We start from the raw sequence: 71,256 nt of genomic DNA, 5'->3' as shown, positions 1-71,256 counted from the left end.
CCTTGGCTCAGAATTCAAAAACATTAAGAGGAGTGTTTGCCCCCCCTCTTTGAAAAAATAAACATACAAAGCAAATTATTTCTTGGTACTGGAGATAATCAAATAAAATCAGGGTCAGACTAGCTCTTCGGTTGTATTTGATGTACCAGAAATGCCAAAGCATGATGTTACATTGTTCAAACCAGCCTTTGTATCCATTAATCTGTTTAAACAGAACTAACTGCATTGAGTCCTCAGGATCAGAAAGTCTAGCGCAGGGGTCTGCAAGCTTTCAGAAGTGGTGTGCCAAGTCTTCATTTATTCATTCTAATTTAAGGTTTTGCATGACAGTAATACATTTTAACGTTTTTAGAAGGTCTCTTTCTGTAAGTCTTTAATATATAACTAAACTATTGTTGTATGTAAAGTAAATAAGGTTTTAAAAATGTTTAAGAAGCTTCATTTAAAATTAAGTTAAAATGCAGAGCCCCCCGGACCGGTGGCCAGGACCCGGGCAGCTTGAGTGCCACTGAAAATCCGCTTGTGTGCCGCCTTTGGCCCGCGTGCCATAGGTTGCCTACCCCTGGTCTAATGCTAGTTGACAGGAATTTAGTTTGTTGACTGCACTCTGTCTTGTTGGTGAGACAGCAAGAACAAGTTGTGACCGCCGTTTATTTGAGGGGGATTCTTTCATTAACCACGTTACTGGTAAGATTATACTGAGCTCATGTCTATTTATAATTTTTTAAAAAACTAGATGAGCAACAACAGTAATAAGAGAGCACCAACAACAGCAACGCAGAGACTTAAGCAGGACTACCTTCGAATTAAAAAAGATCCAGTGCCTTATATCTGTGCTGAACCCCTCCCATCCAATATCCTTGAATGGTAAGAATCCGAATGAATTGCTCTTACAAGCATAGAGATCCAGACCATCTGGATTGTCAAGTCTGAGCTTCATATACACCTTCATTTTTGTATTGGAATCTTTTTTTGGTGTGAGGGGTAGTAAAGGGAGACAAATATGAAGCTGTTGAGCTGAGGTGATAAACCCATTTATAATTTGTGTTCCCTTTGGAAATTTGATGCGCATAAGGTGTTAAGTTTCCCCCCTCTAATACAAAATTCCTTTGTTCCTTTAGGCACTATGTTGTACGAGGACCTGAAATGACTCCATATGAAGGTAAACATTAGCTTGTTGCAAAAGCATGTATATTGCTATCTATATTTGAGTAGTAGTAGTTCATAATTGTATGAATGGGTCATATGTAACAGAAGTGGTTTTCAGTGTATGAGCATAACGATTTACTTCAATCATAAAACTGTAATACTTGCCTTTGACTTGCGTAATAGCCTCTTGAAATGAGATAGTGTTAGGGTTGTCCTCTAACGTAATTCTAGCAAATCCCTTAGTGTTCATCAAAGTCTTAGCCCAGTTCTCTCTGATCTTTCTTTGTATGGCAGCCTTAGTTCTTTGTTTAAAGAAGTCTGATTTTTAGTGATTGCCACAGATCTCCTGGAAAGCAGAGGGAGCCCAGTTGGTTGGTAGCCAAGATGAACAATGTTAAAAATATCAAGTATTGTCAGTTTTTACTTTAAAAAGAAAAACTGAAAGCACTAATAAAACTTATTTCTGGCTTATCACATACTCTGCTCTTATTAGAGTTGAGGCATACTCCTTTTGTAAATGTCATCCCTGGAGAGGCTGAGTATCATATCTAATTAATTTGCCTAAGTATAATAATTCACTGTATATTCTGGCCTCACCTAAAGGATCTGCTTCTGAAATTGGATTTTTCAGTGGACTTAAAATGTCCAGCATGATGATAGCGTGCAAGACCCTTCCATTTGTGCAGATGTGGTGTTTAAATACATTTAGGGAGAAACCTATGTAGATGAAATAAGGACTTGACAATTGGAAAACATTGCTTGCCTTATGCAGATGACAAAATAATAGTACCTCCAAAATGGGTCTTTCCCAAAGGTACTGACGATCATTTGTATCCGTGAAGGGCCTAAGTTGATTAGTTTTTAAATTTTGGAGTGTGTATATAGTAAACGTTCCTTTAAATCTTATTTGCTGCAACATTGTAAGTATTTGAGGAAAGCATTTCCTTAGTACAGAACAAATCTTTCCTTTTTTTATACAATACAGGTGGCTATTATCATGGGAAACTAATTTTCCCCAGAGAATTTCCTTTTAAACCTCCTAGTATTTATATGATAACGCCTAATGGAAGATTTAAATGCAATACAAGGTAAGGATTTTCTTCTAATACTTGTAATTAACACCTGTTTTGAAACTTGTATCACATGTAACATTATTTTCCATTTTTACTAATGGCAAGGAATAAAGTGCACTGCTTGTTTTGTTTTTTGAAGGTTGTGTCTTTCAATCACTGATTTCCACCCTGATACATGGAATCCAGCTTGGTCAGTCTCAACAATCTTGACAGGCCTCCTTAGTTTTATGGTGGAAAAGGGCCCCACACTGGGCAGTATAGAAACCTCAGAATTCACAGTAAGCTCCTAATAATGTCATATCTTTTTAATTTTAATTTAATAATTTATTTTTTTGTTCAGGTCAGGGTATGTTAAGCACATCCCAGTGGTTAGGCATGAGACTGGAATCCAGCAGTCACAGGTTCTAAACCTGGCTCTGCCTTTTAGTTTGGTCATAGGACAGATGAGAAGGTGAGGGTGTTTAAAGGAGCATAAGTCAAGGGTTTGGATCACAGGTGGGAAATTTAACTGTTAAGTGCCGCAGCTTCTGACTACAAAGCTAATTTTTTATGTTGAATATTTTATGCTGAATAGGTCAATCTTTCAAATCCAAGGGAGGGATTTTGTAACGTTTTCTTCTCATGCACCCTTCTGGACAAGACCTTTTGATTTGAAGTGAAGGTTCTCCATAAAATGTAGCTACTTTATTGGACTATTTCTCCCCTCCCCCAATCGCCATTGGGCAGACACAGAATGGAAAAGCATTAAAATAAAATGCAGTTAAGAACTTTTGAAGAGTAGGGTTTATAGAAAGTCATTACCGAAGAGTCTATATTCACACAGGTGAAGTAGCTACAAATATTATAAAATAGTAGGTTAGCACCTTTTTAACATTCTTCTTATGTGAAATATCCTCCAGATGTGTTAAGGCTTAATGTATATTTCAAACTGATGTTACTTTTTTGTTCCCTTCATAGAAAAGACAGCTTGCTGCACAAAGCTTAGCATTTAATTTAAAAGATAAAGTCTTCTGTGAGCTGTTCCCTGAAGTGGTGGAGGTAAAGTTCATTTGATTATTTCTGTTTTCACGTTTCATTGCTGTGTAAATATGCAGATTATGCGAATTAATTGGCCAAGATTTTCAAGAGACTAGTCACTTTTAGGTGTCCAATTTGAGACCCCTCTAAAGCATCCTGATTTTTCAGTGTACAAAAATTAGAAACATGGTTTTCTAGCTAGAAAATTCTGTATTTAGATACCAAGATCTGTTGCTTGGAGAATCAAAAGTTATACATTTAGGGACAGATTCTAGCTGTCTAATGTAGATGTGCTAGAGAAGGGAGAGAATCTACAGAAAGCACTTCCTCCATTGGACTCATAGAGAGAAGGCAGCCATAATTTGGATGCAAGCATGGGGAAGCACAAAGTGAGCCTGGCTAATGCTGTTAGCAGTATTCACAGGCACAAAGGGAATTTCTGGGCAGAGTAATCAGTCAGTAGGTCCAGATCTCCCATTAGGGCTTTTGAAACACAATGCATTAAATAGATCTAAACTTCAGAGTTTGATTACCTACGTTCTCCGTTACACATCTGTGTGCATTCCATAGTGCAGTTTGTTGCCATTTTTTCCCTTGGGGCCTTCTGAGCTCTGGGGTCTCATCTCCACTTCCTCCTCCCCTCGGAATTAGTCTTGGACTGAATCATTGGAATCTGCTTTCCCTATAATTAGCTAGTGCAGTTACCAGAGAACGTGAAATCCTCTGTCCTTCACAATGCTCTCTTCCTGATAGTCCCAAAATGATTAAGATAAGCAGTTTGCTACCCTATTGTGGTAATGATATTGTTGTCAGAACATGAGTATCTATACCAGGGGTGGGCAAATTTTTGGTCTGAGGGTCGCATTGGGGTGCAAAACCGTATGGAGGGCCAGATAGGGAAGGCTGTGCCTCCCCAAACAGCCTGCCCCCTCCCACTTCCTGCCCCCTGACTGCCCCCCTCAGAACTACCCACCTATCTAACCCCCCCGACTGCCCCGCTCCCTGGCCAGGCCCCCCAGGACTCCCACGCTTATCCAAACCCCACTGGTTCCCTGTCCCCTGACCGCCGTCCCCCCCGCCCCCCTGAACCGCCACCCCATCCAACTGTCACCTGCTCCCTGACTGCCCCTCAGGACCCCCTGCCCTTTATCTGACCCCCTGCCCCTTATCCAACCCCCCAGCCCCTTACCATGCTGCTCAGAGCAGTATGTCTGGCAGCTGCGCTGCCCGGTCAGAGCCAGACATGCCGCCCTGCGTGAGCGCACAGCCCCACTGCCCAGAGCCCTGCTCGTGTGGCGGTGTATCTCCAGGGGGCGGGGGCTAGCCTCCCGGGCCAGGAGATTTACTTGGGGCCCTAACCATGAGACGATGCTCTAAGGATTCCTGTTTCTTCCGTTTCAGTTCTTTGAGAATTGTTGGGTTATTCATAACTCTTTAAAAGTACTTGAATTACATTTTCCCACACAAGGGTCTTCATGGTGGTGAATATAGAGGGGGTCTTAAAAGACTTTTTCTGAAAAAATGTGTCCCAATTCTCAGAAAAAATTCAAATTATACGTTTTCTACACCTGGTTTAAAATTTTAAAAGTGAACATTTAAAAACTAAACATAGTTTGGCTACATGACGACCACGCAAAGATCTCATAGTTACTGTCTGCAAATATTTGAAGGTGTAAACCTCCAAAGAGTGTGAAGAATTTTTTTAGGTCTATTCAAATGGATATAAATAAATAATCGGGTTATATTAAGAGAAAAACATGTAGGGTGAATATTATGGAAAGGTTGCTAATAGTGAAGTTCATTACTCTGTGAAATAGTTACCTCGAGAAACTGCGCAATCCCCATTGTTTAGGACATTTAAAGTGATACAGAGCATTGGAAAATATAGTATATGGAACAATCCAAGACTAGATGGGATCTATATGACTACATGACCTTCCATCTCTTAACTTTTATAACTTCATTATGGATAACAAATGAGCAAGAAGCTGTCTCTGTGGAGCTGCACCTGGATATACATTAAGAAGGAATATCTTCTGCATCAGTTTCGCTTCTTTGGATGGATAGTATTTTTAATAAGACACAAGGTGACTTGGCAGAAAGCTTAATCCACTTCACTTCCAATGATTCCTCTCATTTTTTTCCTCCAGGAGATCAAACAAAAACAGAAAGCACAAGAAGAGCTCAATAACAGACCTCCACCCCTCCCGTTACCGGATGTTGTCCCAGATGGGGAAGGACACCATGGTCAAAATGGAATACCGCTTCTTAATGGGCATGTACCACTGGCAGCTGCCAATCACCCAGGTCTTCAGCAGGCCAATCGTAACCATGGACTCTTAGGAGGAGCTTTGGCGAACTTGTTTGTTATAGTTGGTTTTGCAGCCTTTGCCTACACAGTCAAGTATGTACTGAGAAGCATAGCGCAAGAATGAGGAACATAACAGAAGTCCAAGACCAAATTAGTGGTAGTTGCAGAATGAGTGGGACTCTGGGCATCAGACTTTGACACTGGGATAAATATTTGTGCTACCATGATGCAGGTAATATATTGGTTGGCTCATGGGTTTAGTTTGGAAAATGAAGCAGGTGTGATTTGTTAGGGAAGAAAAAGGTGTTCTGCTCACAGTTCCTTTGTCCTCACTACAGTTTTAAGTGGTTCACTAGCAAGTCAAAGCATTATTGATGTGAAACTGGCATTCTGAATGCTTTGATTTTTATAGCACTTACCCCCTTGTTTTCTGAAATTAAAAATCTTTTAAGTAAATGAGGCTTTTTACCAGATTGAACAATTTTTAAAATATGACACTTGAAGATGCATATCATATATTCAGCGTACATTTTCAGCTGAGAATTTCATTTGCGAAGAGTCAAATGGTACAAGTTTGGAATGAGTAAAGTGCAAGTTTCCTCACTGACTTTACTTCCAAAAGGCCTGGTTAATGTGAACGTTGATGTTACAGAAAGCAGCTAGTTCACTTTGTAATAGAGAATGAATGTCGTTGCATATGTAGTCAGTAACAGTGATTAGATGAATTGGAAAGTAACACAATGTGTGTTGGTTAAATATGTTTTGTCTAAATTGTCACAGTAACATTTAAGAAGGTTTACTTTGGCTACAAGAAGTGCAGTTGCCAGCCCTTGAAAACCATTTGCACTCAAAAAGCATTTAAAATTGGTTTAGTGGTGGTGCTCATAAGCAATTTTTTCTTTTAACTTTTTGGTTTTGTTTCCTTAATTACAATTTTCCATTTTGGAAATTAGTGTGTTTTAAAAGTGAAACAACTTGTGCTCAAAAAGAAAACATGTTTGCCACTGTTCTGTTTAAAATATCTGCAAAGAACAATGAAGAATGTCGTATATTTTTTCAGAAGAAATATCCTTGGATTCTGGGTTTTTCGGTGAGTGAAATGACATTGCCCCTTTAGGGCCTAATGAGGAAAGAAAAAGGAGACTGAATACTGAGCCAGCTTTTCAGAAGACTAGTGGATTCCTCTGAAGTGCTCTAATTACAGTAAATTTAAGCCATTTATTTGTAATCAGTTCAATTTAAATTACTTGACCCTGTTTTCAAACTCTATTACAAAAAGACTTTATTCTAAGAGACTTCTTATTTTGCTTGAATTATGGAAGCCCTCTGCTTCTATTCAATTTAATTCTTAGCCATGGCATATGACCACTGGATGATGATTATATTCCAGTGGGTGGTAACGAGGTTATGGTAGCATGAATATGTACTAAAACTATTTGCGTAGTTTACAGACAGAAATGCTACTTTTACAGCTCAGACTTTATTAAAAATTGTAATTAAGGGAAAATCCTTATGACTTTGTCCAAATGCTGTGACTTATCATAAAGGCAGTCTTACTGTGCCTTTCATAATTGGCAATGACTTCTAGTCACCCAGCAAATGAAATATTCCCTGTTATGATCTAGCAAAGACTGTAAAAGAAGTTGGCAGAATGGAAAGCTCTGCGCCTAACCTCATATTGTGTTAAAATGTTCTAAAGAGCCTAATAAATGTTACCTCATGTATTTAAGAATGTGTTTTATTTGGGCTGTTTGTTTTGTTTCCTTTGGCAGGTTTTTGATGTTTGATTTTTTTCTGTTTGGTATTTTGAAATTATTGGATTGCGGGGGAGGAGTGTTAAACCCATGAGCCATGTAGCTTAGATAATCAGAAAATATGTGCTGTGACCAATTCTCTGAAATAGGTATGGATTAGCAGAACTAACAGAATAGCTCCAGACGAAAGACATCTTAAAACAGATCTTATTTGGAGGTGGGAGGAGAGCGTGTGCTGGGCTTGATTTAAAACGTATTTATAAACTGTTAAAAAATTGGTTTTGTTTTTGATCAAATTTTATTTATAATTGCTCTTTAATTTGCCTCTTGTATGTGCTTAATCTGCTCTTGTAAAGAGAAGCTCTGGTTGTAACTTTTGTTTCTAGAAACTGTTCAGTTCTGTCAGTCTTGGGAAAAAGAAATGTTGTCTTGTCTCTTCTGCAATTATGGTTTTAAAGACTGATTTGCAAAGTATACAGATCTGTAGCAAAGGTTGAGCTGCCTCTTATATCATCATAACATTGAAATACATTTCAGGCTTTTCGTTATGCCTTCTTTTGCTACCATTGTCGTTCCCTATAGGCAGATGTTTAAGCAGACTGCTACCCAGCATTGTGTATCTTTCTCTCATGAAGGCTCTTTGGGCCACAGGAATGAAGATCAAGGCAAGGAGACCTCGGCTGTGGTACATTCATGCCCTGTGTGAGTGTATGTACTGTAGGTGAAAGAATTAATAACATCAGGAGGATGTTGTTCAAAAATCCACCACTTTTATTGCATGGCAGTAAGTTGGCCTCGCAGTTAGCCCTGGGTATTTGAAAGTGGAGTCCTTTTTTTTTTTTTTTAAAGTGCCTCAATTGGGAACGCAAAATTGATATTACTAAAGAACCCTAAATATGCTGCAATTTTTTTTGAAAGTTTAATTCTTTATTCTTTTAAAAAAGTGGAGCTCATCTCCAGTTAGTGATTTTTCTTGAACACCCTGAAGAAGGATGAAAAGACTTGGTAGTGATTGGGGGGCCACCTGTGAAAACACGAGCAGACTTGCTGCACCCTCCCAATGTTTTGGTACATGTCCTCGCTCCTTGCCTTTGGTAGCAGAATATTTATCCCTTCCTGGGTAGGTTTTAGTGAACTTAAATAGTATTTCCTATGGTATGCCGTATCCGAACTTTGATTTTGTTACCAAAGTCAGTAGATGGAATTAATCATTCTTTGCCATGCAAAAATGTTGATATCATGCCCTGAGGCAGTATGTTATCTTAATGACATAATAAAACTGAAAGTTGTCCTTTTGTGCGTCATACTGGAACAAATGGTGTCTTGACCCTTCACTTCTATGCTGCATTTCTTTAGAGTGCTGTAGGATTGCAGTGCACAGTTGGTGGGAAAGATTTGCACCTCTCTTGGGTCACGAGACATCTCAACTGTAGCCTTCTTAAATTTTTCAGAATTACAGGTTTTGGACTTGTGTGTGATTAAATTTTTCCCCAGTATTCAGTTCACGAAAGTTACATCACCACCTATTCTTGATGCCTCAGCTGCAAACTTGAAGCATGTTTTTGAGGAGTAGAAATGACTGCATTGTAAAGTTATCCATTCATAATAAAAACCAAACTACTCATGTTTAAAATGCATGTTTTTCTATAGGACCTTTTTTTGGGGGGGGAAAGGGAACATTGGGAGAAAAAGCTGGAGATGTTGGATGGACAGGAAAACTATTTCTAAGGCAAAGACAGCTGACTTTTGCCACTGAGAAAACAGGTGCTGACGACAACATCCCCACTTAAATATAATGACTAAACATCTGGCATACTATTTTTAATGATGACTTTGGAAGAAAAGATGTTCAATAAACCAATTTAGAAATGACAGGTGCTTGGCTTCAATCTGGTGGTTTATTTGACATAGGCTGTTCAGGTGCACTAACCTCTACAAAGTACAGGAATTAATGTTTAGCAGCTACTTTAGTTCAGTGAATTACTCTGCCAAAAGTAGTGTGTGGCTGGCATCTCAAATTGTTGCTTTCCTCTGTACATTAGTGGAGCATCTCATGTTTGTTCTTCATGCTCTACTGTAACTAATCTGGTTTTAAAATGCAGAAATGCCAGCTCATATTGCTGATGCACGTTTAAATCCTGACGAGGAATAACTACAAATAAACGTAAGATTGAGCAAACTAGTGTCACATCTGCATCTCTGAATGCCAACAGTGTGTAGCCTGGTAAAGGTAAGGAAGAAATAGCTTCTTGAGGCTGGGTTTGGGAGAGAAAACTGCATTTCAACTTTGTGCTTCATTCATGTTTAGTCAATTCATGTCAGCCCGAACACTTCCCTGTGAAAACTTCTAATAAACCATATATTTTCCAAGTCCAGCTAATACCTTGTTCCTCTAGTCCATTTATGCCTGGAGGTGCCTCAATTCCTATGCAAACTTTATTCATCAATATCCTGTCACCACTGCAATGCAGCCACCTCTGTGGTTGGAGCACAGCATCCAGCTAGACATACCCATCAGTCTTTCATCTGAGAAATGAATGAAATGGTGCAATAAGAAAAAGGACAATGAGTTCTAATTTGTCTTCCGTCTGAGGCAATCCTTCTGTTGAGTGAGGGATAGCGTAGGTTTAGATACTGAGCAGAGTGGTCCTAGGTGACTAAAAATAAAACTTGAAAGCTTGTCTCTCGCCCACAGACGTTGGTCCAATAAAAGAGGCTACCTCACCCGCCTTATCTCTCTGAAAACACAACTTTCTCAGTCTGAAACAAAATATTTCATGTTCCCAGTATTCCCTCCTGCATCTATAGTAGATGGCTATTTCCATCCTCAAGTTATGTGCTAGGTAAAACAGGTTAATGGCATCATGTCACATATCTTTTAATTCTACTCTATAGAATTTAGCAGTTTGTAATAATGGGCTAATTCTAATATGTTGCATTTGTTACTCGAGAAAATCCATGGAAGTCAATACATTTGATCTGGATTCACACCAGTAAGACACTGTGGTCCATTTGTATCTTCCCCGGTTTCCTTAAACTAGTTCTTTCCTCTTCAAGATATCTGCATTCCTAACTTTTGTCCAAAGAATTGTATAAAGACTAGAACAGCATATGTGTGTGCAGAGCACTTAGCCCTGGAGTGCTTCTGAACTTGGTTGTTTAGAAGGACAGAAGCACCCATCACTTCGGCTGCCCTAAACAAAGGATCCAGAGCCTGCCAGTACTTGTGAATTTAATAGATAATGCATCCGAGACATTGAGTCCAATAGCCACGGCCCAAACATAAGGCCTGCTTCTGAGGTGAAATACATATTCATAACTATATCACTTGTTGTAGCCTCCCAAAATTTTGGGTCTTGTGGGAGGATAACCCCTCATGTCATTCTTCAAAACTACCCCTCTTTGCCACAAATGTGGGGAATAATTTTCCTTTTGCTGCAGCTGTATGAATGCTTAGATGTGAATCTAGCCAGTAGGGGGCATTGGTGACACACAACTAGAATCATAACATGGCAAGTTTCAGTTGCAGAAAGTCAGAGAGAGGAAGTAGAGGATGTGAGAAATTGATCTCCGCCTGCCTCCCTGCAGCAGAGAGGAAGAAAACCGTTAGGATAAGGAAGTTGCAGATACCAAGAACTGTTCCTGTTTGGTAAGGACAGTCTCAATTTTAAGAAAGACATAATGGTTTCCTGCAGTCACACTGGAAAATCCATCTACTTCATTGCATTTCAGAGGGGCTAAAAGTGTGTCCATCTTCTACATTCCAATTATCCCTGCTAATAGCTTTCACCTGTTGGCATCTATGGAACCAAACAACAGCAAAGGAACTGGTAGGGAAGGAAAAGTGTGCCTCACTCTAAATTCCTTGTTTGTGGGTTGTGTGTCCTTCCATCAAAAGCCCAGAATTTTTTAAAAAAGCCATAAATCATAAAAATAACATTCACCAGATGCTGAAACTGTTCCCGTTTATCAGAGAAATCTCTGCTTAGATAATTTTTTTTTAATGTGTAATACTCCAGGAGATGGGAACAGATCTTTTGATGCTATTCTGGTTTAATGAGTAAATGTTTACAAAGGGTTTTTAACCCCTTCCCCTCTTATTACAGGATTGTTCCAGTTTGGTTAATGGTCCAGTGAAGATGGAAAGACTCAGTGGGAGTTGGACTGGGCCCTAAATATCCCGCCCCATAAGTCCCATTTCCATAATGAACCATTCTGACCTGTTGTGTAATTATGTATTTAGGGTGTATGCTGTAAAATAATTGAGAATTTTTCTTGATCTTACAGTAGCTTTGAAATAGAAAGAATTTGGCAATTTCTCATTCTTGCAAGATAATAAAAGCTATCAGACTATGCGATTCATTAATTGCTTGCCAATGGTCCCTTTATTTTTTTAATTTAAATCACTTGTTTTTAAAGTTACTTGGGAACAAACAAAAGCACCTTTCCCTATTGCTCCTATAACCTTTAAAAACATTCCATTGGATTTCGTTGTCTTCAAAATTAGTAATAAAATAAAAACAGGGAGCCCTTCACTGAGATTCTCTAAGTCCTTTTCCCCATGCCAGATTCCTGATCGTGTTTTAAGGGCACAGAATGAAAAGAGAAATTCGAGAGTAATGCCAAATATCATAAGATTGAGTCTTGGCTTAGATGTGCCTTTTGAATTGTGGTGCTTTAGTCACTGGATGGCACTGTAACACCATCTAGGTCTTTCTAAATGAGATCTGGAACCAGATGGGTGGAGAATATAAGGGTGTTTATGTTAGAAGCAAAAAGAAAAGGAGGACTTGTGGCACCTTAGAGACTAACCAATTTATTTGAGCATGAGCTTTCGTGAGCTACAGCTCTGTAGCTCACGAAAGCTCATGCTCAAATAAATTGGTTAGTCTCTAAGGTGCCACAAGTCCTCCTTTTCTTTTTGCAAAGACAGACCAACACGGCGGTTACTCTGAAACCTATGTTAGAAACGTACAAGGGATCCATGGAAGGAGACTTCCCGAAATATTGAATGTGGCGTATTCTGTCATGCTAAAGTATGTTATGAAAAGTGATTGCAGTAACCGAAACCCTTGACCTTTCTTTGAAGCTGCTGTTTGTTTCAGACTTTCTATAACCCTTTGACCTAGGACTGTGAAGCTGCTTGTGTAAGCACCCAAATTGTGACTGGGTTTAAACAATGGGATATGGGCATCGGTAAGCCAAAGACCTCAGCTTTCAGGGCTGATCCAAGTTGTTCTCCTCTAGATCTATATAGTCCATGCAGCAACAGTGTAACCTGGCACCTGCAGAAGTGTATGTATGGGGCCCACTAGCGCATTAGCATATGGAAAACAGGATCATTAGTACCCAGGCCTAGCGTCTAGGCCCCATTGACTATATCTGGAGCAAACAGTGCCTGGGGGATTCCAAATTTCTTCATATCTTTTGAGATTTGGAAATTGCCACCCTGTCATTGTTGGCAAGATAAAGTCACTTTGGAAGTAAAGGTGAATCACAGAGGTAAAGATTCATGAGAGTCGGGGGGGGGGGGGTGTGTGGTGTGGTGTGGTGTGGTGACCAGAGCACATGACTGTACAATTTCCAAAGGGGGTAAAGCTGGGAAAAATTCTCCCTCTCAACTAGTTTGGGTGGCTTTAATATTCAATAACATACGCGTCTGACAATGCACGTTCTTAGCTTGTTGCTTGCTAGCTATGTTTAGCTCTGCTATTTCTAAATTCCCCAACATTTGAGAAGCTAATGCGGCTTGCTCCAAATCCTCACTGTTAGAAATCCCATAGATAATGGCTGGGGACTGGGAGCCAGGGCTCCTGGCTTCTATTCCTGACTCTATGTACCAGTGCGTGGCTCCCTTCACTCTTGTGTGTGAGTTTCCCCCAGTGTAACATTGGTATAATGCTGCCTACCTCGTGGGTATGAGGCTTTGTGTTTTCAGGTGCTTTGAGATCCTTGGCTGGAAGGTGCCACGAGCTGCAAAGCGGTTCTGTTTGGGTGGGTGGCCTGGTGTTGCTTTGCGTGGACGCTGTCCTATGTCTGCATGGGTGCGCAAGGTTTGTGCCCTGGAGCTGCTGGGGTGCTCTTATACTGAGTGGGGCAGGCTGCTTGTGTCTCTGCATCAGCAAGAGAGGTTGGATGGGGGGTGGGTCAGCTTATTGTGGAGAAGGGCATAGGCCATTAGTAGGATCTGTTAATGATTTGGGGTGGGAGGGTAGGATTCCTTCTCCAAGCCCCTAGCGGATTTCCCATGGGCATAGGGTGCCCTCAGCATGTGGCGCTAGGGATGAGAAAGGGGACACTGCGTGCAGCCCAGCACAGCCCGCACCAGCGGACTAAAAAAGAAATCGCCCCACTCCAGCCTCGAGAATGTCATTTCTTGCCATGGTGTGTGGATCTGTCAGGGCTGTTTAGCTGCAATATGACAGATTGTCCTATTAATGTGTCATCAAGTGCACTTTTACAAATTCATGGCTTGTCTACAACTAACCTGAAAAGGGGGCTTAAGTATGAGAAGGCGCCAAAGAAAGTTAAATATTATTAACAAATAAGACTGCCACATAGTTTTGATGGAATGTGAGCTGGGGGGGGGGAGGTGATAGGTTGTTAACTGTTTAGCTTCTCTATCTCTGTGTTTCAAAGATCTGGGTTTGTGCTCCCAGCTCTGACACTGACTCACCCTCTGATTTGTGGGTGGGTGGGGAGGAGAATGTTGCTTTTATGCTCTCTGCCTCAGTTTCCCCATCTGCAAAGTGGTGAGTAAGGATCCTGGCCAACCTTTGTAAAGGTCTTTAGGATCTGTGTTTAAATGTGCTGTGCAAGTGCTAAGTTGCATTACTTGGAGGATAATCTCAGTCATGAAAGGGAGTCAAACTCAGGAAAATGGAAGTGCCTTGTACTCTAGTGGATAGAGCAGAGGACTGGGAGTCAGGGCATCTTGAATTTTATTCTTAGCTCTGCCACTGCCTTGCTGGGCAACTTTGTGCCACTTCACTGGTCAGTCCCTCAGTTTCCCTATCTGTTAAAAAAAAAAAGGGGGGGGGGTTGTTATTCCCTAGCTCGCATAGCATTGGTTAACACAACGTGTCCACACACCTACGCCCAGTGCTTCGAGATCTTCCTCGGGAAGGCCATGGGGAATGGCCACACGGCCTTTATTTAAAGGCACGGTGAATGTGAGGGGGTTTGGAGAAAAACGTTTGCATGGAGTGAAGTTGAATCGAGAGGAAAAGAGGAGCCCTGACATCTGGATGTGTGTCTGTTGTGATGCTGAGTTCAATTGCAAGCCACATACTTCTAATGCTGCCACATTCCCAGGGGCAGTTTTGCGATTTTTCTGAGATAATGAAGGGGAGTGTGGTGAGGGGTGCTGATTTAAATCTCCCTGGCACAAGGGCCAGGTCCACTTACAGGGCGTCTCTAATAGGAATGTGAAGAGAATAGGCTTGACAGCTCATTAGAATGTGATCCCGCCCCCTTGTTTTCTTTTTTTTTTTTGTCTCTTCAAGTGGATGGAAACACTCAGGAAAGAAGTACTTATTTGCTGAGGTAGAGCAAAGGCTGAGGAGGGCTTTGCCAATTTGCAGCTGGAAAAAGGAGCACGGAGAGAAATCAGAGATGATCGAAACTTAGAGAGAGAGAGGTACCTGAAATCTTGCATGGGGTGGAAAGGAGCTAGGAAAGGAGACACAAGACTCCACATCCTGACAGCTGTTTACAACATTGGAACTGATTGCTCGTCCTCTTATTAAAGCCAACGAAAGACAAAGCCAGACAGGGTTTGGCTTGGGACAAGTTTGTCTGCTCCTAATAGACCTAGGTATCTCGGATTCCTTGTCTCTCCCAATTTTAACTCTTGATGCATGCGAGAGATCAATTCTCTCCCTAGAGGACTGAGTCCTTGGTTGGATTCTGACACGTTCTGCTTCTCCAGGAGAAGAGCGATTGTAGCAGCTTTGGGTTTTCGTTGTCCAGCATTGATGAAAGAAGAGAGAACCGATGGGGGCTGGTCATTAAGGAAGGGGTCCAACAACTAAGCTGAGGATGGGCGGACCCCATTGAGGCACCCTTTGAATGGTGCATAAGGGTTTAAATGACAGAAGGTGAAATCTCCCATTGAAAAGGAACAAACCCACAACCCCCCTCCTGGGCTCATGTGCTGTCACTTCTGGCCTGAGCTACAGTTGCCCTGAGCCATTTGACTTTCTAGGTTTCATAGTTGAGTGAATTTTAATTGAGATCTGAAGACTTGGTGGAGGTGGGGGTGGGGTAAAATTTTTAAGGCAGAGTTGGGGGGAAATCTCCACGACAGTTTCCATTTATGAAAGCTCTGCGGGGCTGAGCAGACTGACTTCCTTCTTCCCCCCCCTTTTGCCTGATCAAACTGCAGCTGTGGATCAGAATCTGCAAACAAATAGATCCATGTCGGTTCAATGTATCCAACTTGAACAGAGGATCTCTCCAGAGACAAGCGCGTTGGTGCGTGCTGATTTGACATCATCTACCAGAGTGGATCATCTTCAACAGCAGTAACTTCAATAAGAAAGAAAGAAAGAAAGAAAGAAAGAAAGAAAGAAAGAAAGAAAGAAAGAAGCCATCTGTATTTATTATTTCGTTTTGCTCCTGGAGAGTATTCAGCCTCAACCCAACACCCCCTTCTAGGAAAAAGCCAAAATGAGGGGCTGGATCTGGCTACTTGTGGCAACTTTACTGTGCCAACAGCTCTCTCTCTTTAGAGTGATGGCAGCAAAGAAAGAGAGAAAGAAGATGAAAGAGCCCAATCAGTATACAGAGCCCTTCAATGCGACCCTGTCCAACAGTGAAGAACTGCACGGGCATCCCAAGGTATGTATTACAGTAACCCATGTGTAATCAATGCACTGAGTAGTTTCTGGATGTAATGTGTGGTTGGATTATTTTTTCATTGATCCACCCAGTCTTTTAACAAAGTCCCTTCCTCTTGCAAGAGAGAGGTGTTTAGAATATTCTTTCTGTGGCATGATTTCTCATCCCCCCCCCCCCCCCCGCACGCCCTCAAATGACCAGAATGCTAGGGATGATGATGATTTATTACTTTATTTACTTGCATTACTAATGTGCCCATCCTGGTAGTATCTGATCATTTATTAAGGCACCTGGTTTACGGGAAGTTTGTTTTAAGTATGCAAATTATCCTTGCTCAAAAACAGCTGTTAGTTTCCAAGGGGATATCCGGGTAGCCCCGAGTCAATTGGCCATCCTGATGCTAACATTCCAATATCATTAGTGTGCGTCTGTTGCACGCAGGCTTTTTGAGCTTGGGATACGATGCTAAAGCAGACTTAGATGACAGTGGTCTGAGCCCCTGAGTATGTCTGAGCCCTGTCTGCACTACAGCTTCCACCAGGGAAACTGCACACATTGGGAATTACAGCTCAGAAAAGTCCTAATGTAGCTAGACAACCTCTGTCAGGAGATATCCAATCGCTGTTTGTGTTGGGAAGGATTTGAGACTGTAGTAATAATGCATGAAGGCAGATGTATATAGTAGGATCCTTGTGTGAAAGATCAGCATAGACTTTGTCTAGTACATTAATGCCTGCTAATGCTGTATTACCAGGCATAGCAAGTGAACCAGTTCTGCAGGGTGAACCCTTTCCAGTAAGTGTCAGTGAGAATCAATCCCATCTGAAGGCTGCAAAAATTTGCAGGTCAATTGTTCAGGGATCCCAGAAACCCTTTAAGATACAGCCACTGAGAATTCACATTGAGTGATGGGGTGGGGGGTGGAATTAAAAGCAGGTCCTGGGATTAGGAGCAAGACAGAATGAAAGGGAACTGCAGCAGTGAGAAAGAAGGGAGTAACCTCCTCCATCACGCAGTCCCTTTCTCTCTGACACACACACAAAAATGTCCCTCGTTTCAAATGTAGATGACCTCTAAAATGTGACTTCTTTGATCACGAGCATTAGGGGCGGCAGTCACTATAGCAATGGAGGAACAAACTTGTCAGAAACTGGGAGATGGCAGGGAGGGTGCATTAGAACAATTGGGCTGACATTCTAAATATCCCATTCAAAGCCATTGTGAGAATAATTGGTTAAGGTTGGGCAGGTCTGGGAAACTGTCTTCTATATTAAAAAGCTGGTGGCTGCTCTTAAGTGATCATTAAGGGGAATATAGGCTGTATTTCTTCTCTTAACCTTGCAATGCTTATTGCAGACTTTGTCCTTGCAGACTGTATTAATTCTTGGCGGGCTCATGCTCCTGATCTCAGTCCCTTCTCCCAGGCACCTCTTTAAATGTGTCCTTCTCCTTCTGCACGCTGGCCCAAATTCATCATGGTGTAACTCCGCAGCAGTCCATTCAGGAATGAATTTGGCCTGCTGAGTAATTTATCAGACCGTTAGCAGTGTGTGTCTTGCTTTCAAACTTAAACAAAATCTAGTCCGGGTTGAAATTGATATAGCAATGTAGGCATTATTGCTAGAAGTAGTGTAGCTGTTTCAAGGTAACACACACACACACACACACACACACACACATATATAGTAATTGTTTAGAAGCTGCAGCTTCTCAAATTGAACTACCTTGCTGCTTCTATGGCAAATCTTTTGGCTGCTATAACAGGTTGGTGGTGCAGTGAAGACAGCATCTCTGAAATAAAGATAGTGCCAAAACTAAATTCAAACACTCCAGATCTTGTTTGATATCCAGATCCAAAGTTTGCAACTTGAACTTCTCATATGGAGAGATCTTATAAAGTGAAGAAATCTCAGTTACTAGTTAAGGATTGTTTCGCAATATATCCAGACTCTGGCTGAGTGTATATTGTATTTACATTTATATAGCACCTTATGAGCCAAGGGGTTTTAGACAAACTATAAACATAGAGCACCACTGAGCTGCATCCACCTCTGGGGTGAATGTCAACTGCCATCTATAACAAGCAACACTTTGATCAAGGACACCAGGGCAAGCAATTAAGTAAATTGCCACAGGACCATGCAGGAGCTGAGTTTTTAAGGTCTCATCTGAAAGACCCCACACAATAAACAGCTTGAACTTTACATATCTACTTCTGAAGCTGACCCTGTCAGGCTTTGAATCTGTGGGCCCAAGGAGTCTAGAGGTTTCATACCTGATCTCGAGATCACAAGATGCTTTACAAGGTGCACTGGGTGTGCAGTGCCATTGAAATGAGTATCTTCAGCTCTGGAGAGGAAGGCTCTAGCTAACCAGTGCACAGCTTGCTGCATGAGAGATATGATACATGTTTTAATACAGACTGTGCATTAGATGCAATTGTACTAAGCTGCCTATCTGTAGGCACAGGCAGCTCAATGCAATTAAGACTAAGTATCCATTAGTTGAAAATAATATTTTACAGCATGGTTAAATTGCCAAAGCTTTTGTTTAAATCTGCCTTTAAAATCTGGTGCTGCCTAAGTGTTTCATCACAGTAGAAGTTCACTTTGTATGGAGAATTTGCAAAAGTATACTTTCCCCTTAGCCATGGAAATGCGGATCCCAGCACCCACTCAGCAGAAAATGTCAGGATGAAGTAACAGGCCCCTGGTTCTTCCTTTCAATTCAAAGTGATTGACTGTTGAAAGACAACTGTTTAAATACCCTATAAATAATATATGTGATGAGAGAGATGAGTAGCCAGAAATTAGAGGTTTGTACTTGTAATCCATACCTTACAGGGAATGGTAACTGGCATGGTTTGAAGAGGCAATTACTCTCCTTAGCTAAAAGAAAAGGAGGACTTGTAGCACCTTAGAGACTAACCAATTTATTTGAGCATAAGTTTTCATGAGCTACAGCTCACTTGAGTGTAGAGATCAAGCAGCATGTAAAGGACTGCATGATTTGTCTGTATTGTTTAGAACTCAACATATTAAAACCCACTTCGGAAGTATCCCTTCTCATATGCTGGATGATGATATCCCTACCTTTAGGGGTGGGGTGTCAGAAATCAAAGCTTCTGGATCTCACTCATTTAGCTTGATCACTTGCTGGAAGCTGCTTTTTCATGAAGACTGAATTAGCCTCTTTGGCCACCACTAGGATTTGAAGATATTACCTTGGAGGAGTCTCATTTGGTAAAGGTGACCTGCCAAAGAAAAGAAAAAAAATCTGGCAGTGTGCTTTTTCCCTTTGGTATTGTGCATAAAAAAGGCTTAACCATTTGTTTTTGTTGTTGCTTTTTGAAAATCAGCGGTCTTTTACCATACAAATTAAGATCTTGTTTACCCTTGAAGACTTTGTGATCACCTGGAGAAGGCTCAAGAAAGTGAAATCTGATTAGCTGAGAGGAGAAGTGATTTTTATTAGGCTGCTTAAAACTCAAGTGTGTGTTTTCATGTGTTTAACTAGATATCTGGGAGGCCCATCTTTGTGCTGAGACCACACCCCGGCCTTTTCAATTAGGGGCTGAGAAAGCCCCTGAACATACGCGGCCTCTGAACATACACAGCTCTCTGGAATCATCCAGGGAGACCTCTAACTAACTCTGGGAAGTGGAGCACTTGACACTCCTGATATTCCTAAGGACGAAATACTATACATATTTAAAAAGGGCAAAATCCCATTTCCCCTCCCCCCCCCACTCCAGCTGGGTCATTTTTAAAGTGATTTGTCTTGTTAAGTATGTGCAAAGAGCTCTTGTCTTTAGCCCAAGGATGGACTTTCCAAGCCAAGGACATGATAAATTGATAGAGATGGTCAGGGAAACTTGTCTATGAGGCAGTCCCGTTTCAGTTTGGCTTGATGCTTTGGCCACCCCCATGTCATCCACCAGCCAGGCTTATACCCTCCTTTCCAAAGGCGGTGCAAGGCTCCCTCACCCTGATGTACAGGGACCACCTCCAGGAACAAAAGGGGAATTCTGTCTCCACAGTCCATTCAGTCCTTAGCTTCACTGCTGAGCTTGCCAGTGGTATCCATACCCACTCAGTATGGTGCTCGGTCCCCTTTTAGGGAAGGCTGGGCCTGCGGTCAAGGAGCTTTGGCTAACAAAACTGGCTCTTTCAGCTCAGCCAGAAGAGGCTCATGCTTTCAGATACAGAGGCCCTAGGTTCCTTCCCTACTGTTGATCCACCCACATCCAACAATGGAGGGGTTCAGGAATAGTTACTTGTCTGATGGGAAGATGGCATTGCCAGGCTAAAACAGCCACCATGTGGTAGCTATTGACCAGTGCTGCTCTGGGATGGATCTGAACTGGCTGCCAGGGGAAGTTAATGCTCTTTATCCTATTACCAAGCCATTGAAATCTCTAGTGCCCCTATCCTAACTCCTGTCCCAAGATAATGGCTTTACATTAGCGCAAGTAACTGATCTATGTTTTCCCCCCCAAAGGAATCAGTTATTAAATCCTTTATTCTAGGCAGGATCTATTGTAAAAGGTTTTTTAAAAAATACCTGAACAGAGCTGGATCTGTACTTAGATTCAACTGCTGGAAACAAGAATTGTACTTATATTGCAGCACTCGGGTATGACTGGGCTTTAAACCAGAACCTCCTGCCTAGGTGTGTTGTCCTGTTTGATGGTTTTAAAAATCTCCCTGGGCAATTGCACTGGGTGCAAGAGAAGCCTTTTGTGAGCTAATTTCTGCCTACCCTGACCACCTGAAGAGTAACAGGTTATACTAAAAGCAGACTAGATTATTTTCACACACAACATGTGAATAATGATGACATTGGACTGCATGTTACCTGACAGAGGTTAGTGCTCACTTGGTCATCATCTTTTTGCCTTCACTGGCATCTAGCTAAAGTGCTGCCCTGCGTGCCCTAAGAATGCATGAAGCAAGCTGGCTAGGAAAGGGTCATTTCTAATAGGGCCTTTCAAATGGGAGGGTTTTACAGATTTGGCCCATGCAGGAGTCACATTCTGCTCATCACTGTGATGCAGCCACCTCTGGGGTTGAACACCTCTGCTGTTCAACAGCAGCAGTGTAGAATGAGGAGAATATTGTGTATCCCACTGAAATTGTGGGGAGAATTTGAGTTAAGCGGAATTTTACTCTGGTTGGAGTTGGTGCCAGAAGTGTCTATGTATCTTTTAATAGTCATGAAGTGCTGCAGGGGGTACCTGGTTTTGTATCTCCCCTGAGTGCTATTTTGGGGCACTTATTCAGCACCACTTCCTTCACCACTTTGGTCTTTCCTTGGCAGTCCCACAATGAGGTAGCGCCTAGGTGTGAACCTGCTTATCTTGTGAGATCTGATAAGATCAGGGCTGCAGGCAGAAAGCTAATTATCCTTGCACTCAGCTCCCATTAAAGGATGTTTGGGAAGCCAAGAGTGGGAAAAGGCTGGAGGTTGGAGCTAGCAGAGTTTGTATTCTTCCATCAGCCATAGGAATCGGAACTGGCTGCAGCCTAAGGTGAACAGGCAGATGCAAACTGAAGGGCAGCTATGTTACTCTGCTCAACTTTCAAGTTGTCTTTGGAGCTTAGTTTGTCCATGGCAAATTAATAGGATTCACACAGATGGGAATTTCAAAGGTTTGAGGGGTTTGTGTGTAATGGGTCAATCTTCCCTCCTTCCCCCACCCCTGAACAACCAGTGAACCAACTGGTTCGTGAACAATGTAAAGGCACGTCTGCTCCAGGCGCTAGGTCTAGTGAGAAACTAGACCTTGATCCTTCCCATGGACACTGTTAGCTACTGGAGCCTCATTTTGATCCACTTGAAGAAAAGAATCTAGGGGAGCCTTTTGATGGCAGAACCCAAGTCAGGCTTTCACAGCAGCCAGCAAAAGCAAATGTAGCGACCGACATCATGGGGCTACTAGCAGGGTCTGAACTTGGGATTTCCAGCACTAGACTCACCAAAAAAAAAATTTGTAATGTTTCGGGTTGAAGGTTTGGTTCAGTTCTTGTCTTAGCTGAACAGATTCACCAATTCCTGAAAAATAACCAGGACCTGGTCTACCTGGGCTTTTTCATTTAATCTCCTCCCCCCTCGATCTACTTCTGTGCCACTTTTTCCTTTCTGTTTCAATCCTGAACAAAACCCAACAGTCCTTCCATTTAGCCAGTCCGTTGGAGTAGCACAAAGCACATACCACCTGTGGTCGTGAGATGTGCATGTTTGCCTCACTTGGGAGATGGTGCACTCAATTAAAATTCAATTCAAGGAGACTTTATTGGCATGACAAGCTCTATGGGTATGACCCAAGCTGTCTGTCAGAGATGGGTAGAACCCACTCAGGCTAGAGGGTTGGTGTTTGATACCCTGTGTCATTACTGTCCATGCCTGACCCACTGTGCTGGGAGCTGTAACAGAGAAGAGGGTATTCATCACCCATTTGAGGTTGACTTAGAATGGTGTTACCAGTAACGCCCAGCCCTCAGCAAGTAATTCAGAGCAATGAAATAGTTGGACTTACTTGGTCTTTCAGTCTGCAAGCAGCTTGCAAGATTTTCTTGAACTAATATTATTTATTTCCCAAAGGACCTCACTTGGATTTCTCTTCAGGAGTTGGAATCCTATGAGCACAGTGTAGACAGCACGGCTTTCTGTCTAAACTGTCTAATTCTTCCCTTTCTGCAGTGCCTTTCCCAACCCGTGCTCTGCCTGTAAGTTCAGGGATCTCTTCACCTGCCACTTCAATACAGCTAGCTCCGAGTCCAACTCTGCCACCTTTGTTCACCCGGAGTAGCACTTACTCCTGTGAGTAGGCCTACTGACTTCAATGGGATTCCTTGTGGGAGTAACGGTGACAGGTGCATGCCCTCAAAGTGGATTAAGGCAACTTTCTGAGCAACACAACAGTGTTGGAGCAGGGGAATGAAGAAGAATTCCTCCAGTTAAAAGCAGAGGGCCATTTTGGAGAGGAATTCCAGTTGGGATTTGGCTAGGAGACTGAGCTTAACACCTCTGCTGTAGTGAAAATTCTCATGAGATCCTTCAAAACCACATGTGGTCAGGTCCTTGGTTTTACGTCTTGTTAATAACCAAGAGTGTGTGTAACCATGAGTTATTAGTAGCTGCCATGGGATTTGTCAGGCTAAAAAACAGCGATATATCATTTTTAACTAGTTCCAAACAAAATACTTTACTGGGGTAAGTAATTTGTTACTAATTGTACAATGGGCCTGATTGCACTCTTGCTAGTGTAAATCAGGAGTAACTGATGTCCAGAGGCTTCACGCTCCTGTAAAACTGGTGTCATCAATAGCAGGATCAGGCCCAATTTGTGGCTAGTCAAAGGTTAATTAATTTATTAAGAGAGCAGGGCTTGTTTTCCTAAACCAAGAATGTTAACTTCAGTTTACCACAAGAGTTTTAACACAAACCATAGATACTGTGGTTCTTCATTGAAAAAAATGCTTGACACTAGTGAAGATAGCTCAGTGGTTTGATCATTGGCCTGCTAAAGCCAGGGTTGTGAGTTCAATCCTTGAGGTGGCCATTTGGATCAAAAATTGGGGATTGGTCCTGCTTTGAGCAGGGGGTTGGACTAGATGACCTCCTGAGGTCCCTTCCAACCCTGATATTTTCTGACTCTAAGAGGGGGACAAAGGAGTGGAGAATCATGGCCAATGGTGGGAGACAAGTTCATTAGCCTGTTCAAAGGTAAGGGGCACTGCCACTGTACAACCATTCTCTCCCTCCCCTCACGATCCTTTCCTGTGTTACTAATGATCCGTGAAGTTATTAAAGGAGCAGGAATGTATTTAATGTTGACTTGTCTACCTTGTAAAGTAGTTTGTTTACTTTTTTCATTTCACTCACTCAGCACAGATGCCGAAACAACACTAGCTGGTTTCATTTTGGTTTCCAATAGAGTTGCATCAACCAACTGGATCCCAAATGCACTTTAACTTCCGGGAAGTTCACATCTTGCTCAGGATACAAACTTTGATGCTTTGAGGTCTCTTCCAGTCCTACATTTCTATCACTCTGTGATTCAACCTGCAGTACTATCGACAGTTCATTCCATGATGGGTGAGGCCAGGCCAGGTTCATTCCATGATGGGTAAGGCCTGTATGGTGACAGCGGGCTACACAGGTTGTATTAGTCAGCCCTGGAGGTAGAGAGCCAGACGGCATCAGAGCGTCTGTCCGATCACCCAATTGCAGCCCAGTCTGTTTCTTATCTACCATAAGGGACACGATGGAGCTTTAAAAAGAAAAGGAGTACTTGTGGCACCTTAGGAGCTTTAGTTTCTTGTCTGTTTCACAGTCCGGTTCTCATGCACTAGCAGAAACACTTTTGTATCTGGGTTGCAAAGTAATGTTAAAAGGTCTGATCCAAAGTCCGCTAAACACTTCAACGGGCCTTTTGGATCAGGCCCCTAGGACCTGATTTTCATCCACGTCAACGAGAAATCTTCCACCGCCTCCAGCGGGGCAGCTTTGGGCTTATAAATAGCAAACCATGATGCCGGGCCCATCTCCTGCAGCAGCCTTTGCTTTGCCTGGATTTCGAGAGAGAGCGCTCTCAGTCCCGGGCAATACCTGAGTTGGCTGCAAGCTCTTTCTGGCTGCCGGAGCCTGCCTCTGCCAAGAAAAATAAAGAGGCTTGCATGCTTATTCCGAGGATTGCTCATGCATGCCATAGTAATTAAATAATAATACCACAAGGATGGAACATTCATTTTAACCGTCAATCACCCTTGCGCTGGAGAAATTGGGGAGTGCCACGGCTGCCTTGCAGAGGGATTTGTAATTCAAGGAAGCTGCTGGAGTGATGGTTTTTTACTTCAGGAGGGTTTCTTTGTCATTTCTTTCGCTGGGATGTGCCATCTGGGCTTTTTTTCCAGTGGGGTGTCTGCTTTCTGGCTGACTTCCGTTCAGCACATGGAAGGCTGAAGACAGTCATCCATCTTCACTGTAAATGGATGGGTCAGCCCAGAACCATCTGCCTGTCTGCTGATTATTTAAGCAGCAGGGAGAGGGCTTTGCACCTGATCTGCAGCCCAATGAAGTCAATGGGCATCCTTGGGTCGGGCCCTTATTTGCTAGCATGGCTCAGTGTATTCTGATCCCTAAGGAACCGGCCTGTAGGTGACACTGTTGAGCTTCTGCCACATGAGCCAGCCCGTTCCACCAGGGACCAAATAATCCTGCCTTCCTTTCCGCTGGAATCCAGTCGTGCTCTTGTTTTGTTCTGATGAGGGCTTGAGGGAATATACCGCACCACCTGAGCCAGGCACATTTATTAATAGGCCATTTCCTTCTGCTGCGTGAGCTGCACCACAGACCCACAAATCCCACTCACTGGGGGAAGAAAGGCACCAGTTTCCCTTGGCCGAATGTCAGGCAGACACTTGTCAGCCCTTTCATAGGGAGACTTTAACCTCCAGAAAATTAATAAACAAACAACAGCTGGGCATGACTGACCTAGAGTAAGATATGGAGATGCTGCATCCACTCAGTGTCCAAGATGGGCTTGAATTGGAATCTCAGATCTGAACCCCCTTCCATGCCATGAAGTTCAGCAACAACCTTTGTCCCTGTTCTTAGATGAGATCCTTATTCTTGGTGAAAAGATATGGACCAGAAGTTTTCACAGGGCCTCTCTGATTTCCTTCCTCCTGTTTCAAAAGGGGCTATGCAATGTAGGTACCCAGCTCCCATTTACTTTCAGTGGCATATTGGTGCCTAAATCCCTCAGGCTTCTTTGAAAATTCCGGCCATGATAGCAAATAGTCAAAGGTGTAGCTGGAATGAACAGTTTGCTAGCTGTAATTTAGCTGATAGGCTAAATTACAGCATGCAATTGAACTGCAAGTCAGGTTGAAAAATCAGAGTCTGCTCATATATAATTTGCGAACAGAGAGGAAAACGAAGTTCACTGAATAAACAAGTTCTTATGAATAGTTAGTCCTGCTCTCATTTCAAAGATGTCTGCTAAACCTGAGTATGTGGGGGAGTGTACCTGGCAGCCGTGACTCTGACACTAATTACTTGATGACAGCGGAATGCACGAACAATATGGAAAAATGATGCAGGATGCCCGCACTTTGGCTTACAGTACAGACACAAGCATTTTACAAGTGTCTACCTGGAGGGAAGGTGGGCTGCCGGAATAGAGCAATTCTGTGGGAGTGAATTCTGTCTGTGGATCATGCCCCAACAGAAAATCACCTGCAAGCATTTGTTGAGAAGATAGAAACATGGATTTGGTGCCAAGGTTTTCTGAGACACTGCCCTCCCCCCTCAATTCCACAAAACATTTGTCACTTTCTGATTGATTGCTGTGTAGAGGCTTGTAAATCTTCTATTGACTCATGATGTTGAAATAAAAAGAATGGTGGTGACATCATCTCTCTGATCAATGGATGGATGTACCCGGGTGCCAGGATTCATGCCTGGGGGGAATAGCTTTCTGGATATGCATCAGCTTTGAAACAACATTCTTAATAACCACAAGATGGAATTCCATCAGACTCGACTCAACCTGTCATCCTTCAGAAGGAGATGAACTGAGTTCCAGATAGTTTACTTTCCAGGGGTCTTTCAGATGAGACCTTACAAAATGTGGTCTTCTCTCAGGGTGGACATAAAGATAGGATTTGCCCTGATGTCTTTAGTCAAAAATTTCCAGCCCCTGCTTCCTTCTTCTACTGCTGTTGTGCTATATTCCAGTTATCTAATACTGTCCACCTCAGGGGGGCTGCATTTTTGGCAATGTATTTTTGGATTCTTCAGGGTGAAAACAATCTGTACATGTAAGACAGTTACATCGATCTTATTAAAATAATGCACAGGGGCAGTACTCCAGAAAGGGCTTGTTGTGTTAGACAAGGTGGGGGAGGTAATATCTTTTATTGCACCAACATCTGTTGGTGAAAGAGACAAGGTTTCAAGCTCCACAGAGCTCTTTGTTGGGTTTTAGGCAGCTAAATGAGATGGAGCAGTGAGCAAACCTGGATGTTTTGCCAATGTCAAGCTATTTCCTCTCGGGAGCAAGAACACTGCAGATATTGAAGCATCCATATCGATTTACCCTGGGTAAAGCTGGCATGTCTGATCAGTACCACCCCTCCATATAGCATTGCAAATGTACACAATGCTTAGCAGACATAGACTGAGCCCTGGTCTACACTACAAAATTACTTCAGTATACCTACATTGCTCAGGGGTGTGAATGATCAATAATATACTGACCTATGCACCTGTGTAGACAACGATGTGCCGGTGGGAGAGCTTTTCCCAGCGACTGCCTCTGATGGAGGTGGAGTTATGAAGCCAATGGGAAAGTTGTCTCCCATCAGCTTAGAGTGTCTTCACCAGACAAATACAGCGGCGCACCTGCATCGGTGCAACTCCGCCCATGTAAATTTCTAGTATAGACCTGCCCTAAGCAACATTTCCTGAATGGGAGATTTTAACTTTGAAACTTTGAGAGACTTCTCCTTTCCTCTCCCACTTGTTCCCACTTTGTCCCTTTCCCACTCTCCATTATGTTGTCCGATCTGCTACTAGATAAATCGCTATTTACTTGTTTCAGACTCAAATGGACTCTTAGTGGTCTAGGAGTCCTGTCTAATATCCTTTAAATTCACTGCTGTGTTTTACTGGTTTCCTGGTCCACACCCTGGCTTCCACCTATTCGGGAGGGGGAAGCAAAGCGCAAAACCACTCGCTTCTTGGATGAATTCCCAGGATCGACAATAGACACTTTTTTCAGATTTGATGCATTCTTTCCAGTATTTCCTCTCTTCAGCTCTTTCATTAACAAGTCTAAATTCCAAGGCATGACTCATTAATCTCTGGGCTGTCAGTTTGCTCTGATAGGGGCTGAGAATACTGGGGCTAGAGATGGACTTGTATTTTCTTCTCCTCGCTATGATGGAAATTTGCCAGACTGACATGCAAATGGATTGGGACCTCAAAAGTCAACGTCCATTTGTTCTTGAAGGGGGGGGATTGGACAGCTCAAAAAATTTGTAACAAAGGGGCCACTCTGCCTGCCTTTACAATGCAGCTAAAAATTCAATCCTAAGTCAGCTGAGTATCAACCAACAGGTGAGGCCATCTGCGGGCTGTTGGGCAGGCAGCCTTTGCAAGATGAACACGGAAGTCTTGCTCTAGCTCCCAGTAAACAAGGGGCCAAATTGCAAAACTCTCCATCAGGACAGACCCCATTTCTTAGAATACGGAAGATCCAGGATTGGAACTGGTAATGGATAAGATCCCTTTTAGCCTCTCAAAGTAATCCTTCCCGTTCATGACTGAGGCATGTTGGCAGGGAGTATTATGTTGCTGAGAAGTCTTATGGTACTTCCCATAGTGTATATGTTCTGTGCTGTATAAAAGGGCTTCATTGCTCATGGCTGTCAGTCCTGGCATCTTTCCTTACAAAACACCATTGCTGGGGGGGGTTAAGTTAAAAAAGATGATGGACCATTTCAAATAAGGCCATAGAATCTACCTCTCCATAACTCTGCATGGAACCAACCACTCCCACCAGAATGTCCTATCCTGCCATAGGAAGGCCGAGAGGGGTACCATCCTGGGGCTCAGAACCATAGCACACAGGACAACCATCCTGGGGGGGCCCCTCAGAACTTTCACATAGAAACCTCATCCTCACCAGCATGACATTTATGGCTTGTGAGGGCGATTTTAGCCCAAGATCAAAATGTCAACCGTGGCCCAGAAGGTGGAAACTGTATCCGCTGCTTGTTAAAAACGCCATGCAACAGCTTCTTGGAGGTACCCATTTGCGATGCACATCTTATTCTATTGGTTCTATAAAATCCAGGAACTGAGCTACATGTTCTTGAGCACCATCGACTGGCTCTTTATCTGTTAACTAATTATATGCCTATGTAACAGACACAGAGCCACTCTGGTAATGCTACTGACATGTCGGATGCCAGTGAATCCTCTAGTGCTATGGCTAGAAGGAGACTTGTCCAGTAGGTCTTTGGTTGCTTTTTATTTGTACTGGACTCTCAAAAAGGTTGTGCGTGTTCTTGGAAGCCTGCTGTTAGCTTTCTGTCCCAAACAATGGGGTGAGTTCCCTTCCCCTTCCCCACGCAGACCCAGATTAGTAAGGGACCTAGACATTAACACATCCTAATCAATTTGCCCTCTCCTTTTTGACACTGCATTCTAGCGCTTCCCAGAAAGTACATGGCATGGGCATTAGGGATTAGTGTTTAGTCTGGAGAGCTGGGGGTAGAATATTAACCTGTTTCCCCACCTGCCTACCTCACAGAAGTCTTCTGAGAATTAATTAGCAAAAGGTTGTAACAAAGCCCAAAATAAACGCTAAGGGCCTTATTTTCCCCATTTGGCCCTTTGTGTCGACATTTGCACCTGTGCAAAGTGGCTACTCAATCAGAGTGGTAGCATTTCACACCTACTTCATGCTCACTCTGTGCAGGTGTAAATGATGACACAAGGCAGATGGCAGTGGAGGATCAGACGCCAAGGGTTATTAATTGCTTGTTGCAGAGATACCACAAAACATTGTTTCAGTGTAGCTCCTGTCTGAACAGTGGCAAGGTTGAAAAAATTTCCCAGTGACAGAATGATAAATATATATATCTATATATACACACACATGCGCGTGCTGTTTGGAATCCAGAAGACATTCTGCAGCAGGACAATTTTGTAGTCAGATTATAGGCCTGACCCTGTCTCTTTAAATTCAGCCTTGTTAGCTCTAAAAGAATGCACATGTGTAACTGGGGTTGCCTCCAGTGGACAGTAGCAGTAATTTCCCCCAAGCCCATTTACTTATCAGCACCAGGTAAAGCTATAAACATTCAGCTTTGTCACTTGGTGCTAAGTACAAATGATTTGCAGCCTCCCAGCCAAACAAGAGGGGGGAAAGTGATGCCACAGGCTGTACGTGGCCCCCTGTGCTGTTGTGTTTCTTTGAAGCCAATCCATCGAGGCCATCTTTGACTCCGTGAAATAAAGCAAAACCAATGGACTGGTAAAACACGGGTGGAAACTGGGGTCAGGTCAGTCATTCTAGAATAAACCTGTGGGCTTTTATCAGACTCCTATTTGGCTGCTTGGCTGGCAGGGGGCCAGGTCTAGCCAGCTTTATTGCTGGTTGGGAAGTTTAGGGAGAAGATCCTGTGATCGCGCCAGTGAAAATTCAATTTGAATGTGAAATGTCGTTTGTATTGTAGCACATGTGCCCGCACTTATATGTACATGCATATTCCTCTGCATACATGCTTGTGGGTGTGTGTACATATTTGTGCAGGCATTATATCACATGCATGTGCATACATTTATGCATGTACACAGGCGACGTGGCTTTTGTACCCATGCACGTGTGTGTGTGTGTATGAACATGTGTGTACATATGTCTGCCGCTAGGATTACTTAGGTGTTGGTCCCTATGGACTTGGCAGTGAGCGTTTTATTCCTCGCAGCGACTCTGGGGCAGAAGGATGGTGTAGTTCCATCTCCATCGCTGACTGGTGGGTGACTTTCATCAGGTCATGTCACCTCTCTCTCCCAGTGTTTGGAGACTGATGGGTGAAATGCCCTTTAGGAACCCAAACCATGGTTGCTATTTTAAATAGCAAGGGGTTCTGGCTTTGGGATTTTCTCTTTTCTGATGTCCAGTGTTTACTTTTAGACACATTATGGCCCAGGGGGATTTGATCCTGATATGGGAAACTCTATGCAGATTGCACATTGGATGTGCATGAATGTAAAAGGATGTTGAGCCAGGGCTAGGAGGGAGAGTGTCTTGCTGGCCGGTGTTATGCAGACCTCCTCTCCAGCTCTGCCAATGCAGTTTGCTCCTGATGTTGCTTTGGTGGCAATGGGCCTTCCCTGAGTTGCTTAATTGTGCAATGGGTGTGAAGTGTAGACAGCAGAGAAGCCCCATCTCCAGAGGTCAAGAGAGAAGCCAGTGTTAGAGATTCACTACACCACGTGGAGTCCCCACAAGTGCTAGTTCAGTAGGAAATAAAGATTCATGCCTGGCTTGGTGCTCAGAATTATTTCAGGTGTCCAAATGGACTCTACTTATTATCTCTATCCTAGAAGGACCCAGCCAAGATCAGCACCCTATCCTGCTAACCCAGGGTTCCTGAGACTCAGTCCAGCCCTAACCATTGGACCACACTGCCGCTCAACACTCTGCACCTTCCTCCCACATTGTTCTTTGCATTAAAGCAATGGAATTTCTTGTGTTTAACAATTTATTATTTTTTTTATTCCAACTTTTCATAACGCAGCTTCTGCAAGCTGCAGCCTGCAGGCTCCCTCTCTGCTCTTATGATCTGGTCTGGAGTCCTTTTCCCCACCCTCCCTCTTGACCTCTGCAGCCAGCCCTCCATCCTTCCACAACGAAAACTGCCCCCTCACTCATCCGAGCTTCAATTTCTGACTTGCTCTTTATTGGAGCTAGGCCTTGAACTGCCAAGTTCAGTTCCATCTGTGAAATAAATGTCCTGCAAAGTTCAGGGTATTTAGATCCAGGGGGTTGGTTCAGGCCCCCTTTACTCATTAGGGCCCCTGTTGGATACCAGACAGTAGCACAGTCCGAGTTTAGGATTCTTGTCAATGGATGAAGACACACAATGACATCCAATCTTTGTTCTCGTTTCTCTTTAGATTCTAGAATCTCCAGATCCTCGAATCACAGATCCGCGGCGCACCTGGATCTCATTTGTACATCGCCCAGACGATGGCAACAACTCCAAAAGGAAATGCAAAGGGAGAGACAAGAAATTAGTAGGTTACCGCTAGATATGACACCGCATCACAAAAATCTGTGTTCTGGGCCCAAAATTTCCCCTCGTACGGCTGTTGTAAAAGGTGCTCTTTGTGTGCCTTCCCACCCCAGAGATGGCTGCATTTTAGTGGTGCTATATGTATATATAGTTTGTAAAGCGTTTTGGGAAACTAGGACAAAATGTGCTATATAAATGTAAAGCGATAGTTGTGTCTGTATGCATGAGTGTGTGTTTGTGTATTCATATATGTGTTTATATATACTGCTATTCTCAAAAAATCTTTTCAAATTACCTATTTCTTGTGCTGAGACTTTCCCTTTAACTGACAGGTGTTAAGGATCCATAACAAAGTGTTTTAGCCTCCACAGGCACAAGATATAGCAGTATGACCTAGTGGATAGAGCACTGGACTGGCAGTCAGGAGACCTAGGTTCTATTCCTGGTTTGGCCACTGCTGTTCCGGGGAGCTTGGGCAAGTCGCTTTACTGTTCAGTGCCTCAGTTTTCCCATCTGTAAAAAGGGGCTAATGATACTGACCTCCTTGGTAAACTGTTTTGAGATCTACTGATGAAAAACGCTGAATAAGAGATGGGTATTATTATTATTTTTCAAGGTTGATGTGTTAATCAGTTTAGGACCCAGGTCTCTCACGGAGACCCGCTTCCAGGGGTACAGAGTAGTTATTTCTCCTTTCCGGGAGCCCTAGCTGACATCCTTGACAGTCACACCAAACGCCCAGCCTCAAGTATTTATGCCATCCTTATGTCCTTGCCATATTCTTAGGCTTGGAAGGAGTCGATTTTTATCAGTAAATGCCAGTAAACGTCGATTTCACCATCCACATGCAGATCCAGGGGAAAATATTTCCATCCATCGTGACTGAAATTTACAAATAGGCACAGTCAGAAAAATGAAAAGGAGTACTTGTGGCACCTTAGAGACTAACCAATTTATAAGGTGCCACAAGTCCTCCTTTTCTTTTTGCGAATACAGACTAACACGGCTGCTACTCTGAAACCAGTCAGAAAAATGCCACTTGAGAACTAGTCCCACCTTGACGTGTATGAAACGTATTGTCGTGCTGGTGTTAGCAGGGTGCCCGTTAGGTAGGTTTGACTTCTTGATCTCAACATCTACTGCCGTGAAATAATTATCGTTGGGCCCTCTCTGCGAAAATTGAAATGGAAATCGATTAAAAATTCTGCCAAGTCTAATGGATTTTATGTATCTATGCAATAGGGTGGCTCTGCTGTTGCCCTAGGGAGCCAGCAGGTGGCGCACATGGAAATTAACAAACCCAGCCCCCAAAAGGCTGGTGACATGCTACCATCAGTGATGCTGGAAGGTGAAAACAGAAGCAGCAAACCCAAGTGTCCCCCGCCCCCGGTCCCCAGAGACCCAAAGTAAAGGCCTGGCCTTGCAACCTCTTACTCGCATTGCTACTCAGGGGAATAGACCCCTGGGTGGCATTACCTGCTGGGCAGAGAGCCAGCACGAGATCTAGGTGCCACATCAGACCTTTACTTGAACCTGTTGTGAAGAAGGTCTACTCAGGTGACTGGTAGCTCTGCAGGATGTAGCTCTTCATTTCCAGGGGGCTTTTGGCGTGTTGTTGAGAGTTACTGCCTGGATCTGATTCCCATTGTCTTGGCTCCTTCCTTAGCGTGGCCTTGTCGGGCCCCCTGGGCCGCCGGGCCCCCAGGGACCTCCAGGAGCACCAGGGGCTGAAGTCACCCAGGAAGTCCTGCTGCAGGAGTTCAAGGAGATACTAAAAGGTAAAGGCGCTTGGAGCCGCATGTCTGTCTCTCCTTCTCGCCCGCAAATGTGGCACTTACAGCAGAGTCCCAGGTTAGCAGGAGCTCTTCTTGTTAAGGCCCCGTTTCAGCACAGTGCTTAAGTATGTGCTTAAATCCCATTGACTTGAGTTCACAAAGCCAATGGGGATCTGGGCAGGTGCCCAGCTTAGCTTGTGGGCGGAAGGTTGCAGGATTTGGCCCAAGTCAGTCAACCTTTCCCCCTCTTCCCATCAATGATACTGGGGAGAGGAATGGCTTAGGATGGTCCAGTTAAGTGTAATAGGACGGAATGAACAATATTGCCAATGACACATGTTCATAAATCAGGAGACAGGTGTAAACATCATAAGACTGGGGGGTGGGGGAGATTGTGAACACTTTTTATTCACCTTCTGGATTTGGAAGCATCAGGGTGCAGTGGGGTCACATTTTCAAGTTTTATCCGTGCAACCATGAGGGCTAGAAACATACTTGTTTATCAAAAAGGAAAGCACAGATTTTCCCATGATTCCAAGAAGGCCAGGAACTGGCGCTTCAGGAACAACCCCAAACATCGTGAGATTGGTGCTAGAATCATGAGAGTTGGCAACACAGAGCTAAGCCAAGTACCTTTTTAGGCAGCGCAACTGCAATAAAGTTCCAGAGTCAGATCTTTTAGACTGAAATGGTCTGTCCCAAGGGGAGTAGTGAGAGTTCCTTCGACTGGGTCATTTAAATTAGGACTGGAGAAAGCTTTGGAGAACACGTGTAGGGAACAATGTATGGACTAGAAGATGTAAGCAGGTCTGTCCATACTGGCCACGTTAGGGCCTCTTACTATTATTTATTATTTGTATCGCACTAACATCTAGGACCCCATTGTGGAAGATGCTGTATAGAAGAAAAAGATGGTCCCTGCCCCAAAGAGTTTATAATCGAGTTTAAGACAGGAAACAACAGAGGGTTACAGATGGATCGGTGGGGGAGCACAAGGAAATAAGACCATGCCAGGCAGTGGTTTCAGCAAACTAGCTTCCTAGCTGTTGTCAATTTTTTTTGTAGGCATTATGATAAAGGGGGGATCTGAAGGTGGGACAATGAGGTGGCTTTGCAGATATGTTTGACTATCATTGGCTGCCAGCATAAAAGTGCCTCCGTGTAAATAAATATTAAAAAAAAAAAGTTTTTATTAAAATTGTGTAAATTAGAAAAATGCTCTCTCCTTACTGCTTGGATTGCTTTGTCCAAATCCAAGCTGGCCTCCCATTCAATCTCTCTTCTCTTCAGAAACCATTGAACGGCGGGCATCTCTGGCTGTCTCAGCCCACCCCAGCCAACTGCCTCCACTCCTGCTGTCACTGGAGGAGACCTCGCCCTACAAACGGGTGGAGGAAGCATTCCACTGCAAACTGAAAGGGCAGGTCATTGTGGACAAGAAGACCCTGGTTGAACTTCAGAACTTCCAGTCGGTGAGCCAATGCCACAGCCTGTACTTGCACTGTCCTACTCAGCTCTTCTGTGATGCCTTTTGCCCACAGGGCTCTAATGGAGAAAGGGAGAACTGATTCCAGGAACCCATCTTAGGCCTGGCTGCTGGGAGTGAGCACTTGTCTTAACAGCTGATCATGGTTGGGAGAAGTAACATCTTCGTCCCCACCATGGCCAGTTCTACCCCACTGAAATTAATGGGGTGTTTTGTCATTGACTTCATAGTGAACAAGAGTGAGCACTATATCTGCTTCCTGAGTGCCTACTTTGATCCTAAAACTCCTCCCCTTGCTCACCTCCTACATCCAAACAATTGTCAGTTAGGTCCCCATTGTAGAATCTTTATTACAGCTAATTCGGTTCTGTTCTCTTGTATCTAGGTTCTTACACCATGCTCATCACTGTAGTCTCTGATTGCCTGCCAGTAGTTATTATAAGGGTTTGTCTGCACATGGAGTTATTTAAGACTAGCTATTCCAGACTAACTCCATGTGTGGACACTCTTATTTCCAAATTAGTTAATCAGGAATATCTGTTCCATATTATATTCATATTTTACCCTATCCCGGAATAACTTTCACGTGTAGGTAAGCCCGAAATGGCAGCAAGGACCTTCCTGCACCTTCCAGGCCCCTGGTGTGAATGTATGACTCCAGCAGTTACAAAAATCAGCATTTGATGTTTTGTTCGATGGGTCACACTTTAGATTAAGCTCCCATTTATAAATGGCTTAGAAAGGGTCACTAAAGGGTTAATCAATGTGATAAGGATAGTATAGATATGAGCAGCATGTTACTGATGGTTACAAAGCCATCGGTAGGAGGTGCTATTGATGGTTTTAAACCAGAGTTATAGGCAACCTGTTGGCAGTTGATTACCCATGTATTAAAACATCTATGAATCCTTTATACATTATTTGTAAATGGAAGGGTAATGTAAAGCTTGCCTGTTAGCTGCAAAGGCGGGAGAGAGTGCTAATTATTCTCATTATTACAGCTGGGCAAACTTGATGCAGGCACAATGGACATGCAATTCCATGACGCCATTTTTAGAGTCATTTTCCAGAGCCCGACCGAGATTTTTAAGGATCTTAACTGGCAATAAGTAGGGCTGTTGGTTGCCATCAGTCACTCAGTCAACAGTCAGGTGTGTTCATGCTGTTAATTAGTGACTGTGCTGCACCCCAGAAGTGGCTGCATTTGCATGGCAGCTGTACAGACTCCTGTCTATGAAGGGGCCTATCCAACAGATCTTATTCAGATGAGTAGTCCCATGGCTAATTGGACTCCTCAGGGCTGCAGGATTAGAGACACAGGTTGCAGACCTGCAGTGGGGACTTCTGAGGCAGGGTGAGACAGCTGCCCAGATTTTCTGCAGGTGCTGGCACAGAAGCAACGTTGTACTTGAAGTGTAGGTTGTACTTGAAGCATCCCAGCGAGAGAGAGGTGCTGCCTTGTTAATTAGGAGTGAGAATGTGAATAGACCTCTTAGCAATCAATGTGTGGGCTGGGGCTTCCCAAGCCTTGTTATCAGCGCGGTGAGTCTGATTACTCCTGGCTCCAGAGCTGATGTGGGAAGGCTGGTAGGTCAGATGGGCCTCTGTGTGCCAACGCTTCATTTCCGCTTCTGGACAAGAAGTGCCTGGGTTTAGCTTGTTATCTAAGGCAGTGTCTCTCAACCAGTGGTACGTGCACCCCTGAGGTACGCAGAGGTCTTCCAGGGGATACATCAACTTGTGTAGATATTTGCCTAGTTTTACAACAGGCTATACAAAAAGCACTAGCAAAGTCAGGACAAACTATAATTTTATACAGACAATGACTTGTTTATACGGCTCTATATACTATACCCTGAAACGTAAATACAATATTTATATTCCAACTGATTTATTTTAAATTATATGGTAAAATGAGAAAGGGGGCAATAGTTCAGTAATAGTGTGGCTGTGACACTTTTTTTGTATTTTTATGTCTGATTTTGTAAGCCAGTGGTTTTTATTGAGGTGCAACTTGGGGGTATGCAAGACAAATCAGACTCCTGAAAAGGGGTACGGCTGTCTGGAAAGGTTGAGAGACATGGCTCTAAGATATTGCTCTTGGTGATGGCGGACACTCTGAGAGCATCATCTCTGGGGAAGTCGGGGTGAGAAGAAGGAAGCCTATTGTCACTGATTTCATAAAACTAAGATCTCAAGGGTTTGATGCTTACCCAATTAAAGTGGGGAGGAAGCAACTCAGCTCCTGACCCAAAGCCCTTTGAAGGTCATGGAAAGACTTCCATTGGTTTCACTGGGCTTTGGATCAGGACTTAGCTGTTCTAAAGTCTCCAACACTGGAGAGCGTCTCCTGACCTGGGGTGCATTCAGAGGGCAGCAGGGCTTTCTTCTCCCTGAGGCAGAGACTTCATAAGTCCCGTCCCTCTGTACTATAGTGATTCCCCAGTGATATTCCCCGGTCTTACTATATCCTCTCCCCTCACACACACACACACACACCTGCTGCTGCTCTTACAGTGCCCTCAATCCTACAGCATCTGAGATGAGCGGGTGGTATTTTTTCCCCTCCCTCTGAGCATTGTCTACAATGCTCCAAGCACTCTGCTCTCCCAAGACCATTGCCTCCCCTGGATGCGTTGCTGGGTGGGATCTGAGTTACTACAGAGAGTTCTTTCTTGGGTGTCTGGCTGGTGAGTCTTGCCCACATGCTCAGGGTTTAGCTGATCGCCATATTTGGGGTCGTTAAGGAATTTTCCTCCAGGGCAGATTGACAGAGGCCCTGGGGGGTTTTCGCCTTCCTCTGAAGCGTGGGGCATGGGTCACTTGCTGGATGATTCTGTGCACCTTGAAGTCTTTAAAAAAAACATGATTTGAGGACTTCAATAGTTCAGACATACGTTAGGGGTTTGTTACAGGAGTGGGTGGGTTAGATTCTGTGGCCTGCATTGTGCAGGAGGTCAGACTAGACGATCATAATGGTCCCTTCTGACCTTAAAGTCTATGATTCTATGATTTTGCACAGGGAAGCTTAGATCAGGCACAGCTTGTAGTGTGCAGTGAAATTCCGGCTTTACGTCTGATTTGACTGAGGTCCAGGGAACATCGCTGGAGTGATGCCAGACTCACCAAGGCTAAGAGGGTTCTCAATGTGATGAGAAGCCTTGGGTAGGTCCAGGAGGAATCCTGGTATCTCTCATGTTTTGAGGTCAGGCTAAACTCATTCTGACAGCTGAATTTTAACACTGGCTAGGCGGTCAGAGGGCTTTGCTGTGACTGCTTCACAGACTAGTTTCCGTGTTCTTATTCTAAGAATCCGTCAATTTAATTTTTAAAAAGAAAATCTTTCCATCAGGCAGCACCCAGCCCACATCTTAAATGATGCTTGATTCCCTATTCCCACCGGCAAATTACACAGTGCGTGTGAGGCAGGGGGAAAGAGAACCTGATCTTGGATTGTGGAGGAGGGCTGGCACTAGCTTGTTATTTACATGCTTTGGGGCTGCTTGTTGAAATTAACTGAGAGCAAGTTGCAAATTTCTCGCGGATTACTCCCCGCAGCAATTATGGCAGCTGTGAAATGAGTTGTGCTAATGTCAGGCAGCGAACTCAGCAGGGAGTTATAATTGGTGTGGCGTTTGCTGAAGCATACTGTCCAATGAGTCCTCTTCCTTCCAACATTCCAGATTGTCTGTTTCCCCTCACAAAGAGTAACAAAGCCGCAGAGGACATGAAGAAACAGGAATGTTTTAACGGCAGTAATTTACTGGTGCCTGCAGTTGCCTTCCAAATTCAGCCAGTGGTTTTGGAATTAAGTTGCTTCTTCTGTTAGTTTAATTGCTTTAATGAGAAAGGAATGGAGAAACTCCCTGGCACAGTTCTACCTACATACACGGGGCCTGACTCTCCTCTGCTTACAGGAGTATAGGTCAGACGTCACTCTGTCAAAGACTACGGGGCCACATTGAGATAAAACCAGCAGCAGGGAGAGTAAAGCGCTTTGAGAGCTAGGAAATACAAGTGACTCGCACTTGAGAAATGTTGAGAATGATTTTTATTTCAGTTGGTTTTTATTTTCTTTCTGTTTAGAAACCATAAGAAGAGCTCTCGGGCTCTGTGCGCTCTGCCAGGGATTTAAAATGGCCACCTCCAATGCATGTTTCAGTCAGCTCAACCCTTCTACCACACAGCAGCTCTTCATACAAATACCAGCATATCCATATGTCTGCCACCGCTGTGTCACCTCAAAGATGAGGCCAAACAAACAGGCCCTGGAGTGCACTGGAAAAGCTGGGGGCGGGAGGGCATTTGAGGTCCCTGGGGTGCTTACAGAACATCCTCTGTTGGACAGCTCTTCCTTGTTGTATGGAAGGGGATCTCACATCAGTGCGGTGATGGCAACTTTGGCAGTGTATCATGGGGAGAGAGACTTTCTCTAAGATAGGTCTACTAGTGTAAAGTCATAAGCATAAATACCAGGCAGTTCAGTTCTGTCAAGGTTCCTTAGTTCTATGTGGGTCTGGATGTGTGTACAGATAACTTAGCTGTGGTACGTGTATTTACATATATAAGCACCGGGACACTCCAGCAGCCTGCTAGAATGGTGCAATATAAACCTTGCAGAGGTAGTGGGGATAGCGCCTGTCCCGACGCGTTTCAATTTCACATAATGCCCTTGTGGTGGAGGCAGAGTCTCTGAGTAATTTGCTTTGTTGGCCCATCAAAGCTGTTTCTGATTCTCCCTGACTCCAGCCAAACCGATCTTGAGTGGGCCAAAACTAACAATAAACACGTCGCATTGAGTTTATTTTAGCTTAAATCAGATAATCCGCTGTGAGTCTGACTTGAGACCACTTCCTTGCGCCAGGAGACGCTGTGCTTCGCTCGAGTTTTGCCTGCTGTTTTCCTCTCGGATCCAAACTCTGAAGAAAATTAAGCTAAATATAGATTCCGTAAGAACTCAGCAAGGCTGTGCAGTGCCGCTGGCGTGAGGGAATCAGTCCTGTCTTATCAAAGCCTAGAGTGGTAGGAAACCTCTGGAGGCCCTGTGTTATTGTCTCCTCTGTGTCTGCGTCACAAAACCCACACACAGCTTGGCACTGCAGAGACCCAGGACTGCCGTAGCGGGGGTAAGGCTGGTCAGGAGACTCGGGAGCACTAGGGAGTCCCAGGACTGGAACAGTAGGGGCATTACAAGTTCAAGATGTCAGTTCTTGGCAGAGCGAAGGGGCTCCAAGGACTGGAAGAGGGGGCGGCAGTACTGGTGTTGGAAGGGGGGGATGCAGAACTAGAATAGCAGAGAGTCCGGGCCAAAGTGCATCAACAGAGCTGCGTGGGGGAAACCTGCACAGCACTCAGCTGCCTACACCTGATACTGGCCAGTTCTTTTAAATCCTCCCCTTTCCTGGGCATGAAATCCACACAGAAGAAGAGCCCTGCCCATGATAGGGTAAGTTTCTAGGGAGAAAGGAGAGGCCTGGCAATCCCTTCCCAACCTTCACACTCATCTGCTCCTCGCTCACACACACTTTTTCTCCCTGCGATGGGTAGAGATAACGGTGGTTCTGATTGCTGGGGGATTTTGTTCAGCCGTTCAAGGTTTGCTGTTCTTTTTTTTTTCCCCTATAGCCTTTGGCCAAAGGAGCTTTCCTCCGGGGATCAGGCTTGAACCTGGCGACTGGGCGCTTCACAGCAACTGTGTCTGGCATCTACCAGTTTTCAGCCAACGTTCACATTGGTGAGTGTTGTCCACTGGAACCTCTTCCAATTTGGCATGGTGAGGGACTCTGGAGCTCCTCAGACTGCCTCATGGAGGCTATTCAATCTGAAGCATGTGTAACGACCACCCATTGGCATGAGTCGTCAGTATCATACACTTGAGCTAGCAGAGTAACTCCATTAGGTGGCAGCAGCAGTAGGGTGTTATCCTCTAGCGGACCAGCCACTAATGGTATGGGGGGCATGGCATGCACTTTGCCACTGTATTACATAGGGGTTACACCATGTAGGGGTTCCTTCCCCACTCTGAACTCTGGGGTACAGATGTGGGGACCCACATGAAAGACCCCCTAAGCTTATTCTTACCAGCTTAGGTTAAAACTTCCCCAAGGCACAGATTCCTTTCTTGCCTTCGGATCACTGCCACCTCCAAGTGATTTAACAATCAGGGAAAGGACCACTTGGAGTCCTATTCCCCCAGAATATTCCCCCAAGCCTACACCCCCTTTCTTGGGGAAGGCTTGAGCATATATTCTCACCAATTGGTTACAAAGGGACTACAGACCCAAACCCCTGGGTCTTAGAACAATGGAAAAATCAGTCAGGTTCTAAAAAAGAAGGATTTTATTTAAAGAGAAAAAGGTAAAAGAACCACCTCTGTAAACTTGGGCTGGTAGTTAACCTTACAGAGTAGCAGAAAATTCAAAGAGCACAGAGGAACCCCTCTCTAGCCTTAGTTTCAAAGTTACAACAAAACTGGGATAAACCTCCCTCTAGCAAAGGGAAAATTCACAAGTTGAGAAAACAAAGATAAACTAATACCCTTTGCCTGGCTGTTACTTACAAGTTTGAAATATGAGAGACTTGTTTAGAAAGATTTGGAGAACATGGATTGATGTCCGGTGCCTCTTAGTCCCAAGAACAGACAGTCCTCTCTGCTACCATAGGATGGTGCAGTCTAACGAAGGGATGGCATTTCATAACTCTACAGACATTTTCCTGCCTGTCTATAGGTAACTGTGCATCAGACCTTTACGTGGTTTTTGGTGCTGACTGGAGCTGGCTGAATTACTCAGAGTGAACAATTTCCCCGTTGACTCTCCAGAAAGCACAGTGTCCATGGACAGTAGATCACAACCTTGACTCATTTTTTTGCCAGTTGGAATTTTCTGGCAGGGCTTTTGTATGAATGTGTTTTGCCCTTGGGGTTGCTCAGGAACTCTTCTCTGAGAATAGCTGTGTGAATTCGCTGTCTGAATGGCACAGGACTTTCTCGGACTGGGTGGCTCTAACTCTTTACCAGCTGTCCTGCTGCCGCCCAAAATAAATCTCGTTTCTTAATCAGCCAAATCTCGGTTATGAGCCCTAAATTCACTTTCGTATGAAGAGAACTTGTCCTCCATGAATGATTGTGGAAAGCATGGGCTGGGCGTGTGCAAACAGAGTCAAACACGGCTAAATTGAAAGGACATTCAGAACCCACCGAAATGTTCACTGATGCTTTTTCCTTTTATTCACTCAACAGTGGTAAAGGGCAGTTCAATGAGAAACTGGGGGGTACTTCTCTTATGGAACCATGACATGCTGCTTACAGCCTAACGTGGTTGAAGATTCGCCATGTTCTAGAGGGAATTTGTTTGTTTGTTTCTTTCTTTCTTTTCATGGTTTGCTTCTTTCCAAGACCACAGTGAGCTGAAGAGCAAAGTGCAGCTCCGAGCCAGAGACAACGTCCGTGTGCTGATCTGCATCGAATCCCTCTGTCATCGATACACGTGAGTCACTGCAATGCGGTTGTTAACCTGTCACAAACTGCCCCTTTCTCAGCTACTTTTGGCAAATGCCATGGATACCCTCTGTGAATGCGGGACAAATCAAAAACCTACTGGACCAAACATCTCAAAAGGCCCAGGGTGTTGATCCTTTCAAATTCAATAAACAGAATGGCTATTACCCCTGGATCTCCTAACAAATAAAGCACTCATCCCTCCTCTATGCTGTCAGGGTTCAAGGCTATGATGAGCTATGGCAATGTTGTCTAGTGCCTGGGGGAGGGGACACCAAATCGGGACTGGAGTCTTTGTGGGCTAGTTAATGAATTTGAATGCATGGACTCTATGAGCAATGGGGCCAGGATTTTGAAGTCGATGGGAGTTTTGCCATGGTAATGAGGCCAGGGTTTCCATATTGCTGCTGTGTGAGATGAGACAAAGGAAACTGACCTTCTTCTTAGCCCTATGGCTTTTGGCCTCTCTTCAGGGCTGGGGTGAATCCATCCATGTGGCAGTTTTAACTGAAGCTGCCTGACTTATTACCTGATCTGCTCGTTAGACAATAGAGGCCTTTGATTTTCATCACTGCCCATGTGAGACCTTTACAAGCCCTCAAGAAATTCACGAAAAGGCATTTCAGACTTAGATGAAAAACAGCGAGAGAGAGTTTCCTTGAATTGGCCCTAATAAAAGCAGTGAGAGGAAATTTCACGGGGAACTTCGGCCCAAGTAAACTTGGCAGGTGGACAATGTAATATATTTTGTACTTGCCCACAAGGAGCATCAGCCTTGCTGCCCTACCAGATGAGATCATAGATATAACATGTTGCCTCCGTTACTGCATGGCACTCTCTCTTGGGATGGCTGAGGGGTGTGTTATTAAAGCCGTGGGATACTGCTCACCAACCTCTCCCTCGGTCAGAAAGGCAGCATTCCAGCAGCAACCTGGGGCTGCAGAACTCGGCTATGCAAAGCGAGATCACTGTTAATTTTATAATGCCATGGTTGCCCTTCTATGAAAGCTCTGAATCCAAGGTCACCTAGCAATTCATGAGTATCTCTAGGCTGCACTTTATAGTTACTCAGAACATCTCAGCAAGGCTAGAACTCAGGTCCCCCTGTTCCAAATATTGAGTCCCCTACCACCTGAGTAAGCAGAGAACCTCTGTTAGTGGCATAAGGGCTGATACACAGGTAAGCAGTACGAACACCATCCAGGAGAGGAGCTTCCCCCTTCAGCTTTAAAAACATGATTTTCTACCACTTGAGCCACTAGCTGGCAGCACTAGTAGACTCTTTTCTTCTTCTGTGGACTAGTCACTAAAGAAGGACAAAGATCCATGATCTTCTAGTGTGGGTTATATAAGCACCTACGCATAAACATGCCCCAGTCAGAACATTCATGGGTGGTGTTTGTTGTGGCAGAGAGAGTTGGTTTTTGTTTCCTCAGAACTGAGAGTGAATTGCTGGGCTGGTGCCTTTTCCCATTGATCCCCAGCTTTGCTAGCTACAGGAAGGCTTTTTGCCATTCCATAATTGCTGAAAAAATGTATGCTCCACCCTATGAGAGATCCTGACCAAAAAAACCTTCAAACAAACTTTTTTCCTATTGGATTGAGGTGCCCGGCACCAATCCGAAGCTTGTGATCTTGAGCCGAGAAAAAGTGACTTTGATCTTTAAGACTAATCGCTTAGGGTGAAATTCATCCCTGTGCAGGTCAGCACAAGGGCTATGCCCCACTTAAATCCTATTTTGAGGACTGATCCTCTGCAGAGGGGTACATTTCATATGAATTAGGGATGCTCTAGTTCAACCAGAAGCCATGCCCTTGATGTAGGAATCACTGGGTGAGGTTGTCTGGCCTGTGTTACACAGGATGTCAGACTAGATGATCAACATGTTTCCTTCTGGCCTTAAAATCGATGAATCCTGGGTGATTAGCTGACATGAAAGCATGTTTCCTCTTTCCCTACCATGCACACGGAGAGGTCCATTCATCTTCATCTGTATCCTTGGGCATGGGACACTCCAGGAGGCAGGATAATGGATCTGATGGACTAATTATCTGACTGGTTTAGAAATCCTTGTGAACTAGACTTCACCAGGGATGAATTTTGTGCCCAAAGAACCCCCTGGGAAATAGGATCTGTCTTCGAACAGAAACTTGGTCAGCTTTGTGTACATTTTCCCATGAGCTCTTACTGCTTGTCAATGGATGGTGCTAACCATTGTGTGTACCTAAGTAAATATTCGGTGTGTCCTAGACAAAATGGGCTAGAATTGAATTTGGCCGAGAGTGCTGAGCCGAGTGTCAGAAAGATACTGTGTTTCCAGGAGGCAGAAATGAGATTATGGGTCTGAAATACAGGCACTGCTGTGGCTTTTACAAGTTTTATTAGCTGTAAATGGAGTTCCTTCCCTGCCCTGCCTTCAGACAACCCACACCCACAAACTGCTTCCTAAATGTAATAACATAAGTGCCCTGCTAAACCCTGGGGATGTACAAGTTGTCATTATGGTAACCGACCCAACCCACGGGCCTATCAATCTTTCCGAGGAAAGCCTCCCACAAACGCATCCCTCAGACTTCACTGCACATGTGCAGAGTGGTGCTAGCATGTTAATTTGGGGTCAGGGAGACTATGGTTTTATTATTTCACCTGCAGCCCATCTGGATAGAGCTTAGCATCTCAATGATGCTGTCCTTCAAAATGCTAGACCGATCAGGAGGGTGGGTGGGTGTAGAACAGAAGGTGATAGTTCCTGATGCTAAATGTGCCAGGACCTCTATAAAAGCATGTCCCCCACCCCCAGGCACCCATGGTCACTGGGATAAAGACACGGAGAGACCCCGCCTTGCAAACTGAACCCCATAACTCAGGGTGAGCATTGAGTTTTGATATGGTGCCAATGATTGTTAAATTCAGTGGCCCCCTTAGTATATGCCAGGCCAGGGAGGACTTTCAAGAGATGTCATACTGTTCCTCAGCGACCGAAATAAAAACCCATACCATAAAAAGACTCTGGGGTAGAATGTTCTAATATGCCTCAGTGATTTAGGAGTCCACGTCCCATTTTCAAAAGTGACTTTGGAGCCCACGTCTCTCAGAAAGTCAATGGACTCCTGAGGGCCTACGTCGCTAGTACGCCGACATCGCCCCTAGTGAAGAGCATCAGAAAAACAATTACTAGAATCTGGGGTGGGAGGGAAGTGCACGTACACTGTTCTCTTTGCAGGATCAGGGCCAACGTGTGCGTACAGACACAGGCTCCGTTCTCACCAGCTAAACGAGTCGCCAAGGCCCTTACAACCATTATCTCTGAAAAGGCAGGCTTCTCCCTAGGGAGCTCGGACAAACATACAAACAGGCCTGGCATTTTGCCTGGCAGAGGGCAGTGCTTCTCCCCGAGGGCAGCCAGTCCCTTTCAGGGTTCGCTCTGGTCGCTTTTCACCGTCGGAGGATTCCTGTTTAGAACTTTCCAGGGTTGCTAGACCCGCCCCAGCCCGCCTGCACTATTTGCCCCAATTGTAGCAAGACTTGGGCAATTAGAGCACTGAAAATGTGTCAATAAAACAACGTTACGGGTGTGACTTAAAGCCACTAACGCCGTTAAGCGTGTTGCCGAGCTGGAACCTCCACTTTCCCTGCCCTGTGCCTGGGATGGTTGTAAATGGATTCGACCTCGCCTCAACTTTATTAGAGAATTAAATTGAAATGAAGCCTCGTACCATAAATACCAGGTGTCGGTCCTGTGTTTCATTGGGCTGTGGAAAAGACTCGGGTTGGTGCCCAAGTACCCATTAGTAACCCAGGTAACGATGAGTGCAGAACGCCTGCTGACCTGCTGGAAAGGCGAGGATCTTGCTAACCAGGGCAGCGTTGTTTTGCGGTCTGCTGTAGAGTGGTCCTTGGTGATTTCAGGGCTCAGAAAAGTGAGGAGCTGATGGGGCCTAAATGAGGGATGAGGGGAAATGTTTCCCCCAAATGTTTTACTGGCCCACTCTGGGCAGCTGCAGGACTCAGAGCCTCCCACTTCTGGACCCACTCCCCACACTTTTTTGTATGTGGTTGCGTGACCTGAACCAGCTAGAATCAGGCATCTGAGCAAGCTTCCTTCATAAGTGCTCAGTGCATCTCTCTCCCAGCCTGCAGCTTAGCCTTAGGGTGACCAGATGTCCCGATTTTATAGAGACAGTCCTGATTTTTGGGTCTTTTTCTTATATAGGCTCCTATTACCTCCCACCCCCGTCCCGATTTTTCACATTTGCTGTCTGGTCACCCTCCCTGGCCTCTCCTTGCTGTCTTATCATCCTCTCCCTACTAATTATATTTTGGGTGCAGGACTCATTCCCTTAGCCCTGAGACTCTTATGGGCAGATACTACCTGTCACACTGTCTCTCGCATACTTTTATTAGGTTGGAAAATGTTCCTGATGGAAGAACCCGAATGGTGGCCAAGGTATTTTTCAATGGAGCCCTCAGCCAGTGGGTATCAGTGGTATCATCTGAAACTCTCAGCCTATTGGTGTTGCTCTCTGAGGGCAAAAGGCTATTTTTACTTCCACTATGATGCTGGGGTGCCAGTTGTTCCCATGATTTGCTTTCTTAATAGTGTGGCAGAAGATGGATCTGAGGACTTTATCCAACGCCCCATTATCATGGTATCTGAGCCTCACAATTCTTCGTGCCTTTACCCTCACAGTGGTACCTTGGTAAGGTATGGAAATAGGACTATCCCCATCTTTTCATCTCCAGCACAGTGGCTTGCTCTGGGTCGCGCAGGGCGTCTGTGGTGGAGCAGGAAATTGAACCCACGTCTTCTGAGTCCCACATCAGCACCCTGACCGCTGGACCATCCTGCGTCTCTTGGAACAGCTGAGTTCCATTTCCAGTTTTAGTTCCAGTTCTTAGTGCACATGGGGCTGTCCTGGATTTCCCCAGTCATGTTTTCAGTGGTTTTTAAACTAGAGTGACCAGACAGCAAGTGTGGAAAATTGGAACAGGGGGTGCAGGGTATTAGGCGCCTATATAAGACAAAGCCCCAAATCTTGGGACTGCCAAATCTCGGGACTGTCCCTATAAAATTGGGACCTCTGGTCACCCTATTTTGAACTGAGCTCTCCTTACTCAATGTCCTTTTTGGATTTATTGGGCCCAGGAGACCATTATCCTTGTTTATTTAAAAGGCTTGATAGTTTCAGAGCCACAGGCACTTGGGCCTGATTGTCACTTAATGCCTTTTAGAGAGGGGAAGACAGATAACCCATTTGTAAAAATTAAAAAGGGTGGGGAGCTCTCCTCCCTTATCAGGTTCTCCACACTCCTGACTGCTTTGATGAAGGCACTTGTCTTGAGAGAAAACAAAGTGCTTTTCATCAGGGAGGCTCACTCACCTCCCTCAAGGACCTTGTCTGTCTGTCTCTCCACACTACAGCATCAGCCATGCGAGGAGCAATCAAGTATTGAAAAATGGCTGTCAACAGCAGATCTCTTTTGACACGGCTGTCGCGAGCAAGGCTGGTGCAAGGCTACCTTGTTTTCGTGGATTTTCTTCTGAGAGCTTAGCCAAAACATGCCACAGACTAATCCTTCCCCCAACTAGGAAATTAGGCCAGATGTCATCGAGAGCACTGCAACCTTCTAGGATATGGCACAGCTGTCTTCAACGGTAATTTATGGCCACAAGCCCTGGTCCTGCAAAGGGGAGCCACGCAAGGCAAGCAGACCCATCCACACACGCAGTCCCACTGAGGCTGGTGGGATGCCATGCTTAGCGTAAGGGTCCTTTTTATAGGACTGGAGCCATAACATGGTGAGGGCCTTTGGCTCTAAGTAGCAGCTGCCATGACCCCTGCCTTGTTCTTGCTTAGTCAGAACTGATCGAAGGCTTAATCACCACTCCGTAGATTAGATTAAGATCCTGTAGGGCCATGTCCACTAGGAGGCAGAGCTGTGTTTCCACTGGGTGTCTACCATGGCCCTCTTCGAATGGTGTTGAAAACGGTTGTCCCATCAGGGTCGTTCTACAGCAAAGCCTGGCAAACGCCAGGTTCTAGCAGAGGCTGTTCTCGCTCTCTGACAATGGGTGAGGACCCGACTGTCCCTTGGAGTGGTGAGAGAATGGGAGGAGGGGTAGGGGAGCTTTTCTGTCATTATGGGACCTGTTCGGACGAGCATTCTGCTGGCACTGGGTGAACTGCAATCGAAGCCAGCCTGTGGAATTTGCTAGGGATGCCTGCTTATGCAGTCATTTGTTTTAGGGAGCTGAAAGAGCCTCGGGGCTTCCAGCTGAGACTGGGCGAGAGAGGGAGGGTGAGAGAGATTAATGAAGGAAAGTTCCGGCCCAGGTTTGGCATTTGGTAGGATATGACACACAGAAGTAACTCCCTAGTCGGCTCTTGGTGCCAAGCGGTTTGTGCTCTCTGGGGCAAATAGTCCCCTACGCAAGTTATCTCCATGTCTGAGGGCTGGAAACGCCACGTGTAGGCACTCGCTGTGTTTCTTCACCACCTCGCTGTGGAAAGGAGCGGGGTGGGGTTGGCCTCACGGGGGAAGAGGCTGGAGGTGCTACCCACTGAACAGGGAAGATCTGGGAGGATCCAGCCAGGTGGAGGCCATGTGTCTCTGTCCTGCTTCCTACCTCCATGATATGCTGTTGGGATGGAGCTGTGCTCCTGTGGGTTATCCCTGTAACCTCCCCTCAGGGAGTGTTTTAGAGCATGCAGGGTGACATGGAGGGACAATGCTGGCTAGGTGATACAGAGCTTTCCAAACAGGCTTTGACTTATTGGCACTCAGAGGATGGTCTGGCCCTTGGAAATGATTTTCTGTCCATTACGATTGGGCCTGTTAAAAACACCAGGCCAACACACCCGTCCCATCCAAAGAGCAGGCTCCCACTACAGAGCACTCTTTTCCATGAACATACTTTTCTTTGTGACCATCATGCCTACAAAGCAATTAATAAACAAGGAGCAATAAAAGGATGCCATAGAACCTCCCACCCATAGTGCTTGGCAAACTTGACAAGCTGATTGGAAGCAGAGTCTCTTCACTCATCACTGAAATGCAGCTGGTTCTTGGGTGGAAGGAGGCAGCAGTTTAGGAGCAAACAGCAACACTGCATGATGGTTCAAGAGAGAGGAACAATAGCGTTTCCAGTGGAAACCACAGGGGGTGTTTTCAGATTTCATCTGAAGGATGGCACCTGCAGCTCACCCCCTTCTCATTAAGGTAACCAACAAACAAACAAATGCCAAAACAAAGCTCACCTCCCTTCTTACCTTAATGTTACCCCCCTTCTCTGCTTCTCTAACACTACTTTAATGTTACCTCGGTTTCCCGATACTGTCTGGGGCTTCAGGAGAGTATGTTCTATCACCTTAAAAGTGTCTCCATTCTTCCTAAAGAGGCTTTCTTTCCTGGAAACACTCCCTGCATTCAGGGGATTGGCCGCTTCTTAACCTTACATGTGTTCCATCACCCAACTTTGTGTGTAGTCGATAAATATAAAGGATCATTCAGACCACAGTGACCAGTTAGTCTAAATATGAGCACGTCACTGGTCCTTTACGAACTTTGGAGTTGTGCATTATCCTCTATTTCAGGGCACGCTTCATGGACTCTTCTTCCTCTCTTCTTCTTGGTCCACAATTCGTGTCATTCCTTTTTTGATGTGTTTTTTTTTTCTTCACTAAAATTCTAAATTCCCGCTTAGTCAAAGGAATCTTTTTATATCAATGTCTCCATGTTTTAAAGCATTTTTCACTTCCTTATCTGCCACTTCTTTACCAGGTATCCCTACAAATGCTCGAATCCTTGGTAGTAATATGTTCACCCGGTTCACATGGTTTCGATGTCCAAACATCCTAACTATGTTGTCAAAAACAATATTTCATTTATTAGATCACGCCTGCTTTCTGAGGTACCCTGGGAATGGCCAGAGTTCCTGGTGACGAATCTGAAAAGATAACATCGGTGGTAGGCCGGATATCCCTTATCTAGTTCAGTGCTAACATTAGTCCCACCAATTCAGCTATCATAACAGCTACAAAATTAGATCTTCTTTTAGGTTTCTTAACTCCATTCTCAGGGATGCAAAAGGCTGTTTCCACTCAATGTATTTTTTTCAATTTAGGATTCGCCTGTGTGTGTGTGTACATACGGCAATGGTGACTTCATTTGCCATATATAAATGGATACACTTTACCTGCGCTGTTGTCCACAAATATCGAGGTGTATTGCCCAGCCTGTATGTTCAAAACAAAAGGGGGGAAAGGAATCGGATACGGCTACCCAATGTGTAAGGGAAAGCGAAAAGCAGCAAAGGCTGTTGTTAGGCTGGACTCGGGACACCAGGACGGGGTGGTTTCAGGGAGCTGCTCAAATAAGTTTTTGTAGGTTCAAACCCACTTCATCTGATGAAGTGGGGTTTAGCCCACGAAAGCTTATGCCCAAATAAATTTGTTAGTCTCTAAGGTGCCACAAGGACTCCTCGTTGTCACCCCAGGGTTTCTTGCAGCTCCTTCTGAGGCACCTGGACTAGATGGACTACTGGTTTGATCCAACATAGCAATGCCTACGCCAACACTGGTTCCCCGCCCCGGACCCCGGGAGTGTGGAAGCTCTTTGAGAAGGGGAGGACTGTGACTTAAGCTGGATGTCTGTGTTTCTGCGAGGGTGTTTAGCTGATGTGACCAACTGGCTGAGTTAATGTGCGTATTCTGTTCTTCTTTGGCTGCTGTTTAGATCTTTGGAAGTTATTGCTGGTCTGGAAAGTAACAGCAAGATCTTCACTGTTTATGTGCATGGGTTGCTACAGCTACAGGTAAGAGGGCTTGGAAGATAACGATGATACAGTCCGCACTCATTCAGTACGCAGTGTAGTTGTAGTTGTTTTGGTCCCAGGATATTAGAGGGACGAGGCGGGGGAGGTGATATCTTTTCCAAGGCCAACTTCTGTTGGTGAGAGAGACACGCTTTCGAGCTTATATGGAGCTTATTTCACTCACACACACACACACACACACGTGCATGCACACACATGCACACTTTTCTGTCTCACGGAGTATGGTGGGATCACAGAGACCCAAAGCCGCAAAGGTATTTAGGCTCCTAGCTTCCTTTGTGGAGTTGGGCAAGAGTGCTTTATAGCATAGGCGCTGACTTCGTCTCTACCCAGGGGGTGCTCGACCCCCACCCCCCACCCCCGCCCCAGACCCGTCCCCACTCCACCTCTTCCTCCAAGCCCCTGGCTCTTCTCGCTCTGCCACAGGCCCAGCCCCCTCCATCCCTTCCCCCAGGCCTCCACCCCCACCTCGCCTCTTCCCACGCAGTTATTCCTCTTCCCCTGAGCGTGCCCCATCCCCGCTCGTCCCCCTCCCTCCCAGCGCCTCCTGCACGCCGCGGAACAGAGAGCGGGAGGAGTTGATCAGCGGGGCCAGTGGCAGGTGAGAGGCACTGGTGGGGGGGGGCTTGGCTGATGGCCTGGAGCACCCACGGAGTCAATGCCTTTGCTTTATAGGCATTATTGAATTAAGATTCTCCACTCAACTCCCTTCCCCTCCCTTTCACCCCCAATGTAGTAGGGAAGTGTTATTAACTTCATTTTAGGATTAAGGTCCCATGAAATTAAATGGTCACCCAGGGAGTCTGTGTCAGGGCTAGAAACAGAAACCTGATCTCCTGGGTCCAAGTTCCCAACTTTAACCATACAATTAATCTTCCTCCTACAAAACTCTGATATTAATTATAGTAAATACATAAACTCTTCATCCAGCCATTTCACAGGGCTTTACCAAAGTGGTTAAGTATCATCATCCCGATTTCATAGAAGGGAAACTGAGGCACAGAGCGCCACCTGTCCCAGGTCACCCAGCAAGACAGTGGCAGAGTAAGGAATAGTCATCTGATTGGCGCTTGGCTGCTCTAACCGCTGGACCGCACTGCTTCCACAGTCTAACCATGTCAAGCCCAGAAACGTGTACAAATAGAACTGAATAGTAACAAGCTAGAAACACAATGCTGCAATGAAAATATTTGACCAGCTCCCTGAAACCACCCCGTTCCAGTGTCCTGAGTCCAGCCTAACAATAGCCTTTGTTGCTTTTCGCTTTCCCTTACACACTGGATAGCTGTATCCGATTCCTTTCCCCCCTTTTGTTTTGAACATACAGGCTGGGCAATACACCTCGATATTTGTGGACAACAGTGCAGGAGCCCCCATCACCATTCAGAATGGATCGGATTTCATGGGCATGTTTATGGGCGTCTAACCTGGATTCCCACCACAGGTTGGGTGGGGAAGGACATGACTCAAGGAGCCTTGCAACATACATCTGACTGAAGAACCCTTTAATCTGACCCGAGAGGACTGCTGCCTGTTACCCATTGGCATCTATTTTTAATACAGTGAAGTAAAGAGCCTTTCCTTCTGCAGACACTCAACTTGCTTTTCAAAGGTTGCTGCTTTTAAATGTCTACATCAGTTCTGCCTACAAATATATTTTAAATAATAATAATAATAATAATTAAAAAAAGAACTGTATATTATTTAAATTGTCTGTGCTTCACCAAAAGTGCACAGCGCAATATACCAAGGTCTGGAAGGGTTACATTGTAACTATCTGTATAATACGATAGCGCTTGTATCCGGCGTGTCTTGGGGATCAATGGGTTTGGTTTGAGTTTCTTTGCAAAGTATCTAACAAAGCAAATATATATATATATATATATATAGACGGATTCTGTGTATTTGGGAGGAAGAAGATAGGGATTTTCCAGCAAACTCTGCAGATGTCACGCTCTGGACAAGTCGAAAGCCCCACTTTCCGTCCTGGATGACTGATACACAGCGTGCTGACTGCTTTATCTAACATCAAGCCCGAGTGTTGCCCAGTGTAATTCTGGGGGCCCAAGGATGAAGTGACATTGTTACTTTATTTCCAAGGAGTTCCTTAATCTCTTGACAAAGCTGAACGTTTCATATTGGCCGCGTGATTACTTTTTTATGTTAGGGTAAGACAAACAAGCAAGGGCAACAGTTCTGGCCAACTCTCTGCTTCCCTGATATTCTTATGTTTTAATAAGATATATATGTATTTTTAGTCACATCCATATATGCAGCATCCCCTGGGCCCCACATATTAAGTTGTAAACATGTCAGGAGCACAGTTGCTGGTTGCCAACAGACCTGGAAAAGGCTGGGGACTGGAGGCCCCAGACTGGCAGTGTGAAAGTTGTCTTTTTGTATGGTGCTAATTTGGTGATGAAAATATCTGAGCAACAACAAGGAGTGCAACTCCCCTCCCTATAGAAGGGAGCATTGAAATCCCACCTATTCCCTACTTTTAGGTATTAAGTGCTTCAAAGGCCTTGTAAATGTCACCTGGAAGGCACCGAATGAGAAGGTCACAGGATCAGGGCTTGTCCAGACCCCAGTTTGCAAAGGTAGGTGCATAATAGGTCCTGCCCCTCCCAAATTCCATGGTTGCCTGGCGCTAAGGTGTGAAATCCTGATGCAGGTGAAGTCAATGGGAGTTTTGACTTCAATGGGGCCAGGATTTCACCCATGATCTGGAGACTCAGATAACCTCTGAGGTACATAAAACCTCACTGGATGCACCTGGGTGTTGATTCCAGAGTCAGTAGATGGGATTTGGATGTTTTGTTAATGCAAACTCTATAGAAAAATGGCCCTGACAGATAACTCTAAAGAGATCCTGGCAAGGTAAAGAATGGGATCGATGTGCCTTTTAACATTGATCTAAACTGATGATAAAATAAATGAGAGATTCCAAATACCTACTTTGGGGGTCTTGTACTTGTCTAATCTACCACCCTCCTCACCAAGCAATGAACGCAAAGAATCCATGGATACCATTTTTGTGATACCCACAGAAACGCTGTCCACTCCTCCCTCTGCTGGCTCTATGGGAGGAGATAATCAATGAGCCTCCATGCTCTAGTGAGGCTGCAACACGCAGCTGATCGATTTAAGGCACTGGGGAAAAAGTTGCGGTAGAACAGAAATTGATTCTTTTGTATCAGCTACTTTCTAAACCCAGGGAGAAAAATATCCAGCACAGAGGCAGGGGGGAGAATATTATTTTCAGTTTGCTAGGTGTCTATTAAAAAGCAATAAAGAATTGGAAAACCTGGTCTGAGGGCATCCCTTTAAACACAGGCCATATTCATCCCTTTAGTCAGCAGAGTTCCCTGGGGAGGAATCTGTCCCAGGCTGGCTACAGACGTATGAGACTATCTCTGTGACAGATACCAGCTGCCAAGGTGTGTTGTACGCTGTTATCCTCTCAATGCACAGTAGTTTGCTGGTCCCTGAGATCAGGCAACTGGTGGCAGCCCAGGCCTTGGTGGAAATGAATCAGTCCAGCGGTGAGGACAGACTATTCACACTGCATGATTACAGAGTACAGGTAGCCCAGGGAAGTAGCCTGTAAGCCAGCGTCTATCCCTAAACCACATTTTATAGTGTGTGAATACTTGTACTCAACAGGGCTTTTTCACATATCTTGCTGCAGCGTACTCACTGAGTGTTGTGCCATTCAAAGTGGTGTTATACATATGAATCGTGAACAGTCTTCCTGATCTTGGCAAATTGGAGTTGAAATATTTATTTTGTCGTAGAACTAAAATGCTTGTTTGACTTGGCTTTTTTGTTTTGTTTTATTGACTTGGTGGTTCCCCCCCAGTATTCGCCCTTGGTTGGATTTTACCTACCTGCAGTGCCCAGAAGGGAACAAGCCCCCCGTGTTATTTATTTGTATTACGACAGTACCTAAAGGACCTAGCTGAGTTCTGGGCCCATTATAGTGGGCGCTGTACAAACACATAGCAAGAGACAGTCCCTGTCCCCCAGGAGCTTACAATCTAAATATACAAAGGGTTGAAAGCGTGAAGGGAGAGGAAAGTGACTTGTCATGCAGTAAAGCCAGAAATAGAACCATGGTCTTCTGTCTCCCAGGCTGATGTACCATCCATTAGACCAATGTTTCTCAACCTCTTTGGTCCTAGGGACCGGCTTGCTGCCTTCCTAAACTGTGTCAGGCAGATCTCCAGGACCAGAGCCGATCCACGGACCGGCCGTTGAGAAACGCTGCACTAGACCACAGTGCCTCTCCAACAAGTAAATAATTTGTGGTATGAATTTAGCGCTGGTGGAATGGCTCCCACTGGCAGCCCTAGGGGGATTAAAGTTCTCTCCAGGAGCCTGATCCCTAAGGCCGCTGAAGTCAATGGGAACCTTTCTCTTGACTTCAGTGGGCTTTGGATCAGGTCCTTTATCCACAGCACAAACCAGGGTGGAATAGCCCCCCCACGCATTGCCCTGATGTCACTGGAAGGCTGCTACTCTGTGCCTCAGGGGCCTTGGCCACCCATCTGATTAGACACGTTAGAGAGAAATAGTCTGTCCAGTGGTCAGAACAGGGGAGAGGCTGCGAGGCGTGTTGGTGGCAAAGAGCCAATACACAAGGGGTCTAGCAGTGAGCTGGGAACATACCAGGCTCTGGAATAAGAGCCACTTAAGTGAAAACAGAAGACTCCAAAGCAGGACGTGGCGGGGGGGTGAATGCATCGAACGGCCTGAGCGCCCTTTGGATGCTGTGCAGATTGATGGTGTGAGAAGCAAAGGCTCAGGGCTTCTCTGTCTGTTGCCATAAAATGTATAGCCAAGGAGAAATGCGAGGGCTTGGGAGAACCTGAGTTCAGTGCGAAGGAGACGTTGTTTATAACAAAACCCGAGCACCTGAGCTTGTGGTTTAATGGCCAAGAGTGTAAATCCCACCCGAACAGCCCCCAAGGGAAGTAGAGTTGTGGCAGGACAGAAGGAAAAACTGAAACAGGCACAAAGGAAAGGGCTTTGTTTTTCTCCTCAGACCTGCGGAGATGTCAACGTTTGCAGGCTGTCCCTTGTGTGCAGGACCCACGGGAGAGGCTTGAACCAGGGGGTTGAGTGGAAGTGGGATTTATCAAGGCAAAGGCAAGTGACGGAACAGAGAACAGGAAGGGGGCTGCTGGGTCGTCAAGACCTCCTATGGCAGGCAGCCCCATGATCTCATCCCATTCAGACACTTTGACAGCCAGTTGAATGGTGGAGCAAAGCTGTGCTAGGCATAAAATCATAGACACTAACCTCCTCTTCACCAGTGAATGATACCACTTACTGCTCTTTGTATCAGGGTAGCACCCAGAGACCCCAACCCAGATCGGGGCCCCATTGTATTGGGTGCTGCACAGCCGTGTAGACAGACCGGAAGAGCTCATGGTTTCTGCATTTAACATGAAGGGCCCCAACCCATACCGTGTGCCATGCTGTGTTACCAGTGTTTGGGGTCATTACTGAAGGTTACTCTAATCCATGTAGGGGTGTGTGGGGTAGGAGGTTGTTATAAGCAGACAACTGGGCAAAAACTTGTCTTTTCAGCTAAAGCCATTATGCCCAGCTCTGAACATCCCAGATCCTGTCATTAGAGAGCCCCTGAAACTTGCCATATGAATAAGGTTTTGTCCTAGTGTCTGTGGGTAACATTTCCCCACTCTGCATTTCACTAGTACTGTATGCTATGGGACGAGAGGCCCTCTATAAAATATGATGAATAATTATTTAAGCTCCCTGGTCTGGTCTGTTTCTTGTACCCCTTCCTTTTTGTGTAGCTTTGCTCTATATTCTGTATGTTTTACATTCAAGCTGTGCAGATTGAAAGAGAGGTGCTTGCTGCATGACCATCCCAGCTAGGAGGTGTTAGCAGAATGGGGAAGGCTAGGAACCATTCACTGTATTTTTTTTTTTTAAACCTGTGAAAAGTCTTGGGTTGAGTTCTGGACAAAATTTCAGGGAAGCGGCAGGGGATGTTTTTGCTTTACCTGCATGGGTTTACCTTTCCCTAGTAGCGAGGCGTCCTGAGGGTGTACTGTCTCTTGAGACAGGCACGGTCTCAATCCCAGCTCTGACACTGGCTCACCCTATGGCCTTGGTCAAGTCACTGGAATGGCCTGTGCCTCAGTTTACCCATCTGTAAAATGGGGCAGGGTGGGGGGATTACTTGCTTGCTTCACAGAGTGGCTTGAGAGAATGAATCAGTCAATGCTTTTAAAATGTTTTCAAGAGTAAATGCTCTATCTAGCTATCTATTCTACCCAGCACCAATCACGATAGTATCTAGGCACCAGACACTAGTCTAAGAAAAGTTCCATGAAGGACTCCCCTATCTCCTACATGGTTTACCTATTACTTAAAGAGATTTTCTTTCTTTCTTTTTCCTGCCCTCCTGTAAGGCTAATCTTCTGCCCCCACCTTTGCAATAAAATGCCCCATGCATTGTGCTCTAAAGACAATTAACATATCAATGCTAAGGGTCACCCACCCACCCCGCAGCATACATAACTCCACTGAAGTCAACGGCTCTGTCACTCCCCCTGCCCCCCCCCGCCCCCGGGCTCTTCGCTTTCTGCAGAAGTGAGTTGGTGGCTCCCTGCAGCAGGGGTACTCCCCAGCAGGTGTGTATGGGGTGGGGGGTGCTGGTAACCGCTGCCTTGCTGTCCCTCTGCATTGGGCCTGCAATGCTGAATCAGGCCCTTTGCAATGGGGGAACTGCACTGAGCCCCTTCAGCTAACCTGACACAGAGCAGCCCTTGGATGGTAACCTCACCAACCTGAGCTGTGTTAGAACTGACAGTGAAAGGCTCTGTAACCCCAAGGCTGTCCAGTCCCCATCCCCCTCCCTTACTAGCTGCTTAGAAGAAGAAGGGAAAAAAAGCAATCTCCCTGGCACCTAGACAGTACAAGACTCCAATTTCAGGCAGGCTGTGAATATTTTCCCTGGCTGGGAGCTGACAGGTTATGGGGTTTTAAGCCCTATTCAAATTTCAGGTTTTGTAAATGATTTTGATGCCACACTTCAGACTGACTCCACGGGTATTTATGTTGGATTAGCAGCAGATTGCCTGCCTTTCCTCACTTGATAGAAGAAAGCCCAGCATATGTAAACTCCCCTTGAATGGCGTGCTATTAACCTTCAAGCAAAATGATTCGTTTGTCTTATAAAACTCTGTTATAAATAGGGACGGACTATAAATCACTCTCGGGGCCCATGATGAAATCGCACAGAAATGGAGCGCATTCCCAAGCCTCTGTACAGTGGGGGAAGACGGTACACAGAAGGAGGGAGAGATGGTTAGTGAAAGGGTTAGCTAGGCAGTCTGTTGGGAAATATGAAAGCTCTTCTGAGTCTGTGACAGGAATGAAAAAGCGGGGTAGATCAGCCCAAGATGTGCTTTAGACATCTCATCTTGTATCACATTTAAGAATGACATGGGGAGTATAATAGAATGAATGTACTTTGGCACTGTAACTACCTTCATGGAAAAGTCCTCTGGATAGGATTTCAGAGGGCTCTACAGATATTAAAGACGGGGGACGGATTCTATACAAATAGCTCTTCCTAGCGGGCGCTGCTTTGTGCCATCCTTTACACCTGCCCAAAGGAAGTGCAAGACGCTACCATTCCGATCTGGTAGCATTTTGTTGTTGTTGTTAAACACTCATGCAGCACGCCGGAAAGGAGAACACAAGGCACAAGTCAGGTGCGTAGAATTCAATGGAGAATCAGATCCTGGACCCGTTCCAGCAAGGAAGGGGTTAAAATCCTTCCCCAATAAGCCAGCCTCCTCGGCTGGCTGGGCAGGAGTTCCCAACAGGAATGCTGATGAGTGGGCAGCTGAGGCCCTGGGAGTGGGGTATTTAAATCCGCAGGGTGCTGGTCCCCTGGGGAAATGTGTATGCCCTTTCAGCCTGCTTGGTGCCTGAAGGAGCCAGCTCCCTATGCTCTGTTACTGCAGTTCAATGCGTCTTCAGCCTTTCTTAGGGCCTTAAAAGGGCAAAACATTTTTCCCTTTCTCCTCTGCAGCCAACTGTTGTAAAATAACCTGCACAGGTGCCCGTGTGCCCCCAGGTAGCTAGAGAGGGCTGGGAGAGGCAGAAATGAGTCTTCCCCTCTGCCTTCCCTGGGAAGGGGCTCGGAGGGAACCCATACCCCTCAGCTAGGGGTAAAGCCCTCTCTTTACCTTCTGTCTTTCTCCAGGGCTCTAGGAGCTGGCTGCAGGAGAGGAGGAGGTCTTCCAGCTGGGTAAACAATTCTGGCCACCGTTCACTAAGGGCAAGATTTTTCTAAAGTGCTGAGTGATTTTTGGAGCCTAGCCTGAGGCACCTTGAAGAGGCCTGGTTCTCAGAGGGCAGGTGCTCAGCACTTCCTGAGATCTGGGCCCCAGAGACACAAGTCACTTTAGGAAATCTTGGCCTAGATGAGGTCTGAGCTCAGACGGGGGTTATTTCTCCTAGCGCCAGCACCGAGTTCCCAGTTGTGACAGGCCAGCCAGGATGACAATTATCCTGGGGAAAGGGGTGTGTGTGTGTGTGGGGGGGGAAATGTAGGCATCTCTTGTTACTGCAGCTCCTCACAAGGTCCATGAAACAGGAGGCCAGCAAAACTGAGTGATTAACCTCGGGGGGTCACCCAATCTGCTTGTCAAACCATTTTTGTGTCTGAAACAATTTCTGTCTAGTGTCCCCTCCCCAGCTTCTTGCTGCTGTGTGATTGCAGAGTGAAAATACTCTTGTAACCAGGCCCTTTCATCTGGCTGTCCTTATGAATTATGCCAACCCAGCCAGCTCCTCTGCTCTGGATGGCAGAACATGGCTTTGCTCTGCCTCCATAAATAACTAATATATCTGTAATTGTTTACATAAGTAACAATCCCTGGAGACATTCCAACTGACATATTTGTGTGGATGTATGAGTGTGGGTGAAAAGAAAAGGAGGACTTGTGGCACCTTAGAGACTAACCAATTTATTTGAGCATGAGCTTTCGTGAGCTACAGCTCACTTCACCTTAGAGACTAACCAATTTATTTGAGCATGAGCTTTCGTGAGCTACAGCTCACTTGAAGTGAGCTGTAGCTCACGAAAGCTCATGCTCAAATAAATTGGTTAGTCTCTAAGGTGCCACAAGTCCTCCTTTTCTTTTTGCGAATACAGACTAACACGGCTGTTACTCTGAAACCTGAGTGTGGGTGGGTGTGCATGGGGTGTGGGAGTGGGAATGTATCTGTTTAGATGTGTGTGTGTGTCCGTGTTTCTGCATGACCATAGGGTGTGTGTGTGTGTGTGTGTGTATGCCATGGATGTAAGTGTGTTTGTTCATCTGTGTGGCTGTATACAAGAACATGTGTGTGCATGCTTTTTTATACAGGCATATGTGTGTAACTGAGATCCTGCTGCAGGCGTCTGCCTGTGGCTTTGGGTGAGCAGGTGACTGAGTGTGTGTCATAGAGGCATGTGGTTCTGTGTCACTGTGGGGACTGTGAGTGTGTGTCATGGATGTGTGTGGTTCTGCGTGACTGGGTGTGAGCACCTGCGTGTATCGGCTGCATGTGTCTCTATAACTGTCAGGGTGCGTGGGGGCGGGGAGACAGTCACCCGCTAACTGTTTATAAGAAAAGGAAAATTCCTGACATAAGTAGAATAAAACCAGCATAAATCTCAGAACAAAGCAACCAAAAAGGCAATTTGGAACATGCTGGGATAAACAATGTGGACACAAAGCCCGTGATGTATTTATCTCTGTCCCACATGCCTCTAGGAGCACCATGCATTCTCCACTTTAAAAGGCATCAACTTCATATGTTCATCCCTAATTCTCTTCTTCCCCTCCATGACTCCCCCGCAAGTAGCTCCCTTGAGCTTCACCCCCTTTCCTCAGCCTCTGCCGATTTGGACAGTGACTGGATGCAACTATTTTGCATGTGAGCTCGCCAAGTTGAAACTTGACGTTATTTTGACTCAGTTCCCCAAAGCTCTCCTGTGTCCCAGGGGACAATGCAGTGAGTGAGCCGTGGAGATTGGGATCTCCTTTTACTAAGGAGTTGAGCTCCACATGGGGGATCTCTACACTGCAATGTAAATGTGGGTCTGTGGGAACTGTGCTTGTGGATTTGGATTTGCCAAACCTTAGTCTTCACTTGAGTGTCCACACTGCATACAGTTGCTGGACCCAGGTGTTATAGCCGTGCTAATGCATCCACACTGTGCTATGCAGAGCTTCTGACTCAGGTCTGGGCCTTGAGCTGCATCCACACTGCAAAACGATAGGGCTTGGATACTAGTCTCAGCAGGACTCGGGCTCTTACCCACCCCCCAGCAGAGTCCTAGGACACAGGTCCCGAGCACTTGCTGATCCAAATCAGACTGATTTGTGGGTGGACGGAATGGGGGCCGTGTAGACATAATCAGTCTGGTCTGATACCATCATGGAAGTGCCAATCACAGTTCCATAGTTAAGGCTGAATTGAGCTTTGCATTTAGGGCAGATATTTAACCACTTGGTTACATATAAAGGACGCAGGGTCCCTTCCCCAGATGTAACAGCATTTATACTTTGAGTACACAATGGATTTTCTGAGGTTACTAGCTGTGCCCTGTAACTTACAATAATTGGTTGCTACCAACCCAATGCTGCCTCTAGATTTTAACTAACTACTTGTGCCTCCCACATAGCAGTGAGACGAATTATCTCCCCATTCCCTCAGCCAAACATGACCCTAAATGGACCCCTCCACCCCACACCCAGAAGACGCTATGGAGATATCTGTGCAGAAGTGGGTGCATTTGGTGTTCTGACAGTCTCCCCTAGACAGTCTCCAGTCTCCTACCAGGGAGGCACTTTTAGAAGCTTGTTGTGTTTTTCTCCGCATTAATATTAATACAAATGTTAGTAAAACAGACAGAATATTCCAGCTACTGCTGGATTTTGGTTTAACATAAGAATATTTTTGTCTTTGTGATAACCAGCCCGTCTATTTCCGTCTGGGGCTCTTGCTTGCCTAAATAACTTGTGTGCTTAGCTTCAAGTTAGCACAAAGGCCTAGAAAATAGTCAACTACCATGATGGCAAGAAAGAAAAAACCATAGATATTTAAAATACATGGAAAAAGAACAGGAGGACTTGTGGCACCTTAGAGACTAACACATTTATTTGAGCATAAGCTTTCGTGAGCTACAAAATGCAAATAATAAGGACTGCCTGGCACTGGGTTGCTATGCAGTGCCTAGCATGACGGGGCCCTGATCTCAGTAGCACAGATATTTAGTAATACAAGCCAACTTCAGATTGGGCTTTAGCTCATACTCCTGTGAAAAGCAAGAAAAAAATAGCCCCATGCCTTCAGCCAAGCACAGAGCATTGGCTTGTATTTCCAGGCATTGCCACACATTTTGTTGCGGCTTTTGTTGGGCTATAAATCAGGCTCTTAAACTCTTTTACAAGGCACCTGTTTATTTATTAGGCACGTTTATTTTTTATTTAAAGTCATGACTGTGGAGCGTGTTTCTGGCCAATAAAAAGTACAGCTTTGTTTTGTTTTCGTAGCAGCGGGTCCAGGATCGTGTCTTTGTTCCTTGCCCATCTGACATTTGCTCTCCGCCCCAGAGGTGGCTGCATTCAGCATATGTAGCTTGGAAAGGTCTTTGCATAGAAAAGTTCTATAAAGAGGTAAAATATTAGCATTACGAGGACCCTGGTTTACTGGGAAATACATGCTGCTTATAACCAGAGCAGAATCTGACCCTACAAATCAGGAAAAGAAATTATTGTCTCTCTCTCAGTCTTGCTCGTTTTCATGGGTGTTCTTTGCAGTACACTTTCTTGGAACTAGTTTTCCTGAAAGAGACAAGAAGAAACGTTTAGGACGCTAGCACTGCTTAGCTGAATCCATACTAGGTTACTGGAAGGTAATAAAATACATGAAGCATTCAGCAGGGAGGGAGGGATGCTGAGTCAGTGCTCACGGCTGAAAGAAAGAAAAGAACTCAGTCCTAAATTCCTGGTAACAGCGCTGTCTCTCACTCCATGGCCAATGACACCCCATTTATTTATAAATGCATTGTAACACCTTCTAGCACTTTTCTTAAAGGCCCAGCTGTGACACTCTCCATCCGAGAGGTACAAGGAAAACTGAGGAAAATGTCTCAGTCCAGCCAAACCAACATATCTACCTGGATCTAAAGCAGATGGGAGAAAGGTCCTGGCCTCTTACACTGAGGCAGTATAGCCTAGTGCTCAGAGTAAGGATCTCAGAGTTGGGACTCTATCTAGGACTGTAGTGTCACCAACTTGCTGGCTGAACATGAGTGCCTCAGTTTACCCGCAGCAAATGGGTGTAACAATACCCATCTGCCCCATGGAAGTGTTCTGAGGCTTTATTAATTAATGTTTGTAGGGCACGTTCTGTAGGATCCTTGGCTGGGTCATGCTACAAGTTTCAATACAAGAAAGAACATGCTTTATCTGGGGTAAATCAATGTAGCCCCATTGGCTTGCATGATAGAATGGTCAAGTTACAGCAGCTGAGGATCAGGCTCCTAACACTGTCTCAGGTCTCTCCTTTGACAGGCTACAGCAGGGCTGGTGGAGAGGGAGAGGTGTGCATTTTGGACTTGGAATCTAATAAAATTGTACAGCCCGATGGAATCATTTTTTTTAAATCAAAGTTCTCGTGGGCTGTTGTAATTCTCAAAGCCTCTCTTTCCGAGCAAAGGGTACGGAGCGCTGCCAGTAATCTAAAAACCAGGAGCAACCGTCAATCTCGGGAAAATGATCTCAAACAGTATAAATATCCCCCAACTGGTTTTAGTCTTGCAGCTTTACAAAGAGTAATGGAAATTCTAGAGATGTTTTCAGATGGGGGTGGAGGGTAGGGGGGATGGCGGCTGGGCTACGAGCCTTTGTGGTAGAAGCCCAAAGGGCAGAGGTAATGCCACGGATGTAACATCCTTATAGGGTAGCCTGATGATTAGGTGAAATATCAGCTAGTCATGTGGGAAGGCAGCATGGCTCACTGGCACTGGACTGGGAGCCAGGAGACGAGCGTTCTGTTTGCAGCTCTGCCGCTAACCTGCTGTAGGAACTTAAAAGTCACCTCATGTCTGTTTTCCCTCCCACCCTTTCTCTGTATCAGGCCTCACAGATCTTGAACCCAGCTCTATGGGGTTCTGGAAGCCAGCACACGGCAGTCCTCCACACAGCAGCTCCCAGACTGTCACTGGGACCTAAATCCATGAAGCCCATCTGGGGCACAAGCCCCACCCCTATGCTATGACTGGGAGACGTCCAAGGCTCCCGATTGGGCTGCAGCCTCTATTTAAGCCAGAGGAGGCCAGAAGAAGTTGTCCGTCTCTACAAGTGGGCTTCTCCTTGCTGGTCTGATGCTTACCTGGTTCTTCTTTCTGATATCCTGACACTTGGTAACTGGTTCCTGCCCTCTGGTCTGTGTCTCGATTCTGATCTCCTCGTGTTCCAGCCCAGCCTGGTAACTGGCCCTCGGTCCATACATGATGCTAATGCCTTGTCCAGGCCACTCATGCCCTGATCCTGGCTTCCTCTGTCCTTAGCCTGTAACCTCTTCAGGGCAGAGGCTGTCTGCACTCAAAGCCTGACATGAGGGAGCCACAGTCTCACTTGGGGTGGCTCGGTATTATCGAAATCAGTTCAAGATGTGTGTCCATAACAGGCAGGCGCCCGTGTGTGTGACATGCAGAGGCTCATGCTAATGTTGGTGGAGTGTATGAAACCTTAACACAACCACCACATAACTCAGTATCGCTCTGGGGCACCGTTCTGTCTCGCTCACACCAGTGTCGCTCTGTTCACATGGCTGGAGTTCCTCGCTGACAACGGGGTGAGAGCTGAACCAGTCCCTGTGTCTCAGAGTTCTCCTGCGGCCTAAAAACAGTGGTGGGCTGCTTATCTAGCCTAAAGTTCTGAACCATATGCTGTTCAGATGGGCCCTATCGTTCATTTCTGTTCCTGTTGTCCCCTTCAACTGCAATGACTCTAGATCCAAAAGCAGGATTTTCAGACTTCTGACCTCTGAGTCTTTTATGATCTTATTTTTGCCCTTTTATAGTTGCATGATTAAAGCCAAACGCTACTTTATAAAGGTGGTGGTGTCTGACTAATGAAATCCGAGAGGCATGCATAGCTGCTTATTCTCTCCCTCTTCTTCCCCTCTGATGGCTGGACGGTTTTATTATCACCCAATTGTGTCAGAGCGTCCGAGTGCCTGGGGCAAAGAGGGGTTAATATTTTATGCTGTGTTGAAAGCAGTTAGTTTTACTAATCAGTTTAATTTCTCCCATGAGCAAAAAGTGTGGGACACCCGAATTCTGCACATTAAATCCCATCTCGTGGTAATCAGATATCTTTAGGTTATTTTTCTGGAGGCTAGTCCGTGAGCAATACTAGAGCACCTTAATTGGCTAGTGTCTCAGCTTCTTAGCACACAGCTTGGTGAGTGTGAGTTGGCCATATCTGAAATTATCTAAAGAAAGCCATGAGCTGTGAGGTCTTCACCCTTCAAAATGGCAGGTTTCAGAGTAGCAGCTATGTTAGTCTGTATTCGCAAAAAGAAAAGGAAGACGTGTAACACCTTAGAGACGAACCAATTTATTTGAGCGTAAGCTTTCGTGAGCTACAGCTCACTTCATTGAATGCATCCGATGAAGTGAGCTGTAGCTCACGAAAGCTTGTGCTTAAATAAATTTGTTAGTCTCTAAGGTGCCACAAGTCCTCCTTTTCTTTTTACCCTTCAAAATGTGTTCTCACAGAGGCATTTAAAACCAGTTGCAAACGTGGTGTGAAGAGAGATGGGCAGTGGAGTTATTTGACAAAGTGAATGCAGGAGACCTGTTGAATTTTCCACGTTAGACTCACAAGATGGTGCTCTTTGTTTCTTTCTCTTGATAGACTTGGGGCATTGGTGTCTTGTAAGGTGAAAGTTCCTTCCCAGCCAGCATACATAAGAATTTACTGACAGAGGTGCTGATGTTCTGCAGAAACCAGCAAAACCTACATGGAGAACCTTAATCCTTTGGCATTTGTCCATGTTCTCAGCACTCTCCTATCTCTCCTGAGGTGTGGCTAGTATTTGTCAAAGAAATTCATGTGGAATGAGAGAGCAAATAGCAAGTCAATTCTACAAGTGGGCCTCCTATCTATTCCCTAAAAAGTGGTGCAGTGTTATACCCCCACCAAGGAAGAACTAAGGATGGTCTTATGGTTAAGAAACTGGCCTGGGACCCATCCATAAATTGACCTTACCTGTTGTTGCTTAGCTTGGGAGACAGGATCTCAGGAGGGAGGATCACAGGTGTAATCAGTGGTGGATTAGCCACTGGGGCCTGTGCCCAGGGGCCCTGGCCATTGGGGGCCCCCCCAAAATGGGCATCCCACACCCCAACCTGCTCCTGCTAGGGAGCGTGGGAAGGCCCCACACCCCAACCCCACTCCCCAGCAGGAGCACCAGCTGGGCAGAGGGAGCCCCTGCACCCCAACCCTGCTTCCTGATAGGAGCACTGGGGGAACTGCAGGCAGAAGGGGCAGGGAGGGGCCCGCACTTGCTGTGGCCCAGGGCCGCACAAACCCCTAATCTGCCTCTGGGTGTAATGACTTCAGGCTCCTTTGACCTTAATCATTGTTGCTAAACTATGCATGTACCCTGGCCAGTGAGGGTGCTTGAAATGGATGGAAGGGAACAAGAGGGTTTATCTTATACACCCAGAGACACTAAAGGGATTCTCAGTGGAAGGGTTTTTGGTCTCCTCTAGTGTGGGTGTGGTTCTGCCTTTTAATCATGCAGTGTTGATACCCACTGGCTCATTAATTGAATCGCAGGTGTGAACAGCATGTCTGCCTGCCTCACAGGGGAAGTACCCTCTGAACTAGATAGCTAATTTAAGGTGGCAGCTGTCCAACTGATCTTTTTAAAGCTTGCTAAAGCCTTGACCTGCCTAATACCTTGAGGAGCTAATTGTATGGGCTAATTCCACACTCACAGATGTATCCTAGCTGTTCATCTCACAGCAGAAGTTGTTGCTCAGTTCTTCTGCTACAGAGAATTCTTCAGCAGGGTGTTTTTGTCATAGACAGACACACCAGCACAGCCTTCCTCCAGAGAGCGGAAACGCAGGTGTATCAGAGTCTTCTGTTTCTATAGCAGTGGATCTCAATTTTAGTAAATGGCTAAGCACCAGAAATAAAGTGGGACTCACCTCCCTACAGCCGTGTGCGCTTTTGGAAAAGATTTCTCTCGGGCATATTGAGAAAGGGGCAGGGAGATTCACCCCCATGCAAAGGGCCTATGCAAGCCCCTCTTAAGAGGGGCATACACCTCGTGCAGGCTCTGCGCATGGGGTGACTGTTACCCTTGGAAAACCTGCTGCTGCTTTTTATTATCGCTGGGCCTCTGGCCGCAGAACAGCCAGGGTGGATGGCCAAGACCAACAGCAAGAGAGAGGACTGCAGCCAGGCTGGCTCCCTGCGAGCAGGTATTTGTGGAATTGATTTGTACTTAGGCACACGCTCAGTTTCTTTTCTCTCTCTCTTTTTTTTTTTTAATTTTTTTTTTTAAAGAAAAATGCCAGTGAGACACTGTCCTGCTAGACATCTCCGTGCCAGATCTCCAGCTGTTCCCCTCCTTCTCAATGACTTACATTCTTCTGCCCCTTCCCACCTATTTTAACAAATAGGAGCTGGAGCCTTAAGGTATATTAAGGAGCGATAGGGATCTTTGCTGATAATGCTGCATTGGGCTCTGCATGAGGAAGCCATTAGCTTAAACCTCACAATGAACAGCATCTGATTGGTAATGAGGGATAGGGGGAGGAAAGAAGAGTTGATTTGGGGCTGTGCCAGGGTATGAGTCCAGATACTTATTCCACATCAAAGCCCCATAGAGTGAGGGGGTCCCTCAGGTCTGGGCATGAGGGGATGGCAGCAGTGAGAGCATGTGCCCAGCTGGCCAGCAGCTGCCTGAAGCAGGTGTGTGCAGGCCCAGGAGAGACACTGGCCCTAACGTCTGGTGGGCTTGTCTTCGCGACAAGCATTAACTCAAGCCTTGTCCCTAACTCTAATCCTGCCCTGTGACTTGAATGCCTTGGTTCTTTTAATTCAAGTTGGCTGGCCTGTCGGGCTATGTCCACGCTGCAGCTGGGAGGTGCGAGTCCCACCAGGGAGTGGCAGTGGCTAGGGCTAGCCACCAGAGTGCAAGCCTCCCTGGCCCTGATGTCCACACTGCTATTTTTAGCACACTAGCTCGGGTGCAACTAGCACAAGTCTACCCGGGAATTCTACCCCGCAGCTGTAGTGTAGACGCACTCTCAGGGCTAGCCCCTACCCCTCCAAGTAGCACAGCTCATCGGCTGCTCCTGTAAGCACTCTGCAGTGTGATGGCTATTTCGCAGAGTAGGTGCTCTCACCTGGATCTAGGCCAACGTGAGGGGCGTTCACTCAAGCGTAGAAAAATTGTGTCAACTCTGCAGTGAAGTGAGCATTGTGGGTGTGAGAGAAAGACAGCTGGAAAGGTTGCGTGGCTCGCTTTTAACACACATCGAACTGTGTGTCTGGGTCTCTTGCTGTCTCTCTGTCTCACCCCACCAGAGTCCAATGCGTGTAAGGTTCTCGCGTAAGGTGGAATCTCATTAGGCTAGTTCATGCTTGAGTTGTCAGGGGAGACGTACAGACTAATTAAAAAGCATGAGCTCACTTAGCGAACAGGTGGGGATTTTTTTCCCCCTCTGCTTTTCAATAGACACCTTTAGGCGTTCTAAGAAAAGTGGCCAATGCAAACCTTTCCACGGCCAGGGCCCTGGCTAGATCCTCCTCTTCTCCATTCACCCCTTCCCCCTTTCCTCCTTGTGGGTGGAGAGAGGAATCTGTCTCTGCGCTCAGTATTATTTACATGACAGTAATACCTGGAGCCCCCCACCACACTCCGGGCCCCAATGTGCAAGGTGCTGTACATAGACATAGTGGCAGGCAGTCCCTGTCCTGAAGAACTAACACTCTCGACAAGACAGACAAAGGTTGGGAGGGAAAACCAGGCCCCAAAAAGGGCAAGTGTCTTGTTCAAGGTCCCAGCAAGTCAGTTGGGAATAGAACCAGGTCCTCTCACTCCCAGCGCAATGCCCCAGCCCCTAGGCTCTACGACCTCTCCTAAAAATAAACCTGTCACATCATAATTTGTGCTAACGATGGGAATGGTGGTGCATTATTTTAGGGAGCGCATTTCATAGCCGCCTCTCAAAAAGCTTTACAATAAACACACCGAATGGCACTGTAGTCATGGAGCAGTGCCTGGGGCCAGCTCAAACAAATATGATTGTTCTTGTGTCTCTTACCCTTGCACAATAATAATAGCCTGAAGAAACCACGCAGGCAGGGTGAGGTCCAAAGAACCATGTTTCCTGGATAGACACACCACACAAGGCCTAAGTATGTATAGACACACGGTTGCTACAGTTGGCTTCTGGTGGATTCTAAAACCCAGAACATGGTGAGGGCCATAAGAAGACTCACAAGCTATTTAAAGGGCTGCTGCCCTATTCCTATACCCTGCAACAGTATTTGAAAGACTCTAATACTTTCTACTCAAAGCACTTTTCACAAATGCACTGAGGCTGACTAACCGTGGGAGGTGGGTCAGTATTATCGCTGTTCATACTTGGGGAAGCTCAGGTCTGTGCACCTCTTCTATGCACAGTTTTCATACTGCTTGAATTATTTTGGCTTAGAAATCAAAATCGTTCGGTCGGTACAACCCCGAGCCTGGATGCAGTTACACCAGGATTGACCTGCTTACGTTGGTATAGTTTATTCCTGTCTGCTTCCTCTGTCAGTCTGCTTCTGTAGGCATTCCCTGAACATGTGTATGTAGGGGGCGCGTCTGCCAATTCTGAATAGGTAGCCTGGATTTTGGGCTTTGCTGTAGTGTTGGGGTGTTTTTGGCACTCCATGACCCCAGAGGGGAGCCAGAAACACCAGCTGGCTAGGGCACTCATGCCAATCCAGGTAAGGGGGTGGATGAAGGCTGCTAAGCTATGCATGGGTGGATGTGTGGCCAGTGGTGATGGAAGCCTTGTTCAGCACTGCCCAGCCTCACCCTTACAAACAGCTCTTGGGGCTTGTCTACATTTGGACATTTACCAAATGGCTATTCCAGAATCGTTGTCCACGCGGGGGCCTGTACCAAAATAACTACGCCAGACTACTGACAAACTCCTTCCTAGTGTTTGCCACATGGAAATGAATGCACCCTGACTTCAGGACTCCTCAGAGACCATTTCTCTTACCCAGGCTTGAAGATACTACACAGCTGGTTTTTATCCTATTCTTCTGAAAGGGCCCAACACTCCTTTGCTTTCTCGGGCACTCATGCCAATCCCAGTAAGGGGGTGGATGAAGGCTGCTAAGCTATGCATGGGTAGATGTGTGGCCAGTGGTGATGGGAGCCTTGTTCAGCACTGCCCAGCCTCACCCTTACAAACGGATCTTGGGGCTTGTCTACATTTGGACATTTACCAAATGGCTATTCCAGAATCATTGTCCACACGGGGGCTTGTACCAAAATAACTACGCCAGACTACTGACAAACTCCTTCCTAGTGTTTGCCACATGGAAATGAATGCACCCTGACTT

General features: G+C 45.4%; 2 protein-coding genes across 3 annotated transcripts in view; both read left to right on the top strand.

Moving 5' to 3' along the window:
* Nucleotides 1-8,937, top strand: part of UBE2J2 (ubiquitin conjugating enzyme E2 J2) — a 12,228-nt gene extending 3,291 nt beyond the window's left edge. Inside the window, exons 2-7 of one of the 2 annotated variants that reach the window (XM_073316273.2) lie at nucleotides 737-867; nucleotides 1,122-1,162; nucleotides 2,135-2,237; nucleotides 2,362-2,500; nucleotides 3,180-3,260; nucleotides 5,390-8,937. In XM_073316273.2, the coding sequence (XP_073172374.1) occupies nucleotides 737-867; nucleotides 1,122-1,162; nucleotides 2,135-2,237; nucleotides 2,362-2,500; nucleotides 3,180-3,260; nucleotides 5,390-5,674 (780 nt within the window). In that variant the 3' untranslated portion in view covers nucleotides 5,675-8,937. The remainder of the gene's footprint in view (nucleotides 1-736; nucleotides 868-1,121; nucleotides 1,163-2,134; nucleotides 2,238-2,361; nucleotides 2,501-3,179; nucleotides 3,261-5,389) is intronic. The other variant, XM_073316274.2, reaches the window with a different exon arrangement.
* A 6,686-nt stretch (nucleotides 8,938-15,623) lies between these two features.
* On the top strand, nucleotides 15,624-53,199 carry C1QTNF12 (C1q and TNF related 12). The gene is made up of 8 exons (XM_073316852.2): nucleotides 15,624-16,145; nucleotides 31,845-31,964; nucleotides 33,630-33,741; nucleotides 35,029-35,210; nucleotides 40,850-40,958; nucleotides 42,621-42,711; nucleotides 51,460-51,538; nucleotides 52,887-53,199. The coding sequence occupies exons 1-8, from the start codon at nucleotides 15,975-15,977 to the stop codon at nucleotides 52,983-52,985; spliced, it is 963 nt and encodes a 320-aa protein (XP_073172953.1). The 5' UTR covers nucleotides 15,624-15,974; the 3' UTR covers nucleotides 52,986-53,199.
* The last annotated feature ends 18,057 nt before the right edge of the window (nucleotides 53,200-71,256 follow it).

The sequence above is a fragment of the Lepidochelys kempii genome, chromosome 18 (genome assembly GCF_965140285.1).
Source record: "Lepidochelys kempii isolate rLepKem1 chromosome 18, rLepKem1.hap1, whole genome shotgun sequence".
NCBI classification, from domain to species: domain Eukaryota; kingdom Metazoa; phylum Chordata; order Testudines; family Cheloniidae; genus Lepidochelys; species Lepidochelys kempii.
The sequence above is the reverse complement of the archived record's forward strand: the minus strand, read 5'-3'. Positions and strand labels throughout refer to the sequence as shown.

What these genes read in the sequence shown, in the direction of transcription:
- C1QTNF12 (XM_073316852.2), top strand. Translation starts at nt 15,975, where the DNA reads ATGAGGGGCTGGATCTGGCTACTTGTGGCAACTTTACTGTGCCAACAG. An exon ending in AACTGCACGGGCATCCCAAG is followed by an intron (nt 16,146 to 31,844) that starts GTATGTATTACA and finishes GTTTCTCTTTAG; the next exon opens with ATTCTAGAATCTCCAGATCC. An exon ending in AAGGGAGAGACAAGAAATTA is followed by an intron (nt 31,965 to 33,629) that starts GTAGGTTACCGC and finishes CTCCTTCCTTAG; the next exon opens with CGTGGCCTTGTCGGGCCCCC.